The sequence below is a fragment of the Lactuca virosa genome, chromosome 4 (genome assembly GCF_052849685.1).
Source record: "Lactuca virosa cultivar CGN04683 chromosome 4, Lactuca_virosa_CGN04683_v6, whole genome shotgun sequence".
Lineage (NCBI taxonomy): Eukaryota > Viridiplantae > Streptophyta > Magnoliopsida > Asterales > Asteraceae > Lactuca > Lactuca virosa.
In genome coordinates, this window is record NC_136429.1 from 333,017,020 (window position 1) to 333,089,108 (window position 72,089).

Below are 72,089 nucleotides of genomic sequence, written 5' to 3' on the forward strand. Positions count from 1 at the left end.
CTCACAATTGGACTCACATTTGAGCCCACCTGGTATGTACTCAAACCCACCGTCGACACCTAATTTCCCAATTACGCCCAATTCACCAGTGTCGCAAGTTGTCTTTTCTAGTACCACTTCGAGCTCGACAGGTGGTGGTGCTCTGAAGCACTATCGATTACTCACAAACCTGTATGAGAATACCGAAAACGAAAGGAATGGGTCAACGTTATGAATCTGGAATTGGCCTCGATTGAGAAAAACAAAACCTGGACCCTGGTTGATCTACCAAAGGGACGGAGGGAAATTAGCTTGAATTGGGTGTTCAAAGTAAAACAGGACCCAAGTGGGAAGATTGTTAAACACAAAGCAAGAATTGTGGCAAAGGGCTATGTTCAAAAACAGGGAATAAACTACGACGAAGTCTTTACACCGGTGGCGAGAATTGAAACAGTGCGTTTCATCCTAGCCCTTGTAGGTTCTAACGGTTGGCATGTACATCATATTTATGTGAAATCAACGTTCTTGAATGGGAAGTTGGAATAGAAAGTCTATGTTACACATCCTGAAGGTTACGAGAAGAAGGGTGACACCAACAAAGTGTACAAGCTGTCAAAAGCTCTCTACGGATTGAAAGTGAAACAAGCACCCAGGGCTTGGAATGCTTGTTTAGATAAATACTTGAAGAGCCTGGGATTCACAAGGTGTCTTCAAGAATACTCGGTGTACACCAGGAAAAAGGAAAGAAATACCCTGATAGTTGGAGTGTATGTTGACGACCTACTGGTCACAGGAAGTTGCCAACAAGATGTGAAAAGGTTCAAACTGGAGATGAGTGCCAAATTTGAGATGAGTGATCTTGGAGTGTTGACTTACTATCTAGGAATTGAGGTAAGTCAACATGAATCAGGTATCACCTTGAAGCAAGAAGCATATGCCAAAACCATCCTAGCCAAGACCTGTATGCTGGAATGCAACCCCACTAAAAGTCCAATGGAACACAAGCTGAAGTTGAAAAAATGTGAATATGGGGAGCTTCTAAACCCCATTAAATACAGGAGCATAGTGGGAGGCCTCAGGTATCTAACACATACTCGTCCAGACATATCCTTTGCAGTTGGTGTAGTCATCTGTTTCATGGAGAAACCGACCATGAAACATCTACAAGCAGTTAAGGTTATATTAAGATAGGTGAAGGGCACCCTAGACTATGGCATAGTCTACCCCAAAGGAGAAAGAAAATTCACTATCATTGGTTACTCTGATAGTGACATGGGCAATTATGAGATTGATAGAAGAAGCATAGGCGGGATGGCGTTTTATGTGAATGGCAATCTGGTTACTTGGGCATCACAGAAACAACGAGTTGTGGCACTATCTTCTTGTGAGGCGGAATTCATAGCAGCCACAATGGCAGTGTGTCAAGGCATTTAGTTGCGTCGCCTCCTCACTACCTTAACTGGTTAAGACATACCACCTGTAGTTTTGTATGTTGATAACCAATCAGCCCTTGACCTCATGAGGAATCCGGTGTTTCACGGACGAAGTAAGCACATCGACATAAGGTTCCACTTCATTAGAGAATGTGTAGAAAATGGTGAGATAATAGTGAAGCATGTATGCAGCAAGAAGCAAAAGGCTGACATTCTCACCAAAGCAATGGCAAAAGTGAAACATGAGGAGATGCGCAACTTTATTGGAGTGAAGCAAGTTGGAAACTATGAATTAAAGGGGAAAATGTTAATGTAATTCAGAGGTTTTGGTCATATTTTTGGTCTGCACATTTTTAATTTGTTTTATTAAATAGTACTAGAATGGAATAAGTCAATTCCAATGTGGGCTAAGTGTTCCCTGGTCTTTAGCTAATAGTGTGGAATCAGTTCCTTATTTTCTGCAATATTCTAGTTTAAAAGCTCATGGTTTACGTTGATGGGATTTGTCCCCATTTTTGTTTGTTTTACTTTGAAAGTGAATAAAGGTTCAACCTTTTGCCCAGATTGTTTCTCTATTCCATGTTCTGATTGTTAAACATGCATATATACCAGATTTAACCTTCTCTATCATAACCACATCTTGTCCACTGTCAAGTTTACTTTTCTGTCCCCTGTTCCTTAATTTGGTGTAAAGTCATTATCACTCTTGCAAAACGCTAACACATGAAATATGAAGGATGGCACACTAGGTTTGAGCGACAGTTGAGAATAGGGCTCCTTAAGTCTGATCGACAGCTAGGTTGAATGTGTGTGTGTGGCACACTCAAATCTGATGGCAAGATTCGATGATGATGATGATGATGGACTTGAAGTCATTCTCGGCTTAGAGATGATGCGCTAGGGATTTTGTTTTAGAGGGAAGATGTGCTAAGTGTTTTCCAAACAGATGATTCACATGATGAGGAATACGCAAGTGGTGATTCTCAATCGATATAAACCAGTAGAGTGGCACATCTAAATTTGATCTATAAAAAACGTGATTGTTAAGGGACATGCGCCAAAGGGAGTAATGTTCCAGCAGATATGCCAAGACAAAGTCAGTGTGCCAAATGAGAACCCTGAAGCACCAAGGTGGTCTTAATGCATCAAAAGGAGAGCGTACGACCAAGCTTAGGGTTGGATTCGTAAATTGAGAAGAGGTGCTCTAAACGATGTCGCGCCAAAGGATTCTGTTCAAAGTTGCACCAATGATCAATTGCGCAAGGTTATTTTCTTCTATTGTGATGGTGCAAGATGTCTTGTTGGTTTCTCACAAGATTTCAATCAGTATGAGTTTGCGTGAAAGTGAAGTTGATCCAAGGATTGATGGCGCAAGAGATTGAGTCGACTGTTATGGCGCAAGAAGAAATAGTTTTTTTTCGACTAGGGTGTTGGCGCAAGAAGTTGTGAATGGCTTTTATTGCTAGTTAAGATCGAGTGATGGTCCAAGGATTTGTGAATGTTGCGCCAAGTAGTGTTTGGGTGCCCTTGAAACACAGGTTGCACCAAGGGTTAATGTAGGGATGCCGCAAGTAGGGTTGGCCCAAGATGTAAAGTTGGCTCACATTTGGGTCAAGATGCGCCAAAAAAAATGTTTGATGAAGTTGTGCCAAGCTTTGTTCCCTCTTCTTTTTTTCAATCGGTGGTAAATCTTGCGCCAAAAAAATCTGACGTTGCTCCAAACTTCATGTGGTGCAAATAGGGTTGAAATGTTGAGTGTGGTTCAAGAATGACTATGACGCAAGAAGGAAGATGTGGTGCAAGAAGGGTTTTTGATACCAAATGATGTTGCTCCAAAGGTTGATGGCGTAAGAGGAGTTGCGAAGGGAAGGAGTTGGACCAAGACTTGCGAGGTGGAGGGGTTGGTCAAGACGGAAGTTTCACACCGAGATGGAAGTTGCAGCAAGAGATGTTGCGCCAAGCAGGTGTTGTGCCAAGAGATGTTGATCATGCGCCAAGGGATGTTAATCATGCACCAAGAAATATGATATTGCTTCAAGATACTATCGATGCGAAGTTGCTCACGAAGAGGTTTTTTTTCTCACAGTTGTGATGTCTCTCATGGTTGTGATGATCACTAGGATTCAGATGATGCACCAAGAGGTATTGTTGTACACTTCAATGTTGCTCCAAAGACTTTGTAGAGTATCTCGGCTAGGGTGGGATGCAAGAACTAAGTGGAGAAAGAGGGAGTGTGGCACAAGAGTTGTACTTGCGCCAAGAGTGTCAAACAAGATCATTGTTGCGCCAAACTAGGGTTTAGGTGGAGTAGCTTATGACACAAGTGAGAGTATGGTGCAAGAAGGTTTTTGGTTGATGGCTCAAGAAAAGATAGATGGAGCAAGATGAAGTTGCGCCAAAGGCAATGTGAAACCTGATCAGATGCGCCAAAAGAAAATGTCGATGTTGGCTTAATAAGGTAATGGAGCAAGTAGGGTTTTGAGGTATGGGATGTTGTTGCAAATATATAGACTACCAATTAGGGTATTGCGCCAAAAAGATGATGCGCCTTGGGTCCAAATTGTTGTATGGCGCAAGGATTATTAAGGAACAAGAAAGAAGTGTGTAGCCCAAGAGAAGTGTATGGCGCAGAAGTATTGAGGTACAAGAAAGAAGTGTGTGGCGCAAGCGCAGTGTATTGCGCAATAAGGTGTGTGGCGCAAGAAGGAGTATGTGAGGGGGGAGGGGGAAGTTGGACCAAGAAGAGTTTGCGCCGAGACGATCTTGCGAAGGGGAGGAGATTGCTTACAAAGGAGCTGCGCAAGACCGAAGTTGCAAGCGACATGGTGATGCGCCAAATGGATGTGGGGGGTGTTGAGTCAAGATCGAAGTTGCGCCAAGGGTAGTTGAGGCAAGACTGAAGTTGTGCCAAGGGTAGTTCTTGTAGTTGCGAAGTTACACCAAACTCAATGAGATGTTCGATTTTGCTCCAACAAAAAAAATCTCGATTTTGCTCCAACAAAAAAATCTCGGCTTTGCTCCTACAAAAGAAATCCCGGTGTTGCTCCAAGCGATAAGTTGAACTGAAGTTGCTCCAAGAGAGTACTTGATCACTAAGTTGCTCCAAATCGTATCTCGACTAGAAGTTGCTCCAAATGGGTGTGAGAGCAAGAGTTTATGAGAGAGTATGAAAACAAGAATGAAAAATAGAAGTGAAGTATTTATAGGTGGGGGTTTCTAGGTTTTTCAACGGGCTGTAGTAGGGCTTGCATGGGCCAACTTGTGGACCCAGAAGGTTTAAATAACGCCCTAGTATAAATAGGATGATATCAATCTTGATATACAAGCGAGAGAACGATGACTTGAGAACCAAGAAAACAAAGATGGTATATGCATGAATGATCAACTTAGAGACGAGAATGGCACCTAAGGAATGTGCATGGACTACTCAAGATGTGCATGGATTGCTTGAAACTTGCATGGCTTACTTGAAGCGTGCATGGCTCATTTGTCAAGTTCTATGTGGAAATGATGATCCATATGGACGTGATATACCAAGTAACTGAAGATGTTCCAAGTCGGCGATGATGATCCAAGATGATCCAATATGACTGAAGATGCTTCAATCATATGTTCAGTTGGTCCAAGGAGGTGTAGATGGTCCAATATTATCAACTTGGTGAAGATGGTCCAAGTTGGTGATGATGGTCCAAGATCCTTCAAGTTGGTGAAGTTTCTCCAAATTTGGTACATGTACCTGAAGTTGCTCCACGATAGTTTATGAAGCTTTTCATCTTTTCCTTCTTCACTATATATGAGAATGCTCCATGAATCAAGACAAACACATATTTTTTTTCTTGAAGAGGATGGTCGACTTGTCATACGATGCTCCACTTGGCTAAGGATGCTCCATTATCAAGTAAGTGATATTCTCTATCTAACTTAGTTGCTTTTCCTAGATTCTAAGGCATGAGATACACAGAGAGCTTGAAATGCAAACTATATAATCTATCTTTTATGGTGATATGTGTGCGTTTGGATAGAGAATCTGAGGAGGAAACAATAAAATGCGGTGAAGTGTGTGCATGTGGAAGAAATAATCTTAAAGAAACATTAAAACATATAAGGATGAAAAATTTAGAAGCATTGTGGATTATCTTGCTATCACTTACAGATTTATCAAGCAACTATATTTTGTGTATGATCCTTCACTTCGCATTGTATAGAATTTCTTTTATTGATTATTAATTTTGAACTCATTAACATCACTCAGAATAACCCATTTTGAACTCACCAATTATGTCTCACTGCAATGCATATATTTGTGTCTAAGGCTTAGTTACTTCCCAAATCCTAAATACTGACAATCCTCATAAACGTTCCCCACTTATTTTGAACAACATTTATTTTTGGCATTCCTACCACCTATACCCTTTTATTTACCCCCATTTCGTTTCAAAAGTTATTGTCAAATTCCAAGTGGCACGACTTTAAAAATAAAATACTATATATAATAATTAACCTGAGAATATAACTACACTTCTTTATATTTTTGTGGAACTCTTTTTATTTTTATTTTTTTAAAACAAGCAAATAATTTCTAACTTTATTTCTATTAATACTACAGTTCGTGACTTTCTAAGAAATTCATTGGGGGTGCTCGGAATCGCTTAGGTCACTAATGGAGTCCATGACTTTCTATGAAACCCTTTCAAACGGTATTTCTTCACATCTATCCAAGCTTTTATAATTAGGTGGATAGATATAAATATCCTCGGGTGGAATACTCATCGAGTTTCAAAGGTCACAGATGACTCCACTCATGAACTGTTACTTATTCATATATAGCTAGACTCAAAGTGTGTAAATTCAACAGATAAACTTGGAACTTGACTTGCTTTATTTTAACAAAAAGGACACATGAGATAAATCGTCGACCGATAGGGTTTTTATTAGGTATAGATATTCACAAAGAAAAACTCTTTATGTCCCTCAAACTACACAAGTTCACGTTTTTATCTCACGAGTTCACTAGGACAGGGAAGCTACAAATATGCAATAACACATTAGCTTAACTAAACCTTAGAGTTCGCCTCAGATTATCCCACATAACATTAGTACCTGATGTATGTTATAACTCTAAGTAGAGCATAACAATGAATCTTGTTAATGGTCACTAAAGTACCAATATTAGTTGTGTACTGAAGCAAACTGAAGAACCACATAATTTGGTATTTTGAAAAATCATTAAAGTGTGGAGCAATTATCCTTCTTCACTTGCATAGTTGTTATAACAACTTGCATTTTCCTAGCAAAAGTAAAAGTAAAATCTTTTTGTTATCTCTTTTATCTAAAGTAGAGACAAAAGCAGGAAGTAAATAAAATCTTTTTGTAGTTTTCTCTTATGTAAAGTAAAAATGAAAATAAAAATGAAGCTCAATATGACCTTTCTGAATATTATCTTTTAGGAAGTGATACCTGATATCATATGTACTTGGTCATTGAGTGGTTGATGGGATTGTGAGAGATTTCAATTTCACTCTTAGAGTCATAATAAATGGGGATCTGCTGCATTTTGAATCCATAATCTCTCCGTTTTGTTTACATCTAGAGCACTTGAGAACAACAACTAGCGGCAGCAACGTATTCAGCTTCAGCAGTAGAGGTTGAAACACATGTTTGCTTCTTTTAAGTCCAACTGACCAATCTTCCTCCTAAGAATTGATAGCTACCAGAAGTGCTCTTTCTATCGAGCTTGTATCCTCCATAATCTAAGTCAGTACAGGCTTGGAGATAGAAGTCGACTTTAGAAGGATAGAATAGACCCAGAGAAGCAGCTCCTTTTAGATATTTGAAAATTCTTTTGACTGCAATGAGGTGTGATTCCTTTGGATTGGCTTGAAAGCATGTACACATACATGTTGAAAACATGATGTCTGGTCGACTAGTTGTAAGGTACAGTAATGAGACAATCATTCCTCTATAGTTCTTTTGATCTACAACTTTCCCATCAAGGTCTAAATCAAGCTTGTAGGATGTAGACATTGGTGTCTTTACAATTGATGCGTTCTCCATGGAGTATCTCTTCAACAGGTTGTTCATATACATCTCTTGACCAATGAAGATTCCCTTAGGAGATTAACGAACTTGTAGACCAAGGAAATAATTTAGCTCACCCATCATACTCATTCTAAATTTGTTTTTCATCAACTCATCAAACTCATCACTAAGGTCCTTTCTGGTTGAACCAAATATGATGTAGTCGACATAGGTTTGCACGACGATCAAATGATTATTGTGGATTTTCCTAAAGAGAGTGGGATCGATAGAACCTATTTGAAATTTGGAATCTTCCAAGAACTTGGAAAATGTTCCATACCATGCTCTTGGAGCATTCTTTAATCCATATACAGCCTTTTGAAGCTTATTGCAATGGTTAGGGAACTTTGGATCTTCAAATCCAAGAGGTTGTTGAACATAGACATTCCTATCGATTTCACCATTAAAGAATGCACACTGCACCTACATTTGGTAAACCTTAGAGTTCTTGTGTACAGAAAATTCCAAGAAAATCCTAATGGCTTCTATTCTTGCAACAGGTGCAAAGGTTTCATCGTAGTCTATGCATTCTTGTTGCGAGTAGCCTTTGACAACCAGTCTATCTTTATTTCTGATGTTGACTCCATCTTCATCACTCTTGTTTATATAGACCCATCTTAAACCAATAACTGATACTCCTTCTGGTGTTGGCACTGAGTCCCATACGTTGTTGCATTCAAATTCAGCTAACTCTTCTTGCATTGCTTTTACCTAATCTGCATCTTGTAGAGCCTCTTTGATTCCTTTAGGCTCTATCATGGATAGAAAGCTTGCATATAAGAATTCATTCTTGGTTGTTGAACGAGTCACTACACCCGAATCTATATCACCTATGATTTGTTCGGCTGGATGATCCTTTGTCCATTTTGTAAGATGGTTTTCCTTAAGAATTTAAAGGGCACAAACTGTCTCATATTATTCTTTTGGATGAGGGGGGTAGTTAGTAGTGAATGTTCCTTCAAAAAGATCGAATTTAAATAGTTTGGAACTACCTAAAACAGGTGGTTCCCCCTCAACTATTGCATGCTTGAGTTCAACAGATGGAGTGGATGTGAAGGAACTTGAAGGACTGGAACAAGTCGAGTGGGGTTACTCCTGAAACCATGGACTGGATGGTTGGGAGGATTATAAAGTACCTTTAAGAAGGAACCATTCAAAGGTGGTTCCCCCCTCAAAAGATGCAGTGATTGGTGTTATGATTGGTCTAGATTGATGATGGGATGTTGGGGTAGATGATTTATAAGATTCTAAAGGACTTTTAGGAATAGAATCATTCGAAGATTGTTCCCCCTCAACCTGATATTTGGTGGAACTGGAGTCTTTTGATGGTTGATGAGGTTGAGAGACATCAAGAGAAGCTAACTTGCTGACTTTTTCGGATTCTAAGGAAGAGGGTTGAGTTGGAAAGAGGAATTCGAAATCTACTTCAATAGCATGGACTGGAGTAGAAGTATTAGCAGGTGATGGTTGGTTTATTTTATCAAAAGGTACTGCCATTTGAGGACCAAAGTGGTTTGGATCCACAACCCTCACATAGATTTTGTCAAATGTGACATCACTACCTTCCTCTATCACCCTGGTTTGCTTATTCATAACTCTATAGGCTGCAACATAAAGGCAATATCCACAAAAGATACCTTCATCAGCCTTGGCTGAGAATTTGCCTAGTTGATCCCTATTGTTCTTGATGTAGCAACTGATGGGTTTTGAGCATTCTAACACTCCTAAGTGTACATGCAACCCTAAATACCTTGGATCTATGTTTTCTCTATTATACATGCAAATATGATTATCCAAGGTATTATCCTAACTAGCATACCAAAACATTGATACTAGGATACTAAAATAGATAGAATACATACCTTGTTGTTGTTGCTTAACTCCATGAAGCTTGAGAGCCTAGTGCCCCAAGTGTGACACCTCAAATGGTTCACACAACATCATGAACTCTTGGAATAACCATGAGAAGAAGACATACATGTTCAAATCGGCTAGCCCTCAAAATATGTATCACTAGTGCCAATTTCTTGAACTAAAGGGGTTCTTATATAGTGTGGCTATTAGGGTTACACCATGTAACTCTTGACTTTACCCATTCCTTATGCTCCATGGGTTTTAACCTCCATGGAGTATCCATGGATCACCACATGGGTTAAACCCAACATAAAGGAATCTTGGATCATAAGCCCACATATATAAGAATGAATGATTTACACAATCAATCCCCATATATTTAATTAGTCTCTTTTTATCACTAAATTAAGTCCAAATTAATTCTTGATCAATACTAATTAAATAACATGATTTCATATTAATATATTAGAACTTATAATATATTAATATGTCACAAAATGTCTTTTCCTCATAAACGGTCTATCCAAATGTTCCGATGCCATGCAACCCAAATGGACCATGCCGAGTCGGGTCAAGTACATACCAATTATAGTTATGGACTTAGACACTAATCCAACAGTCTCCCACTTGGATAAGTCTAAAACTATTATTGCGTATGACTTCAGGAACCAACTGGCAATCGTAGCTCTCAAAAGCCGCTGTCGAACTCTGACCTTGTAGATGAACTCTGACCTTTGTCAATGACTTGTCTATTAGATAAGGGATCATATATTCCTCAATTCTAGATATCATATGGACTGAGACATGGATTATAATCATTCTCTCTGTCCATTTGTTGTTTCCCGATTTCCGATTTATGACGACTGACTAATTGAACAAATCAAATCAGTCCTGGCTTGGCCGAGCACTTCCATTTGTCATCATCAAATCATCGAGGGGCCCACAGATATCGCTTTTATCCCGAAGGTAAAAGGAATGGATAAACTTCGACTCATATGGCTTGTTCTACTACTTGTTGAATCATACACAAAGGCACGTTTTATAACACCGAGTTACCGAATGCGTTTTCGTGCAATCAATGTACAACCAACTCATAGTAACAACTCATATCTCTAGGTTTGAAGAATATAAGATATTATCGTCTCATGATCACTCGTGATAAAATCCATGAAGTGATTCCAATGAGCGCGGGTTGAATCCAATACTCAGAACTTATGAGCACTCATGAGTGTTGTAGCCCCTTGTCCAACATCTTAGACCTCTACAAGCCAACCCATGACAGTCTTGATTCATATCTACTTCCAACATATGACCGACTGTGGATAGTTTGAATAACTTAGTCAATCAGGAAGAACGACCTAGTTATTCTGGAAGTCAAAACATGCAAAATGAAACACAATAATAATAGAATCTAATATGGTATCAAAACCTATGAACATAAATAAAACACCTTTTATTTATCACCATATGATTACACATTATTCATTGTATACTGTTTCAGCTATCAACTTTATTCTTGAATTTAAAACAATAGTTGTCCCATGCTCCAAGCATGTACACTATGTTTTCTAAACACTAGTCATGACATACACCAAGTATGCATACTATGTTTGTCTATGATCTTCACTTTGTGAATTAGATCAATTGAACATAACTCCAATGATCCTCTTTCACATTCCCAAATCCTTACTGCAAATGCAAGAATTCCAAATTCATGCCATTTACTGAAATCTGTTAAATTCTAAACTTATATGCATTGATCCTCCTGTAATGATTATGCACAGAGTCAGAAAGACTTGACAACAACCATTACAGAGCATTCCAAGGAGATCAACTCCTTGGAAACATCCTTTTTGCATTAAGTTTCCTAATCTTACACAGATTGAATAATTTCCAACTTTGAAACATTTCCATATTCCATTTTGACTATCACTTCTGAACAAGAGTTGCCTCCTTACAGATTATGTCAATATGGTCCTTCCAGAATTAACACTATACTTCCAACTGTCCTTGAGCAACCAATCTTTGGTAAACCTTAGATTGTCCTCGATAATTGCTTAATCCTTTTAGTCATATCCAGTTCTAGACCTTTTCCCTTCTTAATGCCCCAGGCATTTGGAAAATTTTAGAAAGGATAAATATAGCACATGTAATCGATCCTATATCCGAAGCATATGGGACACGAGTCATGATGTCTCACATAAAGACTAAACCAGTCTTTTGCTATAACATTTCCATTTCTATTTGCCAAGTTCTCATAATTCAGATTATGAAAAGGGATGTCGTAATCATAATCGAATTTTAGAACGCAAATAATGGACCCATATATAGAATTTCCTTATGTTGAGTCATTCCAACATGAAATTCATATATATATCCTTGACTAAATACGACTTAAAACCTCAATCTAAGCTTTTATAATTGAAATGAAGTATAATGTCCTCTCCCTTAATTATAGCAAAACAACTTAACCCCTGCAGCCTCACGAATTGAAACTTTTGTTTTCTATAATTAACATTACTAACTTGCAATCTTTATCATAATTATCATGCTCCCACTAACATGATGATTATTAGCATAACACTCATGCTCCCACTAGCTTTGACATGTAATCAGAAATCAGCTGGACTTCTAGAAATCAATACTTTATTGACTTTCTTACCAAAGTTCAGATTTCTGATACTAGATTGCTTTGATAAAACTTTATCAATATCATACACCTTATCTTAGATAGCTCACAGGTGTGTCTAAACAATTTTAAGAACTATGAAAAGGGATGTCGTAATCATAGTCTCGATTGTTTAGACCTTTACCACTTCTCACAAGTCCATGTTAGTGTGCTGGTTAACCACACACGCTCCACTAACGACTTTGAGAATGCAAATATCACAATTGCTATCTAGCTAAAATCTACTTAGTGAAAGTGTTTCCTCACCATCATTTTCATGAATCGGAGAGAAACCTTATGACACTTAGATTTTATGGTGTATGAGTTCCTATCCATATAAATTTTGTCAAAACCATAATCACAAGACAAGGTTACTGACAAATCCACACTTATATGGATTAAACTTGCGCAATCTTAAATTCTTGCCATTTGGCAGCTCAAGGGCCTGCCATTGCTTCCAAGTAGCTGTGCAACCAATTGAGAACTCTCAGAACTCCTATGCAAAGCCAACTTGAATAGGCACAGACATGTCGACACGATAGGTTATAAACCTCAAGTCGTGTGCTAATGAAGAACTTTAGGTTTTATTCTTGATTAGTTCTTGAGACTTTCAAGACCTTTAAGACTCCCACTGTCCTCTTGACATATAAGACTTTCTTGTCAGATATTCAAGAGATAGTGTGGATTCTAATCAAGACAAACACTTCACACAATTGGCCTTAGTTGGTCTTTGTTTTATCCAAAACATCACAACTTACCAATTTCAAATGTACAAGAGTAGAAAACTTTTACTCTTACATTTGACAAGTGTTTTAAACCTTCTTTAAGACATGTCACTCAAGTTACAATCTTAGAGTATAACTCTAAGAATTGTTTTTGGAACGAAGTATAAATCATCTTCTTGATTTAACCACTTCAACAATTCATAGCTCCTCTTCTTAGCTACCAGAATGCACTTAGAGGATGAATTGTGATAAGGTCTCTTAATCATTAAGATGATTATATAACATGATACTAAAGTACTCTCCCATCTTTTCAGATTTGAGAAACTTTTATCTTTCTGCCTAAGTTGATTCTTCTTATTCGCTCTGCCATACATTGAAACCTTTTCCAATGTCTCAGGATTACACTTAAGCTTGTAAGTATAACCATATTTACTGAATTTTAGTAAATAATGACGAATAGTCTTAACGATTATTTGTGGTGGGCTTGATCAGTGCACAAGAATGTGTACTCGATCCTTTACTTGACTCACACATCCATGTGAACAAGTAGTTAGTCTTAATTTTTCCAATGCTTGAAAGTTCTTATTCATCATGCTGTACAACTTGCATGATTCCAAGTTTCTATCCAACTGAAACTTAGGTGATGAGAATCTTTCCTTATTTGGTAAATTTAGACACTACCACAAATGAAAGAATCAAATTCATATTTCCACTCTTGCTCTTAATGGAATCTTATAAGCAACAAAAGTTTTCACAAATGCCATTGTTAGGATATTTTAAAATAAATAAAATCAAAAAAAAATTTTCTTTTATTTTAAAACTTTGCGGAAAAACTATCCTTACAATGCAAAAGCACATGAAAACTTTGTTGTTATTTATTCCTAAGCAATATATCATAACTCTTAAGAAGTAGCTCAAGAATCCGATCTTCAAACTATGCGATAGAAATCCATCTATGCCATCAGATTCAGCATATTCTTTCTTTAAGTTTCTTCACTTTTTCTTTGATTCTTAAAACATCAACATGTGACCCAGTCACATCATGTATCAAGAATCTCAGAATAGAAACTTAGCAGAGTTAGATAGTGGACTTTACCCGAAGTAGAGTCAAACTTATTGACTTTAATATCCTTAGGTAAATTTGGCAGCTTCGCAACCAATGCCCCTTTCTTTGGCAATAGACCCTTGATAATGGGACTATCTCAGACTTAGCCGTTCTCTTTACCATTTGGTCAACCGAGTTGACTATGGCCGATCCCTTTCCATTGGGAATAGAGAGCTTTACTGGATATCCAATGTCATCATTGTCAATGTCCATAAAGTTTTAGGAAGTTGATCTTAGCAAATAGATAAGATCATTAAGGGTCTTGTCATAGTCTGTTTCATAGGAGTCCAAAAGGAACTCACTATGTGACTTAGAAAATAGTTGAGTCACCAACTTTCTCAAGACTTTGACACCCAACTCTCCCGGCTTATCAATATCTGACTACATCTCCAAGATGTGATCACATATAGACCTTTGCTTGAGTGACCTTAAACTTTTCAGGAACTTGTGGGTTAGGGAGAATAATTGGAGGAGGTGAAAGAAGTATGATTTCCATGGGACATCATCTTCATTTAGGAAAGCTTGTTTCAAGAGATTTGGGAAGATCATCTTTTGGGAGATATTCAAGAGAGTTGATTTAAAGTCCTTAATATAACACCCAATATGAAATATTAAGGCTGGGACCCAACAACCTATTTATAACTAGAAGAGGGATGCCGTAATCCAAGTTATAAAATAGTTGAAGGTAGGTAAATGACGATTTACCAATTTCCACCATGAAAAACGAAATATAATTAAGTTTTAATTGGATTTGAAACTCCTTGATCTTTTGAGATACATTGAACTTTCAATGGCATGTTTGAATCTCGATTGTGCCCTCTCAAGTTTGTGACTGGGATGCCGAGGATCACAAACAAGGTGTGAATAACCATGCAAATTGACTTGGTACCCTTAACTTTATCACCTAATCGATGCGCCGGTTAACCACACACGCTCCACCGATCTATAATAGAGTCAAGTTACCCTTTGCCACTCTTACTAGTCCTTATTAGTGTGCCGGTTAACCACACACGCTCCACTAATGACTTGGTAAGGTACAAAGTGTAATTTCATGGGTTAGCATCTTTTCACATTTTCCTAAGTAACTAAGATTGGGAATGTACAAGTGTTTAGTTACTTAGTATTTATCATTAATACTTTTAATGAAGGGAGAATTATAGTCCTTTCCTACCCGTTCGGCTAACGACCCTCCACCAGTCAAGGAAGCGGTGGGTGAGAGTGGACACCCATTAAACTGCCATTTTATAGGCAGTAACCTTATACCCCCCTTATAGACCGGCTTCGTGAATGAGGCCTACTAACGGTAAGATTGACTTTATCTTATACATATCTATATAATTAAAATTATAATAATAGTATAAGGGTTTGAATTTTAACTTTTAAAATTCTAAGGGCTAACTTGGAATTAAAGTATTCATAAGAGAAAACTTTTCAAATTCCAAAACTTGAGGGCAAGTTTTGAAACTATTCAAAACCAATTAATTCCATAACTTATGTGTTTAAAGTAGTTTTAATTAAAAAAAAAAACTCTTCAAGTTCCATAACTTGAGGACAAGTTATGGAAGACTTTAAACTAATAAAAGAATGTAACTTTTCTTTATTTTGTAATTTATGGAATTAATTAAGGTTACACATTTTATTACTTAATGAAGTGACTCTTGAACCTCCATAACTTGAGGACAAGACTCTTCATTTTTGTAACCATTACCAACTTTTATGAGTTTTATGAAACTTAAATGTGACTTTTCATATAACTTGAGGACAAGTTACAAAAACACATTTTAGAATCAACCCTTAGATTAAAATGGATTGAAAACACATAATCAATTAACTTTTCTATTAATCTAAGCAACCCATAAGAACAAGATAATTTAATCAAACTTTTTCATGTAATTAGCCTAATCACTAAACTAATACAAAACATGAATCTATTGACAATTATCTTTGAAATTGGATTAGTATGAACATTACCACATCAAAAACAGGATTATAGGTTCAAAAACAGCTTATGGTAATGTTCCTAGTCCATTTCTAGCCAAAAAACTCGAAGATATGCTGTCAGGGGCTCCTACTCGTCGAGTGTATCAACCTACTCGCCAAGTAGGATGATTTTCTTCATTGACTCGGCGAGTTCATCAGTGGACTCGGCGAGTCCAGTGCCCAGAATGCCCGAAATTCGACTTTTTCAGCATTTTTCAGCAATTTGCATCAAGTATAATTGAAAACAAGCCTAGGCTCTGATACCACTGTTGGGTTTTGAGCATTCTAACACTCCTGAGTGTACATGCAACCCTAAATACCTTGGATCTATGTTTTCTCTATTATACATGCAAATATGATTACCCAAGGTATTATCCTAACTAGCATACCAAAACATTGATACTAGGATACTAAAATAGATAGAATACATACCTTGTTGTTGTTGCTTGACTCCATGAAGCTTGAGAGCCTAGTGCCCCAAGTGTGACACCTCAAATGGTTCACACAACATCATGAACTCTTGGAATAACCATGAGAAGAAGACATACATGTTCAAATCGGCTAGCCCTCAAAATATGTATCACTAGTGCCAATTTCTTGAACTAAAGGGGTTCTTATATAGTGTGGCTATTAGGGTTACACCATGTAACTCATGACTTTACCCATTCCTTATGCTCCATGGGTTTTAACCTCCATGGATCACCACATGGGTTAAACCCAACATAAAGGAATCTTGGATCATAAGCCCACATATATAAGAATGAATGATTTACACAATCAATCCCCATATATTTAATTAGTCTCTTTTTGATCACTAAATTAAGTCCAAATTAATTCTTGATCAATACTAATTAAATAACATGATTTCATATTAATATATTAGAACTTATAATATATTAATATGTCACAAAATGTCTTTTCCTCATAAACGGTCTATCCAAATGTTCCGATGCCATGCAACCCAAATGGACCATGCCGAGCCGGGTCAAGTACATACCAATTATAGTTATGGACTTAGACACTAATCCAACAGCAACGACAACCAAAGATGTGACAGAATTTGACATTAGGCTTCCTCTTGTTCATTGCTTCATAAGGAGTGACTTCAAGCATGTTGTTGATTAGGGATCTGTTTTGAGTGAAACGAGCGGTTGCAGTGGCTTCGGCCCAGAAGTATTGCGGTAGGTTTATGAAGATCAACATGGATCGAGCACCTTCACATAGTGTCTGGTGCTTCCTTTCAACTACACCATTCTGTTGTGGAGTGTAGGGTGCAGAAAAATTGTACTCGATGCCTTTGGATACAAGAAAGATATATAAGGTGTTGTTCTTCAATTCTCCACCATTTTCACTTCTCAGCCTTCTAAGTGGCTTGCCTACCCTAACTTCTATGTAGCAAATGAAACTAATCAGCTCATTTGTGGTTTCAGATTTGTTTTGCAGAAAGTAAACCCAAGTGAATTTGGTATGATCATCAACAATCACAAGGATGTACCTCTTACCACTTAAGCTATGAACTGTAGTGAGACCACATAGATCAATATGCATAAGTCGAAGAGGTTCAGATACACTATGTTCTATTATACTTTTGTGCGGCGATTTGGAAAATTTGCCTTGTTTACAGGCAGCACAAAGTATATCATTGTCAAGTTTTAACAATGGTAGTCCTCTCAAAAGATCCTTTCCAATGAGTTTGTTTATATAACCAAAGTTGAGGCGAGAGAGTCTTCTATGCCACAACCAACTGATATCAGAATCAGCTTTGGAAAGAAGACAAATATCTGGGGTTCCCTCAATTAGTTCAATATCAACAAGGATATGCTTGTTGGTATCCATAATAAAACTCTTGGTTTTATTGAACAAAAACTCATGATCATTGTCACATAGTTGTGCAACACTGATAAGGTTATGCTTAAGACCATCTACGTGATGGCTAAGGTGTCTAAGTCCATAACTATATTTGGTATGTACTTGAACCGATTTGGCATGGTCCATTTGGGTTGCATGGCATCAAAACAATTTGGATAGACTTTTGTGAGAAGCGTATATTTATGATTCATTAATATATTATAAGTTCTAATATATTAATATGAATTATTTAATTAGTATTGATCAAGAATTAGTTTGGAATTAATTTTGTGATCAAAAGAGATTAATTAAATAAATGGGGATTGATTTGGTAAATCATTCATTCTTATATGGTGGGCTTATGATCCATAGTTATTCATGTTGGGCTAAAACCATGTGGTGACCCACGGATACTCCATGGAGTCTAAAACCCATGGATCATGAGGAATATGGAAAGACATGAGTTACATGGTGTAACCCTAATGTGCACACTATATAATGAAGCCTCATCCAAGCAAAATCGGACTAAGACATATACAAGTGAGGGTTAGCCGATTTTGGTGCATTAGAATCTTCTCTCAAGTTATTCCAAATGTTGGTGGTGTTGTGTGAAGCATTTGAGGCATCACATTTGGGGTGCTAGGCTCACAAACTCTTAAGGAATCAAAGGTACAAGAAAGGTATGTCATTCTACTAGTTTTTATATTACATATACCCCATCATATGCTAGTTAGGATGAAACCTTGGAAAAATCAAAGTTTGCATGTATAATAGAGAAAACATATATCCAAGGTTTCTAGGGTTGCATGCACACCATAGGAGGGTTAGAATGCTCAAAACCCTACAGGGGTATCAGAGCCTAGGCTAGTTTTCAATTATACTTGATGCTACTTGCTGAAAAATCAATTTTCTGCTCACTATTCAGTGAACTCGCCGAGTCCATTGAAGGGACTCGACGAGTCCATGTGAAAATTCATCCAACTCGTCGAGTTGGTTCTTGCACTCGACAAGTAGGAGACCCTGAGTGTAGAATTTCGAGTTTCAATGCTGGAATTGGACTAGGATCATTACCCTAAACTGTTTTTAGATTGTTAAACCTGTTTTGATGTGGTAATGATTGTGCATATCCAATTTCAAAGGTAATTGTCAAAATCTCAAGTTTTATATTAAGTTCATATGATTCTTAAAAATTGTTGATATGAATTATGCATGCTTATGAGTTTGTTAGATCATAGAAATTATTTGACATGCTTGTTAGTTTAATTGTTGATCTAAATGCCTTTTAATGGACTCCATAACTTGTCCTCAAGTTATGGAATTCCAAGAGTCTTTTCCATTAAAAACATTAAAACTCATAAGTTATAGAAATGAAAGGTTTTGAATACTTTCAAAACTTGCCCTCAAGTTTTGGAATTTGTAAAGTCACACAATAATACTTTAATTCCAAACCCTAGAATTTTAAAGTTTAAATTCAACCCTTATACTTTATAGTATTATAAGTTAATAATATATATATATATATATATATATATATATATATATATATATATATATATATATATGTATAAGAACAAGTCAGTCTTACCGTTAGTAGACCTCATTCACGAAGTCGGTCTATAAGGGGGTATAAGGATGTTGCCTATAAAATGGCAGCTTAATGGGTGTCCACTCTCACACACCGCTTCCTTGACTAGTGGAGGGTCGTTAGCCGAACGGGTAGGATAAAGACTATAATTCTCATTAAAAGTATAATGATAAATATAAAGTAACTAAACCTTTTATAAATTCCCAATCTTAGTTACTTTAGGAAAATGTGAAATTGATGCTAACCCATTAAATTACACTTTGCACCTTGCTAAGTCATTAGTGGAGCGTGTGTGGTTAACTGGCACACTAATTTAGACTAACAAGGGTGGCTTAAGGTTTATCATAGATCGGTGGAGCGTGTGTGGTTAACCGGCACATCGGTTAGGTGATAAAATTAAGAGTACCAAGTTAATTTGCATGGTTATTCACACCTTGTTTGTGATCCTCGGTATCCCAGTCACAAACTTGAAGGGCATAATCGAGATTTAAACATGCCATTGAATTGTTCAATGAATCTCAAAGGATCTAGGAGTTTCAATCCAATTAAAACCTAATAATTTGTTTCCTTTTTCATGGTGGAAATTGGTAAATCGTCATTTACCTACCTTCAAATATTTTGTAGCTTGGATTACGACATCCCTCTTCCAAGTTGTAAAATATTGTGTTGGGTCCTAGCCTTAATATTTCATTTGGGTGTCTTATTAAGGACTCTTTATCTAATCTAAACTTGTCTTTCTTCTTTTTCAGATGTCTTCCAACAATGCTTCTGGCTCAAACCCAACTGGCTCCTTTTCTCTCGTGAATCTTTGTGGGAGAGTCATCTTTGATGGGACTAATTTCAATGATTGGATTAGGAACATAAGGATGGTCACTCGCTATGAGGACAAGGAGTATGTCCTTGATAAGGAGCTAAAGGTTATTGATGAGTCTTCTGCTACTCCAGAGGAGATTGCTGAGTACACTACCCACGAGAAGGATGCCATTAAGGTGTCTTGTATCATGTTGGCTACCATGACAGTAGAACTCCAGAAATCCTATGAAGATTTCTACCCTTATGAGATGCACCAAGACCTGATGGAAAGATACCATCAGAGTGCTCGTCAGGAAAGGTATGAAATCATCACCTCTATGATAACAACAAAAATGAAGGATGGAGAGTTTATCACGGGACACCTGCAGAAAATGCAAAGATTCGTGGACCGTTTGCTATAGTTAAATGTGAACTTTGATGAGGAGTTAGCAATAGATATTATTCTACACTCCTTACCCTCCTGTTATGATCAGCTCCGCATGACCTATCATATGAACAACGAGGAGGTCACACTTAGAAAACTTCAAGGACTTTTGAGGACTACTGAAAGTAGTCTCAAAGGTAAGAATGTTGTTACCACTCCTACCGTCGCCCCTGTTCTGGCAATCGGGCAAGGTAAAGGGAAAAAGAAGAAGACCCCTTAGAAGGGTACCAAGGGAAAGTCTCTTGATGGCTCCTCTTCGAGTGGAACCAAAGGTGGTTCTGCCACTCCCTCTTCCAACCTGAAGGATGCACAATGCTTCTACTGTCAGGAAAAAGGGCACTGGAAGCGAAGCTGCCCCAACTACTTGTAAGATCTTAAGGATGGGAAAGTGAAACCCACCCATGCAGGTATTTACAGTATATTGTCTAATAACTCACCACATACTAATTCATGGGTCCTTGATACAGGGTGTGGAATTCACATTTTTTCTGATTTGCAGGGCCTAAAAAGAAGTGAGGATGTGGAGCACGAGAAGATAAACTTGATCATGGGGAATATGAAAGTTTCACCTGTCACCAAGATTGGAGTTTACTCTTTATTGCTTAGTAGTGGATTAATATTAGATTTGAATAAATACTGTTACTCGTCTGAAATGGCGAGAAATATTATTTCTTTTTACGGTTTGAACAAACAAGGATTTACTTTTTCATTTGATAATGAATGTGGTGGTATTAATGCTTTTTATAATGGTGTTCGTCATTTTAAAGCATTACTTTGTGATGGTGTATATGATTTTTTGTCGGTTGTAGACAACTTAGGAAATAATGTTTTGCATATTGATTCTTCCACTAGTTTGGATAAGGCATCCTTGTGGCATTGTCGTCTTGGACATGTCAACAAGAAGCGCATAGGCCAACTCCAAAAGGCTGGAGTCTTGGAGTCATTTGACTTAAAGTCCGATGATAATTGCGAATCTTTTTTACTTGGAAAAATGACTAAGTCACCCTTCACTAGTACTTGTGCTAGGGGTGAAGGCTTGTTGGACCTCATACACATTGATCTGTGCGGACCCTTCAGAACCGCCACAAGGGATGCTAACCGCTTCTACGTGACTTTTACTGATGATTATAGTAGATATGGCTATGTCTACTTAATCAAGCATAAGTCGATAACCTTTGAGAAATTCAAAGAGTTTAAACAGGAAGTGGAGAATCAGTTGGGCAGGAAGATAAAGATGCTCCGATCCGATCGAGGTGGTGAGTATCTTAGTATCGAGTTCCTTGACTATCTTAAGGAATGTGGAATTGTTTCACAATTGACACCTCTTAGGACACCACAGTCGAATGGTGTGGCTGAGAGGCGTAATCGAACCTTGTTGGACATGGTTCGTTCCATGATGAGTCGAGCTTCGTTACCAATCTTATTCTGGGGGTATGCCTTAGAGACTGCCGTTCATATCCTTAATCCAGTCCCTACCAAGAAGGTTGCCAAAACACCTCACGATATGTGGACTAGAAAAGTTCCCACTTTAGACCACATCAAGATTTGGGGTTGCAAGGCTTTCGTGAGGCGCGAGACTCATGACAAGATCGAACCTCGAAGTGAGTGGTGTATTTTCATCGGCTACCCACATAAATCTTTTGGTTATCTCTTCTACAAACCGAGTGACAATGTTGTCTTCGTGGAGAGGAGAGGAGTCTTTCGTGAGAGAGAATTCAGAAGCCAAGGAAACAGTGGGAGGCAAATTGACCTTGAAGAACTTCAAGAGTCAAGTGGTGAAGGAACCTCAAACACTAGCAATCAACCTGAGGAGGAAACTCCTTTTGAGTCGATTGATGAGTCCGTACCTCTAAGGCGTTCCACGAGAGTTAGGAGCACACCTGATTTTTATTATGGTTTCCATATTACTACAGAAGGTGATGAATTTATCAGTGATAGCACACTGATAAATTTAGATGAACCTAACAACTTCAAGGAAGCCATGGCAGGCCCTGAATTTGCCAAATGGAAGGAGGCTATTGACAGCGAGATTCAGTCCATGTATGACAATCAAGTTTGGAACTTGGTTGACAATGTTACGGGTCGTAAGACAGTCCGATGAAAATGGATCTTCAAGAAGAAGACCGACATGGATGGGAAGGTACACACTTATAAGGCGCGACTAGTTGCGAAGGGCTTTACTCAAACTCCGGGAGTTGAGTATGATGAGACCTTCTCACCAGTAGCGAAGATTAAGTCTATTAGGGTTATGCTAGCCATTGCTGCATTTCATGATTATGAAATATGGAAAATGGATGTCAAAACCGCTTTCCTTAATGGAAAGTTGGCTGAGGATGTTTACATGAGTCAGCCAGAGGGTTTTGTCGATGCAAAGTACCCTAATAGAGTGTGTAAGCTTGAGAAATCCATCTATGGATTAAAACAAGCATCTCGTAGATGGAATCTTTGTTTTGATGAGAAAGTCAAAGAGTTTGGCTTTTCGAGGAGCGAGGATGAGTCATGTGTATATGTTAAGGCTAGTGGGAGTATAGTTAGCTTTTTGGTATTGTATGTGGATGATATACTACTCATAGGAAATGACATCCCAACCTTGCAGGAGGTTATGTCCTGGATTGGGAAGTGTTTCGCTATGAAGGACCTTGGAGAAGCTGCCTATATCCTATGGATAAGGATATTGAGAGAAATGAGTAAGAGACTAATTGGACTTAGTCAAAGTACCTACTTGGATAAGGTGTTGAAAATATTCAGCATGCAGGATTCCAAGAAAGGTGACTTACCGATCCAGAGTAACGCCAAACTGAGTAAGACTCAGAGCCCGAGTATAGAGGCTGAGATAGCTGAGATGAGTCAAGTACCATATGCTTCCGCTGTAGGCTCAATCATGTACACTATGACTTGTACTCGCCCTGATGTGGCCTTTGCGTTGAGCATGGTCAACAGATATCAAGGGGATCCTGGGAAGGCTCACTGGACTGCGGTGAAGAACATTCTCAAGTACCTGCGGAGGACTAAGGACTGGGTCCTTACCCTTGGTGGGAGTGATAACTTGAGAGTAGTGGGGTATAGTGATGCCAGCTTTCAGACAGACAGGGATAATTTCCTCTCTCAGTCGGGCTGGGTCTTTACCTAAATGGAGGAGCAATTACTTGGAAAAGTTCCAAGCATGAGACAGTAGTTGATTCAACTTGCGAATCAGAGTACATAGCAGCAAGCGAGGCGGCGAAGGAGGAAATATGGTTGAAGAACTTCATTGGAAACCTTGGAGTTGTACTAGCTATAAAGGAGCCTATGGAGATTTTCTGTGATAACGAGAGTGCAGTTGCCTTAGCCAAGGAACCAAGGGATCACGGCAGATCCAGACACATCGACAGAAAATACCACTTCATTAGACATCGAATAGAAGAAGGACTCCTTGTGGCAAAGAGGGTATCATCAGATGAGAACCCAGCAGATCCCCTCACAAAGGGACTGTGTAGGGTTAAGCATTTACAGCATGCGAGGCGCATTGGGCTGAAAGATGATATTAGTTTTAGTAATTAGATAGCTTTCGAAACTTGTAATAGTTGAAATGTAATTTACATTTGATGTTTAAATAAAATGTGTTTTTTTATTTTGCATGTTTGGACTTCCAGAAGAATTATATTATTCAAATTATCCACAGTTGATCATACTTTGGAAGTAGGTATTGAAATAAGAATGTCATTAATTGGGTTTGTAGATTTGTCTGAATTGTATTAGACATAGCATTTGTTGTTGCAACATTCACGAGTGCTCATAAGTTCTGAGTATTGGAATCAACCCACACTCACTTGTATCACTTCATGGAATTTATCTCAAGTGATCGTAAGACGGTAATATCATATAAGTCTTCAAACCAAGAGATATGAGTTGTTGACTATGAGTTGGTTATACATTGATAGCATGAAAACGCATCAGTAACATGATGTTATAAAACGTGCTGTTGTGTACATTTTAATGATTAGTCAGTACAAGCATATGAGTCGAAGTTTATCTGTTCCTTTTAGTCCTTGTAGGATTAAAAGCGATATCTTGGGCCCCTCGATGATTTTGTTTTGACTTATGTGTCGGGCCCGGTCAGAACTGAATTGATGTGTTCGATTAAGTTCTATGTAAAACAAATCGACAATCGTGAAACAAACTGTTGGACAATAAGTACGACGTTGTTCCCTGTATTTGTCCGGCTGATATCTTGAACAGATGATTATGTGATCACTTATCTAAAATGACGCAACTTAGTTCCACGAGACTTTTAAGAGCTACGATTGCTGGTCGGATCCTGAAGTCGTACTTGCAGCTATAGTTATTAGACTTATCCAAGTGGGAGACTGTTGGATAAGGTGTCTAAGTCCGTAACTATATTTGGTATGTACTTGACCCGATTTGGCATGGTCCATTTGGGTTGCATGGCATCGGAACAATTTGGATAGACTTTTGTGAGAAGAGGATATTTATGATTCATTAATATATTATAAGTTCTAATATATTAATATGAATTATTTAATTAGTATTGATCAATAATTAGTTTGGAATTAATTTTGTGATCAAAAGAGATTAATTAAATAAATGGGGATTGATTTGGTAAATCATTCATTCTTATATGGTGGGCTTATGATCCATAGTTCTTCATGTTGGGCTAAAACCATGTGGTGACCCATGGATACTCCATGGAGTCTAAAACCTATGGATCATGAGGAATATGGAAAGACATGAGTTACATGGTGTAACCCTAATGTGCACACTATATAATGAAGCCTCATCCAAGCAAAATCGGACTAAGACATACACAAGTGAGGGCTAGCCGATTTTGGTGCATTAGAATCTTCTCTCAAGTTATTCCAATTGTTGGTGGTGTTGTGCGAAGCATTTGAGGCATCACATTTGGGGTGCTAGGCTCACAAAGTCTTAAGGAATCAAAGCTACAAGAAAGGTATGTCATTCTACTAGTTTTTATATTACATATACCCCATCATATGCTAGTTAGGATGAAACCTTGGAAAAATCAAAGTTTGTATCTATAATAGAGAAAACATAGATCCAAGGTTTCTAGGGTTGCATGCACACCATAGGAGTGTTAGAATGCTCAAAACCCTACACTAAGTACGCTACACGTTTAACAGTAAAGTTCTTGTTTGATATGTTTCCATGTCTTATAACTTCTCCCTTCATGTTGTTTCTGAAAGTAACATACTGACCTGGCGTTGTCATCTTTAAATCTCTTAGGTAACCTTTGTGCTCGGTCATGTGCCTGGAGAATCCATTGTCAATGTACCATGTATCGGCGTGTGGTACCCCAACACAAAAAGCTTACATTTAGAGAGAAGGTTTAGGTACCTATGTTTCTTTGGGTCCTTGAGTGTTAGCTTTCTTTGAACTTGATGGAGTTAGGACAGTCTTTTCTTGTTTGGCATTAACCTCTTTGGGTTTTGCTTGTTTTTTCAGAGACCTTGCTTTTGGCTTTCTTAGTGGTCTTTTTTTGAGGTTTGGTATGTAGGAAAGGTGGAGAGTTGGTGAACGGAGTAGGAATTTTTAGAGAAGGAAATCCAAAGTTCAAAAGCATTCTAAATTGATCAAACATGGGAAACTGGGTATTTCCCCCAAACTGATTGATCATTGGAAACTTAGAGTTTCCCCCAAACATGTGATTCCCTCCCATGGATGGATTAAAACCACAATATGAACCAAGAATATACTTCGTAGGGTAAGTACTATTTTGATACATGAATGGATTGGTTGAAACAGGTATTGGTCTATCATTTCGGACAAATATGGAAGATTGTTAGCTCTGAAACTATTCTGATAGTGGATTCCAGTTTGGTTTGGAAACCCAAAATTTGAGAAACCACGATTTGAAGGAGAGGTTCTTTGGGCCTTTAGATTTTTGGGAGGACTGGTGTGTCTGGTCTTCCCTTGACTTGGCTTGGTCTTTGGTACTTTATTGTTCTTTCTTTCTTTCTCATCATGTGTAGTCTTAACCACTTTGGATTTTGAATACTACAGTTGGACCTTGGTTTTTAGAGACATTAACTTTCTCTTTTCCCTTACCTTTAGAGACATTAGTTGGATTTACAGTTGTCTCTTGTTGTTTGGGACTGGGTGAAGTGATTTTTGTTGGAATGAAAGGTCTTTTAGGTATTTGAACAACAATTTTCTCATCACTCGCAGTCTTCAAGGTTTCACCCTTGTTGACTTGAATTGGAGATTTCCTAGTTTGTTGTTTCTTAGAATATTTACATCCTGAGTCCTTTCTTCTAGAGACTGAAGCATTAAGAGATGGGAATGTTTCTTGACTGAAGAAGCCAATTCAGTCTTGGAATATCCTACTGGCTCATATGATTTGGGTTGTTTACCAGTAGATTTTGAGCCAGAGATATCCGATTTTTTAGAAGTGGTATCTTCTAAATTGAAACTTTCCATTGTGGTACATTCAATTGATTTTTCAACTAGAGAGTTAGACTTAGTGTTCAACTCTGGAAGATCATGGGATGATGTGAGTCCAATGGGATGCTTGATAATGAAGTGGTAATTACATCAGGACTGCAAGTTACCACCTCTTCTTGATTCTCATTGTTTCCAATGAAAAGACTTGGATCACATGGCATTAACTCTGGTTGAGTACTGGGACTCATGGTTTGCTTGTTCATTTCATCATAACCAAGACCATATTTTGATCCATGATGGTTTTATTCCAGAGAGAATGACATGTGAGTTTTCTTCAAGAAGGGTTTTGGATGCCTTATAACTATTGATTTTTGTGTTGATCTGGGCGTACATATCACGATTGTATTTTGCAATGATATCACATTGATTCAATACAATTTCATATTGTTCAACTGACACAAGATGTGCCTCAGTTTTGATTTTAAGGTCATTTTCTAACTTAGCCATGTTACATCTCAATTCTTCAAATCTGAACCGAGTGGCGATCAGTTCATCTTTGTAGTAATTGACACGATATTCGACATTGATGACATATTCTTTGATTATTTCAGAAATGTGGTCAATGTCATCTAGAAAAGGATCAATAGTTAAATTATTATCACGAAGCATGAAATGTACCTTCTCAACAACTTGTTGATGGAGAGGAGAAGGCTCTTTTTCATCATCAACCATGAAGCAGACGTAGTTCTGGTAAGCTTCTGTTTCTTCTACTTGAACATATTCATCATCTGCTTCCCACACTTCCACACTTGGAGTCTCCATGACCATGAAAGCTTTGTCCTTTGATTTCTTTTTGAGTTCTTCAACTTTCTGAAGGTAGTATGCTTCATCTTTGACCTTATTTCTCTTCATTTTGAAATACATAACAAAATGATTCTCACCTTGACAGTTGTGGTACCTAATCACCTCATCATCATCATAAGACTTCAACTTGTTATCATGAACTCTTATGTTTGACCTTTGGGAATTAGAATTTGAATTCTAAGAATTATACTTCTGTTGGCTGGAGGAGTTCTGAGAGTTGAAGCTCTGTTGCTTGTTGTTCCCGCCTTGGAAGTTTCCAAAGTTTTGATGATAGTGTTGGGGTTGCTGGTAACTTTGTGCTCTGAAGTTCCTAGTTAGCTTGTTCACAAACTTCTTGAAGTTTGGATTGAACTTGTTTAGAAGTGTCAAGCATTCTTCATACTCATTTTCCTCATTGATTTGAGGTGATTCCATTATGGTTCCAATGAAAGCTTGGTGATTTTCCATGTACCCATTTGCTATTTGAAGAGGTTGTTGATTTGGCATGTAAGGATTCTGATTGTACTGTTGAGCCATACTTGAACTTTAATAAGGATACACTCCATATCATTGGTTGGCAAACTGATCATCAAAGTGGTTTGGGATTGGATTATTACATGCAATCAAGTTTTGAGAATGATTTTCCATGGTTGCTGAATTTCCCATGACATGTCCTTGATTATCAAAGGGAGTGCCTTGAGCTAGCTTGTTGACTTTAGGCTCATGTTGTTGAAGTTCATCGTACAGATCAAACACTGACATAGTATCCAGGTTGATTGTAGTTTGTAAGATGATCATGTGAACTGTTTCCCATTTAGGAGATAGATTGTTCAAGAATTTCAGATTGAAATCCTCTTTCGATCTTGTGACAACCCGAAAATTTCTATCTTGTAAAGTCAATCAATTCAATCAAAAGTCCGACTTGTATCTGTTACCTTTTAGCCTTACTAAGGGTTATTCTATTAGTTTTAAAGCCTTGTACACTTAGGACTTGATACTATGAAGTGTGAGTAATGAATCTATGAATTTCAAATTGAACCAAGAACATTCATCAAGGGATGTTCACTGCCCAAACTAGGTTCACGGCCGTGAACCCATGTTTGGCCGTGAACCCCTCTCTACACATGTAGATTTCCTTCACTTTTCTTCACTTTTCTTCACTTCTCACATCTTCCAATCAAGAACACTCAAACTCTCTCAAGTATCATCAAGGGAAACCTTCATTTCTCTTCAAAAACATAAGTGATACTTTCCTATTTACTAGTTGATCTTCATATGCAAGTGAAACCCTTTCATAACACCCTTGAATTCATCACTTTTCCTTCAAGATCTTCAAATCACCATCTTCTTCACCAAGAACACCAAGAACACCCACTTGTTCTTGGGCCGTGATCACCTTAAAAGGCTTCCAAAACGTAAGTAGCTCATTCATCTACTAGTTGTCCATTAGAAGCACTTGAATCCCATGAAACAAAACATCTTTTGGCATGATTCTTCAAGAGTTCACGGCCGTGAACCCTTCATTGGGCCGTGAACCCTTCATAAGATCATGATATGGCCGTGAACACTTCTTAGACCAAGCTTGGGCCGTGAACACATCATGTGTTCTTGGCCGTGAACCCTCCTAAGGCTGTGAACATCCCTTTGTTTGGCCGTGAACTCCATTCAATCAATCATATGTGATTGTAACACTTCATTGCAAGTGTTTCCTAGTTCCTAAGTATGTTTCCTTACATGATTAGTTGTTATATACACTAATTGTATACATATATGTGTCATTATATGCTTAATAGGATCCGTTTGTGCCCAAGACTTCACTTGGCATACTTAGCATCCTATATCGATCTTTCATTCGAATCACTCACTACAGGTGAGTTCATACCCCTACAACTACACTTTTAAATGCTTTTTTTAAAATGCTTTTAGGGGGGAATGCAAGTATAACACAATGAAATTGTGTTAATCATTTACATGTGAAAACTACATTCAAAAGGATTTCTTATACTCAAACTTGTTGAAAACTCTTTTAAAGCTTTTATAAACTTCTTTTATATCAAATCATATTTGTCTATCTATTTATGTATAAGTATGCTTTAACAGACTTAGGACTATTGCTAGATACCTTGACTCTTGTTCCTTGTTTGGTTGTGGGCTCAGGGTAGGATCACTAGTCTGAATGTCGGTTAAATCATAGTTATACTTATTAAATACATATGTGAATATTAAACCCATTTTTAAGGTTCATTCTTAACTTAGTTGCTTGGTGAGTAATTGAGTCTTTTCTATACATCAGTAACAGTCAAACAATCATACTAGTAAACTATAATAGGTATAGTTTAGAGGATTACTACTTACTACTTCTAGAACAGTGACACTTTCATGAGTCAGTTCATACATGAGTCAGTTCAAACATACTATAACTAGAACAAGAAGGAACATACTATAACTAGAACGAGAAGGAACATACTATAAACAAGAAGGAACATACTATAACTAGAACGAGAAGGAACATACTATAACAAGAACAAGATAACATTAATGTGAGCCACTATTTCATGGCATAGCAATATACTTGTTGTGTGACATTTTGTAACCAGAGTCTCCCGGAGGGAGAGCGTGAGTTTGTGTATAGATCTATATGGAATTGACCATCCTACACCTTGCAGCTAGCTACAGTGGGACCTGCAGGTCTACGGGTGATAAATGTCATACCATTTCGACGTCTTTTAATCGTCGTGTTTTATACTAGTCAGTCAAGCATGGTTATAACCTCATCACATCTTACCTTATTTAAACTAATTGGTTTTAAGGTAGTTAGTACTTCAGTAGTTACTTTATACAATACTACGGTACACTTTCATTTTTCCCATTACATTCATATAGTGATATTCTCACATAAAAGGGTAATGTAAACTATTTTCTAGTAATGATAGTCATAAACTCGGGAAAACATTCATTTTTTACAAAAGAACAAACATACAAAACAGTTGGGTCTTGGTAGAAGACTACTTTCCATTTTAGTAGAAAATATAGGATTTTCTAGGAAGTATAAAAACATTTACATCAAAACACTTACAAACATTTTCATCAAACTAATGCAAACATTTGACACTAAAATACTTATGAACTCGCCAGCTTTAATGTTGATCTACTCTTTCAAAATAACTTGTATTCTCAGGTCACCAGTAGACAGGTACATTGGACCAGGTTTTGAGAAGACGGAGCATGTTCAAGACTCGTCTTTTATTTTGATTCATATTTTGGTGTCTTTCAAACTATACTCAGAACACACTTGTATTAAATTATATTATTAATGCAATGGATGATGTTGTTGCCTGTTTTACTATTGTTCATTGTTATGATACTGTACATGACGTCCTCCGCCCCCGAACGTTTCCACCGTTCCAGTTTGGGGGTGTGACAGATCTGAGCTTCTTCATCCTACTGAAAACAATGTTGTACCTAGAATATGCATCAAAGAGAGTTTCATTAGGTAACATTTTGAAGTTGTCCATATCTAACAAGGCGGCTTTCTTCCTGTTTGCAAGAATCTTGTCAGTTCCCTCAAACTGTTTCTTAGTGCATTCCATACATTGAAGGGTGTTCCCTTATCTTCAACATGAAGTTTCTCACAGATGTCATGAGGATTTCCAGATAAGAGCTCTTGCATTTCCTTAGCCTCAAATTTCTTAATTTTTCTTTCATGGAGTTGAGCAGCAGGAGAAACAGATCCGAGAATGACTTTAGAGGTTTCAGGAGAAACATCGGCTTCAAGAACTTTGGTATCTCTAATGAATTCTATAATATGTTTCCCAGTGGAAATGAAGGTTCAGATGTCAGAGTCATGACCTTCCAGGTAGTACTTGATGCGATCTGCCCATGAAGAGTATTCACTTGGTACAAGGATAGGTGCATGATTTCCTGCACCAAGACTGTTTGCAACCGAAACTGAATAGATAACATTTTTTTTTATTCACACTTGCCATTGAGAACAAGTGATACTAGTTTGAAACAAAAAAAAATCTTTGTGAAAAAATTTCTAAGTCTCAAAGTCGATCACACGAGCTCTGATACCAACTGAAGAATGATGAAAAATTCAGTTGCTCTGATACCAACAGAAGGAATGAGAAAAAAAACAGTAAACCTAGACTTGAAGAGTCCAAGTGTTGAAAATACTAAAACAGAGTTTTAGAATCGTCAAGTGGCAAGTAATGCAAAAAATAAAGAGTTGTGAATCAACCAAACTTATGTTGAAAAAGTTTTTGTATGTTCAAGATCGATGATTCAAAGTATCTCATATTCATAAAGATTCAGTTACAAGTGTTTAAATGGTAAACACAATAAAACACTCAAATGGCTCTCTGAAATCTAGTCTAAACAACAAATGAGCAGAATGATCAGAATTGAGAAACATTATAATGGAGCCCAAGAGGCCTATTTACAGGCTTTTGGAAAAGCCCATGACATGACTTGACCAATCAGGTGTTGACATGTTATCATGACCTAGTCATCAGTTGCCACCTTTGCCCTACTTAATGGATAATGGATGGAATATTTCAATTTCGTTAGGGTTCCATCCAAGTTTTGAGTCTTCATATCTCTTGAGCCTTCTTGAACAACTTTGAATATACGATGAGCATCATGAGCATCATGTTGCTCCATTGTCTTTTAGAATTTTATCAACTTCCAGAAGTGTCATCGATCAAGTTGAGTTGTTTCTTGAATGGTGGAACGTGTTTTAAACTAGAAGATGTAAAACCGCGTGTTCATGATGGACCATGGACGAACTGCATGTGACATTGAGAATTTGGACGTACCATCATTGTACATGATGTTCCGTGTGCAATCTTGTTGAGCCCTCAACGTGATAATGATGCTCCATTGACTTGAGATGAGCCATAAATATTCATGTCGAGCCATCAACATCTTGACGCTCCACATATGATCTAGATGTGCCATCTTAGATCATGATGGTCCAACTTGCTTTCAACAAGTACTCCATGTTCGAAAAGTGCTCCAAGTTAACTTCAAGTGCTCCATGTCAACTTCAAGTGCTCCATGTCATCATAAAGTGCTCCATGTCAACAGCAAGTGCTCCATGTCAACTTCAAGTGCTCCAACATCTGATTTTTCAAACACTTGTTGAATCTTCAAGATCTTTCTTGACCTGAAACATTCTGATAATGTTTATTAGAAACTGTAAATCAATACTCAACTTATTTCAAGTGACAATCACATGAAAATATTTCCAACAATATCATGTAACTTCTACCATCTCTTCTTACTCCAGTGTTAGATGCTCACAATTTTGGGCATTGCAACACTTTTTAAGCGCCGCACTATCCGCTTTATTAACTCGAGTCCTCTTCCAATACATTTAGAAAAGGAACATGTTTCTTAAACCCCTAGAAAATAATACATCTTGGGCATGATTAAATACAAGATTTGACATCCTTAAGGTGGTTTTAATGAAGTCTCAAGATTTTATACGATTTAGAAAGAAGAGTCTACATAGACCGATAGACGAGGTAAGAGGTAATTCTTTTCTGTTTCACCTTTTTAAAATTTCAATCTCTTATTTATCTTATGTTTATGCTGATGTTGTTATTATTTGAATATCCTTTATTGTTGTTATATATTTTTTATGAAACAAATTTTGTTAAGAAATATGAATATTTTAGGGGTTTTGCCCATAACTTAATAACATACTAATGTTCAAAGGCTCACCTTAATGGTATTCATTATTCAATCATCTATTCAAGAAGCATTCAAATTCTTATTTTTGTTCATATTTTAAAGCTTTTATATGTCTGTGACAGTTCCTGATCACTATGTCATTTGAACTTCAGTGGCTTACAATGATCCCAGCCAGAGTGGAAATAAGGTGTTTCAAGCTCTTGTATTTCTACCTTTTTGATATGTGTTTTCTCTATTTCATTTTCTTACCAGGAGCATATGTCGAGTTTTCCAAAAGGACCACGATATGATGTATTTATGGTCTTTTTTAGCTGCTGAATTGGACCTATATGATGTTATAGCCATTGCTGCAAACTGGAAAGTATACCTATAAAATTAGCTAAAACTATAATTACAATTTTTGTGCATTTTTTTTTTTGATGTAAAATCAGTATTTATAGTTAATCGGTGGAAATATTATAATGTTCAATTCTTTTTCGAATCAATTTAATGTTAAAATGTATCACCTATCAAATTAAAATAGGCAATACTCGCTTCTACTTGTCCTAATCTTTTCACCGGTCATGATCCAACCCGTTCGAATGACGGTGTTGTACCGTGGTTTTACAACATTGATAACTATAAATCATTTAATTTACAATATAACTAAATATAATTTAAATTTTACATAAAAGGAAATTACAAATATAGCCCCCATGATATATTTTTTATTTTGGTTTAAGGGCAAAATAATTAGTTTTTTAGATCGAAATTGCAAAATCAATCGAACTTAAAGACGAAAATTATAATTTAATCAATATAAAGTTATCCTTATAGAAGTCGGCCCAATTTTCATAAAACCATTTTTTTTAAAATAAAACACCACATAAAATTTTTAATTATATTAAAATAGATATAACAACATACATTTATTTTCATTTAAAAAAAACATAATAATATACCTTTAACTATGTTTTTTTTCCTCTAAATATACAAACTAAAAAATGTTTTTTTTTTCAAATATATTATCATGAATTATCAAATTATCTATTTTCGAAATAAAAGAAAAAAACATATGAAAGCAACTACCTAACATACACAAAAGCGACGAATACATTAAAGAATACATTGTGCTCGGTAAAGAAAATGAATCGCTGAATTGAAACTAATACTTGGTGATATTTTTCAATACATTATGTCTTATTTTTAATATAACATATTTCCTAAAGCAAAATAATCGTTAAATGGAAATAATCATTGTTCGTTGAAAAGAAACAAATTATCGAAACAAACTATTCATACACGTCGTTTATCGTGGGTAAACGGATAGTGTATATATATATATATATATATATATATATATATATATATATATATATATATATATATATATATATATATATATATATATATATATATATATATGTGCTAAGTTATTTTATTTCTTACATTTATTGTGTGCTAGAATGCACCAATAGGAATTTAGTAATTAAATAATTATTTAATTAAATAAATATAGATATTAAATGATTTCCATAATTATATGTATATTAAATGATATTCATAATTATAATTCTTTTTTATGGAAACTAATTAAATCTGTCATTAATATCAGCAATAACATTCTTTCAGAATGAATTCGCATCTAGGTTTTTATATATGAGTTCGTATTTTGTTTCAGAACTCATTCACTTAAAATACAATAAAGCTGCATGAAATATGAAGAACGAGAGTGTATTCTACTCGAATATACTTTCATTCTGCTGGATTATATATTCTCATTCTTCTAGATATGAATTTATTCTGAAAGAATATTATTGTTAACATTAATAACGAATTTAATTAGTTTCCATAAAAATGAATTATAAGTATGGATAGCGTTTAATATACATATAATTAATACTAAATTCTTATTGATGCATTCTAGCACACAATAGATGTGAGAAAACATTTGAACCTACCTACCTATATATATATATATATATATATATATATATATATATATATATATATATATATATATATATATATATATATATATATATATATATATATATGGGTTGAGATCGGTTGACACTTAAAGTTTCCCGAGAACTAAAAGTGGAGCGTTGGATCAAAAGTAATTCGTTAAGGACATGATCGTTATCTTACCAATCTAATTTAATGTTTAATTTTTTTGTGTTATTTAATATATTAATATAAATGTCTAAAAATTTACATCATAAATCAAATTTTCAGATTTTTTTAAAAATAGTACTTTTCGTTTTTTTTTAACATGCAGATTTTTTAATTTTTCATAGAAAACATGTATTTTTGAAAAAAAAAATTGAAAAAAGTATATTTTTAAAAAACTGCAATTTTTTAAAAAAAAAAACTGCATTTTTTTCAAAAAAAAACTGCATTTTTAAAAAAAAATTGCATTTTTTAAAGAAAGTTACATTTTTTTTCAAAAAAAAACTGCATTTTTTTTAAAAAAATAAAATGTTAGGTGCATATATGCATATTTTTTCAAATGCATATATTCATATTTTTTATACTATAATATTCGTAAGTAAATCATAAAAAAACTCATTTTTATTTAGGTCTTGAAGATTTTTTGATGCAAATTCATCGCAAGGTAACGTTTATAGTCCTCATCTACAATAAAATAAGTATTTTAGTCGATACAAAATAAAATATAAAAAACAAAAAAATGCTATAAAATTCCAAAGCGTGTTCATGTCTTCGTGTCAATATTTCCATATTTTCTTCAATTTATCATCTTCACCTCTTCAATATTCATCACGATTTCATCCAAATCTACAAGAAAAAAAATGATTGATGCAAAAACACTTACAAAAATACATGTAATTAACATATGAATTACAGACGATTCACATATGAATTACATGTGATGCATATGTGAATTACATGCGATTTACATGTGAATCACATGTAATTCATATATGAATTACATGCGATTTACATGTGAATCACATGTAATTCATATGTGAATTACATGCGATTTACATGTGAAGCACATGTAATTCATATGTGAATTACATGCGATTTACATGTGAAGCACATGTAATTCATATGTGATTTACATGTGAAGCACATGTAATTCATATGTGAATTACATGTGATTTACATGTGAATCACATGTAATTCATATGTGATTTACATGTGAATTACATGTAAATCATATGAATCGCATGATTGAAACCCTGATTTATCTTTTTTTAGTCAATGAAAAAAACCTCAACTGTGAATTACAGGTTATAACATCCAACAATGAATGACCAAAGTTTCTTACTGTGTATTTTGATATTTGAGCATTCATCTTTTGCAATAGATTGTTGAGAGTAGAGATTGACCATGGATTCATACAATTTGAACCACTGTTAAGAGGGGATCCTCCATCCACCTTCAAATAACCATAATTGACATTGTTAAATATTATAACCATATTTGAAGAGCAAACTCATAATAAAAAAAAGAAAAACAGTTTCAAGCATCATATCATAGATACCTTCTTATGTGAACAAGCATCTATTATTGCTTGCATTCTTTCAAGAAAATAGGTGTGTGCCTTCTTCAACTTCTCTATTGGTTCAGCATTCCTATAACAAAACTTGACACTATACCCATTAGCAATGAAAACCATTAAGAGAATAACAATTTAATTTTAAATTATAACCCCTTGGTCATAAGATTAGACATAGATATGATATAAAGAGGAGAAGATTGTAAGGACCTTGAAATGCCTGACTGATACACTAAATGAGCCTCATTCATCATTCCCTTTGCTTCCAAGAACAATGCATATGACTCATATAGCAAAGTTTTATCCAAACAAATTTTAAGTTGTTCAATTTCCCTGAAAACAGCCTCATAGTTTGGACTAAAATCCATATGCAAACACAAAAGCGTTTTTTTTGTTTTATTACAGAGAAATTTTTCTGTGATGATAAATGAATGTATTACCCACAAATTATTCTAAGTTAAAAACTACACTAAGCTTTATAAAGGGCAATGCAGATAGATAAATCATAAATCCAGGGTTAATTTGTTCATATACACTGCTTAAATTTTGTATGTCAAAGTGATGCATTGACCTCAAGTAACAAACTATATCACTTCATTTGGAGCTAATGCAGTGCATCCATATAGACAGAGATAAAGAGGGAAACGAGATTACATATATGAGCCAAATCTTGAGAAATCTAATATCGTTTCGATATTCTGAACCATGCTTAAAGGTTTTGATGCAGTGAGATACAAATTCCTAAATCCATTCATTTTGAGATCACTAATACAAATTCCTAAATCCATTCATTTTGAGATCTAATTCACTAAAACAAAGATCAAATTCTAATCAACCGCAAGAACATTCATCGAAGCAAGTATCATACCGTTAATTAGGCTGAAGTCGTTGGGAACGATACACTCCTCATATCCAGTATCGTCATCGTCACCGGTCTCTGCGGGAAAGTGAGTGTCGTGTTCGTTGTAATGAACGACGAGATTTCCATATTTTCTTTAATTTATCATTTTTCACATCTTCAATATTTTCCACAAATTCTTCCAAATCTACAAGAAAAAAAATTAATGCAAGAAAACTCACAAAAATACATGTGTGCATATAGACGTAATTCATATGTGATTCACTTGTGATTTATATGTAAATCACATGTAATTCATATGAAAGTTACTTGTGCATTACATGTGATTCATATGTAATTCATATGTGATTCACTTGTTGTTTACATGCGAATTACATGTGAATCACATGTAATTCATATGTGAATCACTTATGAGTTACTTGTGAATTACATGTGATTATATGTAAATTGCATATGAATCACATGTAACTCATAGGCGATTCATTGTGAATTACATGTGAATCACATGTAATTCATATGTGAATCACTTGTGATTTACTTGTGAATTACATGTGATTCACTTATGATTTACATGTGAATCACATATAATTTATATGTGATTCACTTGTGATATATTGCTAAAATGAAACAAATTAAAATAAACTATATGTTTAGAAAAAATAAATAATTAAGATGATTTACATGTGAATTACATGTGATTCACATGTAAATCACAAATGATTCACATGTGTCACATGTGATTCACATGTGAATCACAAGTGATTCACGTGTAAATCATAAGTGATTCATGAAGCTGAATCTAAAAGCAATTAAAATAAACTATATGGTTAAAAAAAAATTGGTACCTGTCATGCCAGAAACAAGAGAGTTAATATCACTAGTATATAGTTTAGTTACCTTACCTCTCCGTCATCATCATCATTATCATGACACATGTAGATAATATTGATCCACCTTTAAACATGCTCATCTGGTAATTGGTACCTGTCATGACAAGAAAGCAACAAAACAGAAAAAAAATCACAACAATATATAAATAAACATGCTCGTCTGCTAATTTATATGTGATTCACTTGTAATTAATATGTGAATCACTACATAGGTATAGTCTTGCTTCCAGTAAATTACTAAAATATTATGCTAGTTTACATAAATTATATGTGATTTATAATTAATTATTGCCATTGGCTAATTAATCAAATGAACAAACCTTTGAAAAGTCTGAAAATATTTTGCCATTGCCAGACACTACTTGATCAAAGAAACTAGCAGGGTTGCGTACAGAAGATTCCAAAGCACTGATGTCTTCATGCCTGATACCAAATGACTATCCAGCTGTTTCATTAAAACAATACCATATCCAGTTATTTATTTGTGAATATATATATATATATATATATATATATATATATATATATATATGTGTGTGTGTGTGTGTGTGTGTGTGTGTGTGTTGGTTTTATTAAGATTATGAAGGGCTAACTTAAAACATGATATAAAGAAATATTCATTTATTAATCCCACATATGCACGCTGATTATTGCAACCATTTTAGTTTATATTTTTTTTATTAGTATTGGTTTGGATATGTTTTGGTTAACCAATCAACAATGAAAAATGAAAAAGGTGTAGCTAAGGCCTAAAAGTAAAAGGACTCCAATGAACAACATATATTGCATATTTATAATACCAATAGTCTTGTAGATCGTTTTCTCAAAATATAATTTAACAATCATATTTCCAACTTATTTATCTATGAAAATCAAAAATAACATATTCCAGTTTTGTCCAAATTTATATTCCAAAAAGAATGTAATATACTATAGTTTCCAAATAGTTTTATATAGAGTTTGTTTTCACTTGGTGAACGCATCTTATTAATTATAAATAATGTTATAATAAATTTCGATAATTAGAAAGGAGTTGTCATTGGAAACAGAAAACTTATACCTCAATATTCCAATGCAAAGACACAATAACATGTGAATTAAAAAAAATAGCAGTTAACAGATCTGGATATGTCCTACCAAATGAAATACTATACGTTGCCCTAGAATTAATCTGCAAGCATTTGTTTCAGGAACCAAAATTATTGTACGGATTATGTGAATAGGAGGAATAGGGATCTAAAGTCTAAACTTGAAAGAAAGTCAATCAGAGATGGATTGGATTAGGATACTCACCACATCTAGTTGGATTATAGTATCCAACAAGTTCTCTATGTCATCAAGATCTGTTTGCATCTGTGTGTGCAAGAATAACAAACATTATGAGAAACACAATAAGTAAGAGAAGACAACACAATTAAGGAGTTGATTCAGTAGTTACCTTTTGTGTTATTCCTAAAAGAACATCAGCCTCAACTTTGGCTACTGAAGCTTTTGCTTGTTGCAACTCATCATTTAATGGAACAGCAGTAAGTAGCTCCACAATTTATTTTTCTTATAATGAAAGATTTATTTGAGAAATTGTAATTTGAAAAACAAATTCAAAGCTACAACATAATTCATATAAACAAAGAGAAAAGAAGAATTCAAGTAAAAAGAAATTACACTGGGATTATTACAATTGAGCATACCATGATTAGCCCTAAGTTGTCAATTACACTAAAACAAAGTACAAAGATCAGCAAGAATCCAAAATTGAATTAACAGAAGAGCAATAAATGTGTATACGACCTAAAACTGCACATTTTCGCATTCAACTAGTATAAACTCGCAAACCTACCAAAGTTCTAATACCGATTTCAATCAAAAGCATATATAATTTTCACAATTTTGCCGATTAAACAACAAAACAATCTGACATATGATCAAATCCAAGAAGTAGTTAGAATAAAAGAAACAACACCATGATATAACTACAAAAGAGAACTTACAAGCGATGAAGCATCATCAACTTGATTGTCACAGTGACTGTGACGGTGGCGTCAACACCAGCGTCGACATCTTCGGAGGCGGTTACGGTACAGATGGAAGAGACAACATAAAAAACACCAGGGGAGAGAATCCAATCTTGAGGCGAGGTAAGAATGAAAGAGAGAAGTTAAGAAACTTGTAAAAAACAAGTGAAATAGAAAAATGTAAAGTGGTCTAACCTTCCGGAATGCGATTAACTGAGACGTCATTACATTTTCCATCAGGAATAAGCAGATACAATGATTTTTATGGAAATCGACGATATTGCCACTTTTGATCTGATAACGAGCATTTGATCATTGATTTTTTTTAGTAATTCGTGAATGGCTAGTATAGAGATGCACATCATACACTTCATTAATTTAATTTGGATCTGGAAAGGTACGTTTACTACCTTCTTCATTTCATCAATGGCGGATCATATATCCAGACGATTTTAGGGTTACGATTTTGTATATGAACAGAACTAATATGATGTAGTGGTGATCAGAAGAGTTATTCATGGTCAAACCCACGCCTATTTCAGTAGGATTTTGGGGAACGACGACATGGTAAAACATATTCGTAAGTCCAATTTCAATCACCAGAAAATCACAGATGAAGAAACCCTAACTTCATTGGAGAGGTGAACAAGTGAGGAGGACGTAGTTAAGAGAGATTTACGAACGATTTCAGATTCAAAATGAAAATAAAATAAATACTTACAGAAGTTGTTCATGATCGACGAGAATGAAGCCTAAATCATTGGAGGATTTCATTCCCAGTTTTAGGGATGTGAAAATCTCATACCCAGTTTACCCTCACGATTTTTATTAAAAACCCGTATACACCATTCAAGCTTTTGTTAATTATGAGATTGCCATAAAAAATCAGAGCCCTTAAAATTTTTGAGCTAGTGGTCCACTTTTAGTTCTCAAGTTCTCGGGAATATATGAGTTCTCAAATGATCATTCATCTCTCTCTCTCTCTCTCTATATATATATATATATATATATATATATATATATATATATATATATATATATACACACACACACACATATATATATATATATATATATATATATATATATATATATATATATATATATATATATATATATATATATACACACACACACATATATATATATATATATATATACACACACACACACACACACACATATATATATATATATATATATATATATATATATATATATATATATATACACACACACACACACACACACATATATATATATATATATATATATATATATATAATGAGTGGTAAACATGAAAGTTTAGAAAATCGAGGAGGTAAAAGTGATATTTTACAAGGTTCAAAGCCGAGGGGGTGAAAATGATATTTAACAAAGTTGATGGATGGTAATTGTCGATGCTTTGGGTAAACACTTAAATTTAGAAAGTCGGGGAGATTAAAATGACATTTTACAAAGTTCAAAATTGAGGGAGTTCAAATGATATTTTACAAAGTTGAGGGGTGGTAACTGTAGGAAAGTCATATTATATATACTACGGGAGTAAACACGAAAGTTTAGAAAAAGAATGAAGTAAAAGTGATATTTTAGAAAGTTCAAAGTTGAAGGGGTGAATGTGACATTTTACAAAGTAGAAGGATGGAAAGTATCATATATTACGAGTATAAACACGAAAATTTTGAAAATAAAAAAAAAGTAAAAATGATATTGTATAAACTTCAAAGTGGACGGGATCAAATGATATTTTAAAAAATAGAGGGAAGAAAATATTATTTTACAAAGTAATTTAAAAAATAAAGAGGTGTAAAATAGTATTTTACAAAGTAAAAATATATTTATGGGTAAAAATACCCACCGACATTAATTTTTAATACTATATAGTTAATATATAGTTATATTAATACAAACTCTTTTTTCTTTTAAACCGAGTTTCATCAACACATAAACTAATAAATTTTTCATTAAGAAAACATAAATTATTTTAAATAAACAATTGAAAACAGCCCATTGTTTAAATTGTTTTATGATTATAGTAAAGGAAAATTGCGTGGATATAGATAGAAAATCCAACAAATAAATATCAAACCAAACACTCTACTTGACTAGGCCATTGGTAGGGCCGCATAAAGATTATCTACACGCTTTCCGCGTAGTAGTACCCATGGAAAGAAACGTGGCATCCATGAATCAACCAAAACAAGCTAATTACATATGAACTGCTCCCCCCTCTACAATCTACATCAACAATGATTTTACCTGGACAATCTCAAGTACAGGTCTCTTTTTCATTTATACAAAAATTTCCATCCATTTTCTTCCATAATCATGCATATTACCTGCATTTATGTTTTTAAATATTTCGCAATCTGAAGAAAATATTTCATGATCGACAGAAGGTGATCAAGCGGTGGCAAAAGTTCACTATCTATCTTCGAAAAATTTGGATCCGTGTAGCTGTGCGTTTCGGAGTTCCAAAATCCGGTAATTCAATTCCTTACATGTGGCTTTCATTGTGTCGTTTTTTGGTTCTAATCTGTTACATCGGAGTTTGTTCTTTTGTTTTCTAATTGGCATTAAGGAAGCAGATTGGTCTACTAAATTACAACATAATTTGAGGATAGAATTTACAAAATTTTGTATAATCAAACATGAGTAAGCTTTGGAAAACGCCAAACATGTATTAGTTGTGATATTTGCTGTAGATTGCTTTTTTTTTTCGGAATTTTTTAGAGTTCACTTACTTTAAATTTCAAATATAAAGATTCAATTATATTGAGATTGAAAGCAAATAGTAACTACACCACTAGCCTTTTCTCGATTGCAAAATTATTATTTTTAAAAAGAATTATATTTATAGATCTTGGGTCGTAATATCACCATGAATGACTTGTTCAACACTCTATGGAGGAGTTCATAAACTTCAAGTGATAGGAAATCAAAAATATCAAACACCAATAGTGTATGAACTTGTTAATTGTTCATGCACACTTTCTTATGTGTTTTCATTTTGTCAGAGACAACTTTTAAAGTGTCTTGGTCTGTCCACACTCAAACCCCCATTCATTAAAACCCAAGAGTGGGGAAAGCCATATTCAACCCACATATAATGGAACAAAGTAAGTGGAAATGACAAATGCCCTACAAAGTTTTTAGGGTTGGTCGATTTAGTCATTAAAGTTATTTTATAGCTTTATGAGGGTATAAGATAGGTTACGACCTGCTTATTTAGTCTCTTTCAACTTTTAATAACCGTTACACCATGCGAGAGTGACTATTTAGACAAAAACAAACTCACAGTATGCCCCTATAAACCAAAAAATAAGTTCGGGGATCATTTAAACTCAAACTACGAAATTGACTTCAATCGACACTTCCGTCCTCGAGGGAAAACCAACTCACCTGAAAGGAAACAATACTCACATGTGAGTTGGTTTTCCCATCAATGACGGAAGTGTCAATTGTAGTCGATTTCGTGAGTTTTTGTTCAAATGATCACAAACTTATTTTTTGGCTTTATATGGACATAATATGAGTTTTTTTTCTTTCTAAATGGTCACTGTCACATGGTGTACCAGATATTAAAGATTGAAAGGGACTAAAAGAGCAGGTCGTAACATACCTTATATTCCCATAAAACCAGAAAATAACTTTAAAGACTGAATCAACCAACCCTAAAAATTTTATAGGGCATTTGTATCATTTTCCCAACAAAGTAACATTTAATTACTTTGTCCTAGAAAAAGTATTGATATCTTAAATCATCACTAAGATATATTTGATTTGGTAAACCGTCCTTTAATTTCATTTTAGATCTATGTGTATTTCCATTCTAGATTTGAAGTGTTTGTTTTGGATGTAGGGCTAGGAAGGCTACACCATGAGATTATGAGATGTGAATATGAGGACGTACATGTACTTTGGAAGTTGTTAAAGGAAAATGAGAAAGGGCTCTCAGGAGATCTTAGAAGCAAGAAAAATAGAACTTGTTCGAAATTGGTGCATTGGGTTGGCCGTAGATCACCATTCATGAGATTTTGATGTTTTTATGCTCTCTATCAATGGAACAAACAAAGATAGTGTTGGATGAGTTGGCTTGATTTTAATGATTTCTTTTTTTTATCAGAAATGGAAATAGATAACTGTACTGACTCAACGATGAATATATCAGGAGATTTAGAGTTGATATCTATTCCACATTATTTTACATTTTTGGATAAGATACAAAATTACGACATTACTTTTGCTTTTGTTCGGATCTTCCATAGGCGTGAGAATATTTGTGAATAATTTGGTCATTTACAAATGATTCTATTTTTTTAGAATCAAGTTATTTAGTACTTGGTATTAGAACATACATATGGTTATTATTTAAGAAAAAACGATAACTACGATCAACATGTTTAACCTTTATAAATTTTTAAAATATCATATTTGCCCAAATCGTTTTTTAAAATATTTTTAATAGTTTATAATCGTTTTTTATGTTAAAATAATTATAATAACCAAAAAATTGATCATATTGTCCCTACATCTAAATTGGTGGATCGTTTACTTCTAAATTGTTGAAATTTTGTCATTTTGATAAGCACAACACATCATCTTCATCCCTCTTTTAGAATGTATGCATTGACTTTTTAGTTTTTATTGTTGTCGATTATTGATATGTGGTAGTTGAAGGATACTTTAAATATTAGATTTGAAATTATATATATATATATATATATATATATATATATATATATATATATATATATATGTGTGTGTGTGTGTGTGTGTGTGTGTGTTAGGTTATTGTATTCTAACTATTTATTGTGTGGATGTAGCATTGATTGTGGACCAATCATTTTAGTTATTTTAAGAAGGTGATTAATAAATATTGTTGAATTAAAGATAATTGAAAAATATCATCTAATTTCATTGTAAGAGTATTTTAGTCAATTAAAATAAATTTAAAAAAGAAAATTTCTATATTTTAGGAGATATTTAATTCTCTTGATTTAAAACTTTTGATTTTTTTAATTAATTCGATTTCAATTCTTACGTAATATGTAACCAAAAACCGATTTTATTCTGTTAGAATATTAATTTATTAGAAGAATAGTTATGTCTGTCATAATGTTATTCTATTAGAATATATAAAATGTTATTCTATCAGAATATTGATTGAATGAACTTTTAAAGAATAACAAATATTTAGATACAAGTTAAACTTTTTTCTCACATTTGTAACATCCGAAAAATCATAATAAATTTTAACTTTTCAAAAACAACCCATAACCATAAATGTTTATAAAATCATTGTTTCAAAAGTGTATTTTAGTAATCAGAGTATCCCAAAATCCAAACAACATAAAACCACATGATGTGCACGATCACGCATTTGCCTTGCCCCAGTCATAAGAAGTACCTGAAACAATAAGCCAAAGCTTAGTGAGTTCCCTCAAAGTACCAACACACACAACATATAACATCATATACTCGGTCCACGCCTAATAGACTAGATTACCCCTGAGCCCACAGTATGAGTCTGGCTTGCCCTTTAGGCAGACAGCTCATATCTGGCTTGCTCCCGAGCCCACAACATAGGTCTGGCTTTCCCTGCAGGCCCACAACATATGTCTAGCTTGCTTCCGTGTTTTTTGGCTACCGCATAAAGAAGTACTACCTCAACCCAACCATACTATTTCGACATATACATAACATATAACACATATCCAACAAACAGGTAAACATATAACTAGTCATCAGACAAACAAGCAGATGTACAAATCACTACCGCATACTACATCTTATTTACCAGGATACTGATCTAACAGATCACTATAATTGTAACACCATGTTCCGAATCATTTCCTAATTCGGGGTTGTGACTAGAATATCGATTATCACAAGGCTTAGGGCCTTTGGGAAAGATAGATTTAGACCCATTTGGGTGTGGGTAATATATTTTAGATGATCTGTGTAACACTCTAAATTTTCAAACAAAATTTTCATTTTTAAAACCTCATAAAACACAATCTCATTTTCTCAAAAAACCCAAATGTATAAGTTGTTCAAAACACAAGACAACAAAATGTTTGACAATATCCCAAAATCCTCAAAACATAATCTCAAGCTGGTGTGTACAAGCAAGTCGGCGCCTTCCCGCGATCCTGAGAGGTACCTGAAACACATTTCACACAACATTGTAAGCACGAAGCTTAGTGAGTTCCCCAAAATACCACACACAAATAATTAGCCTCTCATGGCTATATTTCAATAAGGACCCTCCGGTCATGTGTCTCAGTGAAGACCCTCCGGTCTTACAGCTCGGTTCGGACCCTCCAGTCTGGTATCTCAGTGAAGACCCTCCACTCTCATAACTCGGTTTGGACCCTCCGGTCAGTAACTCAAATAAGACCCTCCGGTCAATAACTCAAATAAGACCCTCCGGTCACACAGTATTACCACTCAGGTAAGTATAGTGAGAAGACTCACCTCGTAAGTAAGCAAGTACGTCTCATACTCAACGATCGGTCTAAACTCCGCCTACATGTCATAATCATCTCTAATTAACAATTTATAACAACAGCTCCAAAGATGTTAAGCTAACCCCTTTTCTAACTCTCGGAAAGGGTGAAAAACCATTTTACCCCTCCATGGTCTCCATAATCGGGAAAAATCATCTTTTGAAAAATCAGGTGAAATACCATCTTCTAAAAAATTGGGAAAAATCCATCTCAACTCGCCGAGTTATCTCACCAACTCGCCGAGGTCGCAACGCGTCCAGACTATCAGGGAAAACCCTAACCAACTTGTCGAGTTGGCTCACCAACTCGTCAAGTCCCTTCAGCCCATTCTCTCATTCAGACGTTTTTAAGCAGAACTAAGGCCCCATACTCTAGATCTAGCCTCCCAAGGCTGAAATAACACGTAAAGCTGCAAGCTTTACGTTCATGCATGGCATCTAGGGCTAAGTTGCCAAACCAAAGCTCAACAAGGTTTTAATGCATGAAATTTGGCCAAAGCTTGATAAAGCTTGAATCTTTAGGCCCAAGGGACCTAATATCGTCCAGATCTAAAGTCTCATCTTCAAGGCATGCTCAAACAACTAAGGGACTCATAGAGAAGATAGAAATGACCATAAACTCCCTAATGGAGAGATCTAACACACAAGTGGTCAAGGTAATAGCTTTTTGCCTCCACATGGCAGCTAACACTGAGAGAATACTAGATCCAAGGGCTCTTTCTCGTCCCAAGCCTTTTGCTCCTCATACTCCTTCCAAGAGTGCACTAAAACACACACTTTTAGCCTCTCTCTCTCACGTACACACACATAGATGATAATAGTTCGATTAGGGTTTCTCTCAACGTGTTAAGGTGGTGAGGGAGGCGGGGTAAAGAACTTAAGGTCCTTTAAATAGGGTGCAAAACCTGAAAATTAGGGTTTTCACACTCAACTCCTACTCGTCGAGTCGGGTCCCTCCAACTCGTCGAGTAGACTCCAAAAATCACGCGGCCACTCAATCTCTACTCGGCAAATTGGAGCCTCCAACTCGTTAAGTTGCCCTGAAAAAATGAATATAATTTAATTAAATATTATACCGGGGAGTCGGGATGTTATAATCGGGAGTTCGGTTTGTGTTTTGGAGCCAAAGGGGTATATCGGTAAAAGTGTCAGTCCTGGCTTTTGTTCGATTTTGGATTTTAGTTCGGGAAGTTATAAAAAAAAGATGAGTTGATATAAGTGTAGAGCTTCTTGTCACCTTTCCGTGGATATAAGGATCGTTGAAATCGGACTTAGAACAAGGAAGATATGGCATTCAGAAGTTTGAAGGATTAGGGGTCATCCTAGTACGCGGGGCGTACTTGGGGAGTACGCAGGGCGTACTAGGCAAGGGATTCGTCGGTTCTCCTTGGAGTACGCTAGGCGTACCATAGTTACGCATGGCGTACTCCAATCAAACCTAAACCCTAATTTAGGGTCTTGGACCCTATTTAAGCTCTTTAACTCAACACCAAACCCTATTATCTTCAGCCTCCATCCCTTTAAATCCTAGAATCGAAACCCTAGCCTCCATTGGTGTGGTTTTTGAGCTTTTGGTGGTATTTGATGCATTTTTGTGATCTTTGAAGAAGAAGGAGTTTCTTGGAGAAGTGTGGGATTGCTTGGAGCTTTTGGATCCAACCTTTGTGCATCTTGATCTACCTTCTGAAGGTATAAAGTTTTTAACTTGATGACTCTAGGTGTTAGATCTAGTTTAAGGAGTATTTTGGGTTCATTTTGGTCCTTAGAGTCATCCTTATGAGTATGGGCTACTCCAAGAGCTTAATATGCTGGATCTTTGCATTTGGGAGGTCCCTTGTTCATAAAAATGTCATCTTGATGAGTTGTGTTGGACCATGCATGAGTTTGGGTGCTTATTATGGTTTGTATTAAGGTTTTGGTCCCATTAACCATGAAAAGAGAGTAAAGTTGCCAAGTTTACGTGTTAAGACATCTCATTAGGTCATATCTGAGTTTGGAAGTCATTGTCTTAACCATTAAGAGCTTAATGTTGATTTTTGGGTCCCTGTCGAGTACAATGGGCGTACGTAGAGGTACGCTCAGTGTAATGCTGAATTTTGCATCGATCATTTGTACTTTATGCTTCTAAAGTGAGTACGCGGGGCATACCCTTCTGGTACACGGGGCGTACTCCCCAACAAGTTGGTTTTGGGCCTTTTAAAGGTTTGGGCCTTGTTGGGCCATTGGACTTCTGACGTTGGGCCATTGATAGTCTATGGGATTTCTTGATATTGGTCTTATGATGGTTTTTGGGCCCAATTAGGAAGTTGGGCCATATTGGGCTATATAGGGCTTTTTGAGCAAATGGGTTGGGCCTTGGCTTTGGGCCAAGTAAGGAAAGGGTAAAATGGTCTTTTACCCTTTAGGAAGTTAGATATTGGATTGGGCCTCTGGTTTTGAGTTATCGGCTTAATTATTAATTAAGGTTGTATTCATTGTTAGTTGGTGCGAGGTTATCCGGTTCAACAGATCGAGCAGCTAGTTGGTTATCAACGGTTTGAGGTGAGTCTTCCTTCACAGTAGCTGTGGGTCGAAGGCACCAAGGCCAACGCACTAGTTTATGTTATAGTGTGATGATTGTATGTATGATAACTGTCAGTTATGCCTGTAATTTCTTGATGACTCTGTGATTTTTTTTTATGATATTATGTGGTAGTAGTAGGGGTGAAATAGACCCGGTATCCGGTTGAAATAGAGTGAAGGGGTAGGACAACACCCAGATATGCTATGCAGTATCTGGTTGAGATAGACCGAAAGGGTAGGCCAGCACCCAAATATGATTGGCAGTATCCGATTGAGATAGACCGAAGGGGTAGGCCAGCACCCATATATGCTTGGCAGTATCCGGTTGAAATAAACCGAAGGGGTAGCCCGGCACCCAGATATGCTTGGCAGTATGTTTGTCTAGTGTGTGGTATTTTGAAGAACTCACTAAACTTCGTGCTTACGGTTTTCAGTTTATGTTTCAGGTACTTCCAGTTTGAAAGGAAAGGGTCTGGCTTGATCGCAACGCATCCATCCATGATTTCGCATTGTGATGATTTTGGTATTGTACTCTGGTGACTGTTTTATTATGAAATACTTTTAAATGTTTGAGCAAAAGATAATTTGTGTTTTGATTGTATTAAAAATGAAAATTTTACCTCATAATTTTTTGGGGCGTTACAAGTTGGTATTAGAGCCTTGGTTTGAGGGATTTAGGCACACTATTGGGTATGTATGAACTCAAACTGAGGGTTTGGTAAATTTTTCATAAAAATCACTATTTTATTAAAGGATTTTCTAATAAAAGAAAGGGGTGTGGTGCGTGCAATCAGCCGAGATCAAGTAAGTGATTCCCAGAATACCCATACATGTTGTTATGTTATATGTTATGAGAATCGCATGCAATACTAGTGCTAAGGATCTAGGAAAGATGCCTTTGTATGCCTGCTGTATGAGCTTGTAGACTTGCATGCTAGTACTGACCAGTCAGTAATAGGATGGCCTATACAAGTTCTGCTTTGTGCTTTTAGGAGCTCCCATTAACTTCGACTAACCAATAAGCGAATATACTAAGTTACATATTTTTGAGACTGGATAAGTTTAGAAGGTTAGGTTTTAACACTATGGCGCAGGTCTCGTTTGAGTCCAACCACTGTAGTGTGAGACCTTTCATTCGAAGAATTATCTGGTGACGGTGATATGTAATTGTATTCGCAAGCTATTTAGAGGGTGTTAGGGGGAGTTCCTTCTGCAACTGGTAGTGGAGAGTAGTGTGGAGGTTGCCCAAGAAGAATCTAGGAAGAATGTTAGTGCAACGAAGACGTTGGTAGCCAGTAAGCTTGAGAGGCCTTCTTAATTAGTCTATGCATTGGAGTGCTACTGCACAAATGCTGCTTGCTTTGTGCTTTGTGGAACTCTTAAGTGATGTGAGTTAGCTGTTAAGTGAATATGTTAAGTCACATGTGATAAGGGTTGAATAATCTCAGAGTGATGGATTTGACCATATTGCGCAACTCTTGTTTGATTCTAACCGTTATAGGGATGAGTATTTTACTTGAAGGATTATCTAATCTTTGTTGCATGTGATGGTATTCATGAGGTGGTTAACTGTCATAATGGGGAGTTTCTCAGCAGCTGATGGCAGGGTAAGGTAGGAAACCTAGGAAAGCCTAGGAACTGTTTCAGTGGGTGTAGTTGCACTGTTCAGCAAGTACTTGTAGTATTACTTTGAGAAGGTGACTTGGAGGATTCGGGATGATTCTTGAGGAAAGTATGGATATGTGTGGAAGGTAGTATTGGGCCCGTCCTACTACTGAAAGCACAGGATCCATACTTGAATCGAGGATACCATATTTTTATGATCAAGACCATATTTTTATGCTTCTAAATACCCCAAAACGTCTGAAAGGACAACTTAAATGGATTGGAGTAGCTCATACTCAAAATACCAAACTAATGGGACCAAAAGAACACAAACTTCATGACTAAACTAGATCTAAGCATAGCTTCATTAAGTTCAAAACTTTTTACCTCCAAATGATGCCAAATGGTGTTGCTATTCTAGATCCAAAGATTCCTACTCCTCCGAGTTGATATTATCTTATTCCTTTCTCCTTCACGGTCACCAAAACAGATACAAAATACTCAAGAAGGCTCTAGAAGTGGATTAGGGTTTGCTTGGGGATGAAGGTGGGTTGGAGGCTGATGAAAGAAGGTAGGTTTGGGACTTAAGGATGCTTAAATAGGGCCCAAACCCTAAAAATTAGGGTTTGCACTCTGGCAACCTACGCCCAACGTTCCCAGGGAAAGCCCAATGTTTGTGCCTAGCTCCCATAATTTACGAAAATGCCCTTTTGGTCCAGTGTCCAAAATGAAATAAATTCTTATACTTAGGGTTTAAAATGAAAATATCTCAATGTCAAGATGTTACAACATTCTTAAAAAATAAAAACATTTATATACTGTTTTATGATAATATAACACTCACTAATAACAAACAAATATAATATGTAGATTATTCAACCAAAATATACATTATATTGTAGATTATTCTACCACAATATGGCAATGAATAATGCATTCTTTTTGGAAGATCTTCTTGTTCCAATATACTGAGTTTGTTTCCTCTTATTCACAAGTGAAATTTAAGCGCTTCTTCACAATAGAAAGGCTTTGTTTCCTATCAAGCTTCTTCTTTAAGAATGCAAAACCAGTTCAACACTGCAACAACCAGTATTTAATAAATTATATCAGTTAGTATAATTCAAATAAAAAACCCAAAAACATTTTATGCCTTTTAAGATTCTAAAAGAACATACCAGAGATATCAAGAATGCATGTGTTGTATTGCAACTTCCTTGTTCACTTGATAATTCTCAAATAACATATTCAATAAGTCTTTCTGCCATCTTCTTCACTTCTTCCTGTACATGTTTACATTTGGAAATAACAAGATATAGAACTATTAGTATCCAATAGTATTGATATAAATTGTAATGACAGTAAAAATATCTTTAAAATATATGAAAGAAAAAGCCAAGAAACATACCAAGAGCTTCATGACTCGACATTGTTCAGATATGTTGAGCTTGAGAAGGTGTCGAAAGCTTGTTTCATCACCTGAAAAGCTATCATATAACACTCGATTCCAGGTATGAAATTATCTTCCTTTGTGTATGATATTTTCTTTTGAAGGTCACAATATGGTGAAGCCTCACCACGACGTGGTGATAAGCTTTTGGGTCGCGGGCGTTTAATGACCCACCACCACGTGGTGGTTTTCACTACAACGTGGTGGCGGATGTTGGAGAAAACCCTAAAGTTTAAGGGCTAAGCCCCTATTTAAACTTCTTAACCTCTCATAGCCTCCCTCCTATCAGCCTCCATCTCTCCAAATCGTCCCTTGCAAACCCTAGATCCCCTGTGTGAGTTTTTTAGCCTCAAAGTGTGTGTGTTTGGTGCTTCTGAAGGAAGAAGGTGGTGGAAGATCATATTGGGAGTCCAAAGCAATCTAGATCCAATATTTTATCTTCCTCAAGCATCTCAAGGAGGTATAAAGTCTTCATCTTGATGAGTTAGTTGATAAATCTATGGATTTTGTCCACTTTTCTCTATGTGTTGTTGCTTAGGAAGGTTGAACTCATAAAGCTTGCAACTTTATAAATCCCCAGTCCATTTGGAGCATTTGGCTCTTTGGATCTAATTTAGATTTGAGTTTTGAGGCCATACATGGAATCTTGGCCCTTTTGACCTAATTTGACCTAATAAGAGTTCAAGACATGCATTGAACATGCATGTATGAAAAGCACCGATTTTTATGATGTGTTTAGTGTTAGAAACTCTTATGGAGACTTTGAACAAGTAATCTTTGTTGGATTAGGTGTCTAAGCCCATAACTATTTTGGTATGTACTTGACCCGATTATGAGCAAGGTCCTTTTGGGTTTCCTTCACTCATGCAACTTGATAGGATGACAAGAGGAGAGAAAGAGTAGAATTTATTATATGAATAATAAATTCGTACTCAAAATGGTTTTATTAATATATTACAAGATTAATATATTATTTGGAAATCATATTATTTAATTAGTATTGATCAGAAATTAATTTGGTGATCAAAAGAGACTGATTAAATAAAGGGGGACTGATATTGCAATTATCTGATAGTTGCTAGTTAGGCTATGGATTCCTAATAGAAAGTGATTGGACGAAATCTATGGAGAGTCCAAGAAGATTTCATCCAAGGGCTTTCTAGAAGGCCTCCATGGATTGCTTAGGGCCTAAGCAGAGAATTAGGGTTTCCAGCTGAAACCCTAGCAGCCCACACAACTATAAATAGACCCTCATACATGAGGATTTCGGCCGATGTGTTTTAGAAGGAACCCTGGCCGATTTCCTCCCCTCTCCTAAGTCATCTTGTTGCAAGAGTGTTTGTGATTCCATTAGAGGTGCAACATTTGAGGCACTAAGCTTTCAAAGGTCAAGGAGTTCTTGTTATTACTACATAACAAGTTGAGGTAATCATTCTAACTTGTTTATTATGTCAATTTCGAAATAAGCATGCTAGATTAGGGTTTATTGCTTTGGTATTCAATGTTGTATGTTCAAATTAGAAAAACCTAGATCAAAGCAATTAGGGTTGCATGTACACCATAGTAATGATGTTATTGGATGAACCCATCAGTGGTATCAGAGCCTAGGTCGTTTTTCTAGTTGAATAGATGCAAAAGTGAACTGCCAAAGGATCAAAAAGTCGGATTTTTTGTTGTCTGCGACGCCGACTCGGCGAGTCCATCAGTGGGCTCGGCGAGTTGCCTCGACTCGGCGAGTCCATCAGTGGACTCGGCGAGTTGCCTGAGCTCGGCGAGTCCATCAGTGGACTCGGCGAGGCCAATGTGCTGTTGCTAGGATTTTCGATTTTTTGAGCAGATTTTGTTAAGGATAATTAACAAAACTCGTTTTTATTGCCTAAAATCGATTTTTTTTATGTTTGGAATGATTATCCTTATCAAAATTAATGGATTTGGTTAAATATGGATAATATAGGATTATTATGAGTCAAATATTTGACCTAGTAAGTTTGAAAAGTTTCAAATTACACCCTTTAAGTTTTATAGTTTAAATTTGAACTTAAAATTTTAGTTTTTGAAATTTAAATATTTAAACCCTAATATTTTGAAAGGTTTCAAAATTTGTCCTCAAGTTTTGGAACTAAAATTCAATTAAAAGGTATTAATTTTGAAATATTAAATTCTAGAACCCTAGTATTTTGAAAAAAGTTCAAATTACACCCTTATGGTTTTATTAATTTAATTAAGAGTTTAATTAAAAGAGATAATTAATAAATCCATAATTATATGGTTTAAGATTAATCAAATTAAAAGTTTAATTTATTAAATTGAACCATCTATTATTTTAAAGTGTAAAATACACCATTATACTGTATAAAATTAAAAGTTTAATATTATATATGTATGAGTAAATGTCAGTCTTACCGTTAGTAGGCCTCATTCACGAAGCTGGTCTATAAGGGGTGTTTAAGGAAGCGGCCTGTAAAATGACCGTCATTGGGTATCCACTCTTACCCACTGCACCCTTGACTAGTGGAGAGTCGTTATCCGAACGGGTAGGATAGGACGCAAACCTTCCATTAGTATAATGTAATACGAAGTAACTAAACACTTTTATAAATTCCCAAATCTTAGTTACTTTAGAAAAATGTGAAAATGATACTATTCCATGAAATTACACTTTGTACCATTGCCAAGACGTTAGTAGAGCGTGTGTGGTTAACCAACACACTAATTTGAGTCTACCGAAGGGGGCAAAGGGTGACTCGATGTTTGTCATAGATCAATGGAGCGTGTGTGGCTAACCGGCACATGGATTAGGTGATTGTAACATTGGGGGCACCAAGTACATTTGCATGGTTATTTACACCTTGTTTGTGATCCTCCGCATCCCAGTCACAAACTTGAAGGGCATAATTGAGATTAAACATGCCATTGAAAAGTTTAATGAATCTCAAAAGATCTAGGAGTTTCAATTCATTTAAAACCTAATTTTCAATTTTCATTTTTCATGGTGGAAATTGGTAAATCGTCATTTACCTACCTTCAAATGTTCTGCGATTTGGATTACGGCATCCCTCTTCCAAATTGTAGAATATTGTGTTGGATCCTAGCCTCAATATTTCATTTGGGTGCTATATTGAGGATTTTATCAACTAACGTGAATTTCTCCCGTTTTGTAGATGTCAAAATCTAACAACTATGGTCTTCCTGAATCCTTTGGAAAAAGTTTTCCACATGAAGATGATGTTCCACGATTGGATTGTGGAAATGGAAATCATGCTTCACTTCCTCCAGCTCCTCCAATAATTCTCCCTGACCCACGTGTTCGAAGACTTAAAAAGTTCAAGCTCACTCAAGCCCTATTGGCAAACAAACACGAAGATGGAAAGTTTGTATGTGCTCATGTCTTGGATATGAAGTTGCATATTGACAGATTGGGAATGTTGGGTGTCGAAGTCTCTAGGAAGCTGGCTGTTGACTTGGTTCTTCAATCACTTCCTACCTCATATAGTGAGTTCGTTAGAGAGTACTATATGATGGACCACGACGTGACCCTCATTGATTTGACTTATTTGCTTATTTCTCCTGAATCATAAATGATTTAGAGGACTGGTCAAGCAAATTTGTCTGGTAAATCAATGTCCCAACCTTCTATTGACAATGGCAACATTGGAAGTCCCGAAAAGTTTTCTCTACGCAAGAGAAAGGCTAAGTCTGAGATAGTCCCTTATGTCATTCCCAAAGAATCTGGGTGTTTCTACTGCCAAGAGAAGGGGCATTGGTCACAAAGCTGCCCTAACTACCTGAGAGATCTAAGAGTTGGGAGAGTCCAGATGTATGACTCTGCTTCAGGTAAAATCCACTATCTAACTCTATTAAGTTCCTATTTGTAGATTCTTAATACATGATGTGATATGATTACATTTTGATGTTTTGTAGGATCGAAGAAAAGAAAGGAAGCTTAAAGGAAGAGTGAGCTGAGTCTGATCACGAAGAAATGGATTTCGATCGCATAATTCGAAGATCGGATTTTTGAGCTGTTGTTTAAGAGTTAGGATAGATTACTTAGGAATATGTAATAAGCATAGTTTTCATTTGAATTGCGTTGTAAGGACAAGTTTTTCCGAGTTTTATAAATAAATGAAATTTTGAGTTTTATCTTATTTATTTATCCTTGCAATGTTATTATTGAAAATTGATGTTTGTTTGTTTCTATTGAAATGGATATGATTCTTAGTTATGTTATTTGTGGTAATGTCAGAAATTTACCAAATAAGGAAAGATTCTCATCGCCCAAGTTTCAATTGGACAGAAACTTGGAATCATGCAACTGGTATTGTGTGATGAATGAGAACCTTCGTATTTGGGAAATTAAGACTAATTCCTTGTTCACATAAGTATGTGAGTCAAGTGAAGGACTAGGAGATCTAGTACGCATTGTTGTGCACTAAGCCAGGTCCACCACAAAGAACGATAAGAATATTCATCATGATTTGCTAAAAGTTTAGTAAATATGGTTATGCTTAAAAGATTAAGTATGATTCTGAATCATTGGAAAAGTTTCAATGAATAGCAGAATGAATAAGAAGAATCAATTAGGCAGAAAGATAAAAGTTTCTCCAATCTGAAAAGATGGGAGAGTGCTTAAGTATCGTGTTTTGTGATTGACTTAGTGATTATGAAGCTGTGTCACAATTGATCCTCTAAGGACATCTTAGTACACTAGTATGGCTAAGAAGAGGAATCGACAATTGTTAAAATGGTTAAATCAAAAGGTGAATCATACTTCGTTCCAAAATCGAGTCTTAGAGTCATACTCTAAGATTGTGACTTGAGTGACACATCTTAAGAAGTTTTAACACAATGTGGAGTAGGAAAATGTTTTTCTTACTCTTTCACGTTTGAAATTGGTAAGTTGTGATGTCTTGGATAAGACAAAGACCAACTAAGACCAATTGTGTGTAGTGTTTATCTTGATAAGAGACCGCACTAACTCTTGAATATTTGTTTGACAAGAAATGTTTCTTGACAAGAGAATCTTATATGTCAAGAGTTCAGTGGGAGTCTAAATGATTTTGAAAAGTTTCAAGAACAAATCAAGGGTAAACCTATTGTTAAACACTAGCACACGACTTGGTTTTTGTAACCTATCGTGTTGACACATTCTTGTTTCTGTGCCCATTTCATTTAAAGCTGACTATGCATATGAGTCCTATGAGTTCTCATTTGAATGCATAAAGGCAAAGCACCTTAATCAATGAAAGTTCATTGATTTGTATGGGTGATCTACTCAACAACTTGGAAGCAATGATAGGCCCTTGTGCTGCCAAGTGGCAAAAAATCAAGATTGAACAAGTTCAGTCCATATGCGTTTTGATTTGTCACTAACCTTGTCTTATGATTATAGTTATGACAGATTCACATGGATAGGAACACATACACCATAAAATCTAAGTGATAAGGTTTCTCTCTACTTCATGAAAATGATTGTGAGGAAACGCTTTCACTAGGAAGATTTTAAGGAGATAGCGATTGTGTAAATTGCATTCTCAAATTCGATTATGATTACGGCATCCCTCTTCATAGTTCGAATTGTGAGATTTGGCAATTAGTTTGAACAATTAAGACTTATTATTGTAAGTTCTGAAATTGTTTAGACACACATGTGAGCTATCTAAGGAAATGTGTATGAATTTGAGAAGCTTAGATAAAGGTTTATCATAGCATCTCGTATCAGAAATATGAACTTTCGTTATGGAAATCAATAAGTATTGATTTCTAGAAGTCCAAATGTTTTCTGAGTACATGTCAAAGCTAGTGGGAGTATAAGTGTTATGCTAGTAAAGTAGTAATTATCATGTTAGTGGGAACATGATTATTATGTTGCAAGTTAGCAATATTAATTATAAAAAACAAAAGTTTCACTTTGCAAAGTTGCAGGGGTTGAAAGGTTGTTTTGCTACAATTAAGGGAGAGAAAATTATACTTCATTTCAAATCTAAAAGTGTAGATCAAGAAATTTTAATCAAATTTAGTCAAAAGGTATATATGGATGTTATGTTGAAAAGATTCAACATAAGGCAATCCTATATATGGAAATATTATGGCAAGAGACTGGTAAAGTATCACGTTTTCATTGCGTATCGTATCTCATACGCTTCGGGTATATGATCAATTGCATATGCTGTAATATTCGACTGTTCTAATTTTCCAAATGCCTAGGGCATTAAGAGGGAAAAAAGGACCAGAACCAAATATGACTGAAATTAATTAAACAACTGTCAAGAACAATCTGAGTTTCACCAAGGATTGGTCACTTGTGGGCAGTTGTAAGTATAGTATTGGATGAACCATATGACATTATTGTGATTCCATTAGAGGTGCAACATTTGAGGCACTAAGCTTTCAAAGGTCAAGGAGTTCTTGTTATTACTACATAACAAGTTGAGGTAATCATTCTAACTTGTTTATTCTGTCAATTTCGAAATAAGCATGCTAGATTAGGGTTTATTGCTTTGGTATTCAATGTTGTATGTTCAAATTAGAAAAACCTAGATCAAAGCAATTAGGGTTGCATGTACACCATAGGAATGATGTTATGCTCATAACCCATCAATCTTGAGGATTTAGTGAATAGTGCTTAAGTTATGTGATGTTTTGGACCTTAAAGTTGAGATCTATGCACTTTGGAGGGTTCTATTGGATCAAGTTGAAAACATTATCCATCTAGACCTTATTTTGGACCAGATCTGAGTTAGAGACCCTTTTGGATCGAAAGAAATGGCTGAATACATTAAGCTGTTGGAAATACAGTGACCACGACGTGGCGGGGCTGGTCGCGACTATTTTGTCGTATTCGATGTCACGACGTGGTAAGGGCTACCATGACATGACGGTCAGCTGAGTTGACTCTTTTTGACTTTTTGACCGTTTGACCCAGTTTGACCTAAGGGGGTATTTTTGTGTATTTTGGATTATGTTTGAGAATTGGTCTTTTGATGGTTAGGAGTCGGATAGAGATGAGATTCAGAGTCGGGGCCTCATCAACTATTGTTCAGATTCAGAGGTGAGTTTCCTCACTATATGTCTGTGGGACTCTTTCACGTGTATGCGTTGGTATGTATAACGAGCGGGGCTTGATGTCGGGCGATGCTCGATGATTGTATTGTATGCTATTATCTTTGTGATTATCGCATGTGCTAGTATGATTATATATTTATATGCTTATATGTGTATCGGGCGGGGCACGCTGTCAGGTGGGGCCTGGTGATTGACAGATTTGTAACCCAAGCGGGGCTCGATGTCGGGCGGGGCCCGAGGCCGAGTAGGACTCGATGCTAGGCGGGGCCCGATGAAGGGCGGGGGCCCAGTATGTGCTTATTATGTATGGTATGTGGTATTTTGAGGAACTCACTATGCTTTGTGCATACGGTTTTCAGTTTATGTTTTAGGTACTTCTAGTTCGAAAGGGAAGAGCTCGGGATGATTGTATAGCACACACCGCCTTATTCAGCATTTTGTGACTTACTCTGCTATTTTGTTATGTATTGATACCTTTGGTTCCACTTTGGTTTCGTGATGATGTTTTGGATTACAGTTTTATTAATTTAAAAATGAAATTTTTAGTCTTAATTTTTGGGATGTTACATATCACCAAGGGAAAATTGTGACCCATCACTAGCAATAATTGTAGAAATTATACATAAAAATCTTAACTTCAGAGAAAACTATTATGGTAATATGAATATCAAGCTCGAAAGCATTAATCTAGTAGAACAAGTGCAAAAAAGAAAACATCTCAATGGAGAAGGAAGAGAAAAAAAGAAAACAGGAATCTGAAACTAATTTCAAGATTAGTCAAACGTGTTGCTAAACTACTAAATCAAAGAATATAAAAGTTTGAATGATATTGCTATTTGTTACCTGAACTTCTTGCTTCCTAGAAGGGAATTTATTTCCTTTGACTTTGGATCTTCAACTAACGAGGTGGGGAAGGACTTCTTGCTTCCTAAAAGAGAAGTAACCTTCATTATTTACTTTGAATCATTAGTCTCTAGAAAAGCATAAAAAGACTTGATTTATTTTTTTATAAAAGTAAGTTACCCTTTTGACTAAATTGGAATTTGAGATTAGATTCCAACAAAATTTGAATTCATGATTCAATTCTGGCAGAATTGAAACCCAAACTCAGGAGTCCATATTATCATGAAGAAGATGATCTCGCCAAATGGTGATGATGGATCAGACTCTTCTCCTTGAACTCGTGTGTAAATCAACCATTTTTGTTCCATTTCTTGAACAAATTTAGGTGTTTTTGTTTCATTTTCTCGTATATGACATGACTTAGAGGTATAAAATTTTCTCCACCACTTCTTGTTTTTACCTCGCAGAAGAAGAACAATTTGGAAGGAAATATTTGAGCTTGTAACAAATCAAGTTGATCTAACTATGATATAGATGAATTAAGTAGATAAAATTCGATTCATAAGTTAAAGTAACTAAAAGTTAAGAATCAAAATAGTTCAATTAGAGAAACAAAATTTGAAGCCAGGATATTAGAATTAAAATGTGACATCCCCATTTTCACGGTCAGAAAAGACCGATTTGTTTATGCTTATTTACAGATCTGAGTATCCTTTTTGAAAAATAGTATTGCGAAATTAGTTTCCATAAAACATGATAATGATATTATCAAAGCATTTCCGAAGAAATGAATTTTATTTATATTAAAACATTGGGATGTCATTGTCAATACAGAAACATAAGCATAACGAAATATTACAAACCTTACAGTAATTAAATTAGTGGCCTAATACTCCTTGAATCTCTCACCAGAATTTATCTTTCATATAGTCACCTGTGATACAATAAACTGAGTGGGTCAGGTTGGGAAACCTGGTGAGTACATAGGGATTTCAATCCCACAGTGTGATAGTAATGTATAAATCAAACCTGCAAATCCAACTATTAACACATATACATCATACCTCTAAAACAATTTATCCCATTCTGTCGATTCCCACGTATAGATCCTACACAACGATCTTACAAGATTTAGCCTAAAGGATCAATATGAACAACAAACTGACAACGCTGCTTCTGAAATTCCCTGGCAGCAAATGAGGATCAATAAATACATCAAATGAGGGGAATGGAATAAGTTTCACCACGAACCTCCGTTCGTAAAAACAACAACACAATTAAGTCAGGGCTGGTTATCTAGATAACGATGCCTAGCAGTGGTCTGACACCGTGAGGTATTTTACCCCCCAGACTCACCCTGTCCGACAATACAACATCAAACATACTTGGTAGTGGTCTATTACTGACACACTCTATTAGACAGTCTACGAAGTTCCCTCAAATACTTCGTGAAAGGAAACGCTGACACATGAAGCTCGTCCGATCACTTCATACAAGAAACGATGACTCCAAAGCTCTTCAAAATAAAAAGTATGGGGAAATACTAATAAAGTACTCTTGTACGCTCCCGTACCCCGACACACAATAGTGTCAAAAAGAAGGATTTTGTACATGATAGTACTTTTGGCACATTATAGTACCCTGGTATGAGTAGGACTCGTACCCAAGAACATAATAATACCCCGACATAAGCAACACCTAAGACACTAAGCTTTGAAAAAGACTTGGTACTTAGAAAGTACTCTTGTACGTAGGACGTACTCCGCCGATCATCAATCTCCTCGAAAAGAGTTTCTACTCTCTATTTCGATCACACACGTACCCTTAATAAGCATCTACCTAATATTCAAACTTAATTTAACTAAGTATCTCTTTTAAGTCTTATTTCATCACAAAGCAAGCCGACAATGCTTATAATCAACTTTCAATACCAACTCTGTTTCGACAACACTATCTTAATTTAGTGTAATATTAATTTTATACAGAGTATTAAGTATTAACATATATATATATATATATATATATATATATATATATATATATATAAGAAGTGTATATATGATATTTTGATGCTTAAAAAAGACATATATGATATTTTAAAAGTTTATGAAAGGTAAATATGATATTTAAAAATTCGTCTGGACAAATATAATATTTTGATGTTTAAGAAAAACATATATGTAATTCTCCTATATTAAAAAACAATTACTTTTCTGTTGCATCTCAAACAAAAATCATGATAATAAAAACTTCTAAATAAAACACCACTTTAAAGTGATAGACATTATTCGGATCGAGATAAAGTTTTGAAATATAAAATAGTTTTTCGAGTTTTTGACCAAAATGGTGTATTTTTAAAAAATATTTACCAAATAGGTATAATTTGAAACATATTTACCAAAAAGGGAGGATTTTGCAATTTAGCTCAAATGTCGTTTAGGTGGATAACTTCAAGACGACTTCATCTCCGGACGAGACTTCTGGCTATACCTCCATCTTTTCAAACCTCGATTTACAGTGATTATCCATTGCCAATTGCAATTATAAAAATCATGGAATTGTACAGGTTCTGGGTGAAGTTCATTTTTAGAGAAGGGTTGTAAAATAATGTTGTTCATGGAAACGCTGAAAACCTCATCCCGTTTATAAGTAATTGTTGTGGCTTTTATTCAATTTTTTTTTGTCTTTATAAAGTTCCAACTCCATTAATTTTATCTGCACACGATTCATGTTTTCAACATTTTTGTAATTTTACACTGATGTACATGAAGCGTTTGATGAAATGCCTCAGTGAAATCTTCTTTTGAATTTCAAAAATAAAATTTATATGATTGAAAAGAGCTCTCTCCATTGTCAAATCATCACTACTATTGCCTTGCTTGTTTCAGCCATTATCACATGAACTTGTTGATGCTATCATAGCCTCCATTTTTCTTCTCCAATTCTTATTCTATACACTGTGATTTATTGGAAAATGGTTAATACTTTGTTTTGTTTGTTCCTTTCATTTGCACTCAAATCTCTTGGTCATTCTTTAATCTGTAATGACAATGGTTCTAAAGAGAACATTGGATATGAAAATGTCATACTTGAAAATGGTTCTAAAGTTTTTGCTGTGGAAGGTGTTGTAAAAATATCACGGTTGGAAGTAGAAAGATGGAGTTACAAATTTTTGAAGGACCTTAGGTACTATGCTTGTGAATTGTGTTCAACTAATTTTGAGAACTAGAATTGATTCGATGACATATAACACTTGTTATGTGAAAATATATAAAAAAAAAAGTCATTATACAAGCTAGTAAAAAGAACACTTGCAATTTAGTCATTATACAAGCTACATTAATAGAAAAGGGTATAAAAAGGCTTTAAAATATATTAAAAATAGAATAAAAGCTGAAAGTTTTAGAAAAAAATATAACATTTCCAAACTAAACCTATTCGGTAAATAAAATTAAAAAAAACACTTATTTAGTCAAAAACTCATTGTTTTTAAGTCAAAATCCAGTACAATAATTACCAATGATACCAAATTTTGCATAATGGTGTTATGGTGGTTCTCAAGTTCATATCGACATAATTTTGTGTTAAATTTAGGAAATGAATCTAATATCATTTTCAAAACAAAATAAACCTTTTGAATTATTTTGCATTGAGAGCGTAAAAGACAAGTAATAGTCTTGGAGTTGATGAAAATGGTCCAAACTCGTAGCCTATTGAATGCTCATATTTAATGTGTATAACAAGTGTATGTCTGTATGAGAGATTAAGACGTGAGATATGTTAAGAAAATGATATGGTATGTAGACCTGCACAAAAAGACCACAAAAGACCGGTTTAAGACCGGACCCAAAAAAAACCCGAGACCGAATCGGTCTAAAACGAGACCGAACCGAAAAAAGACCGGCCCGAGACCATCCCGGACCGGTCATAAAAAAAACCGGAACGGTCTGAGACCGAACGAGACTCGTCCAGAAAAAAAAGACCGGTAACCAAACTTTATAAATATATAAATTTTGTGTTAATTATACAATTTTTAATCACAAACTATCTAATTTATTACATTTTTTTCTTTTTATTAAATTTAAATTATCATTTTTAATAAATCTTAATTTATCATTTTGGTGATAATCTCATATTTGTTAATGGAAAAAACTCGAAACCAAAACAAAAAAAATACCAAAACCGAACAAAAAAAACTCGTAAATCGAACGGAAAAAGGCATACGGAAAGACCGAGAGACGAGACCAAAAAAGACCGGACCGAAAAAGATCGGTCCCAAAAAAGACCGAACGAGACCGGTCCCAAAAAACGCCTCACCTTTCCGAGATCGACCTCAAAAAGACCGGACCGTTTTGAGACCGACCCAAGAAAGCATGGTCTCACTTAGGATGTGGTCCAGACTTGCTTTTAGTTTGATTTACCGTCAGTGATTCGATCTAAACCTTATTAGTGATTTGACATTGGATTATAGATGATCTAACACATACTAGACCCAAAAAGGTCATTGGTCGATAGCCTGGTCAACTCAGTAACAAAAGACCAATTCGGTTCGAACCAATTTGAATATTGATATTGATTGCCATAAAAAAGCATAAAAAGACAAGTATCATATCTGTTCCGAAAAAAGTCGAGACCGAACTGGTTCGAAACAAGACTGATCCCAAAATAGACTGGACCGTTGCGAGACCAGTACCAAAAAATAGAAAACTGTTTCGAGAACGACCCAACTCAAGACCGGTACGACCAGTTTCAGAAAGACCGTAAGCGAAAGTTTATATACATATTATCTTTTATGTTAATTACACATTTGTTAATCATATATTATGTTATTTCTCCCTTATTTATTTTATTAAATTTTTGTGTATCATTTTAAGTAAATCTTAATTAGCCATTTTAATGTTAGTTACATATTTGTTAACGAAAAAACTCGAAACTGAAAAAATACAAAAACCGAACATACCCCCCCCCCCCCCCCAAAAAAAAAATAAAAACCGAAAATGGCACACGTAAATACCGTGAGAGTAGATCGGTCCCAAAAAGACCGAACAAAAAATGGTTTGTAAAGAAAACGAAAAAAAAAATATTGAATCGAGATCATCCAAGAGTGGTCCAGATTGTTTCTGCATACCAATAATGATGTTGTTTGGTATTTTACAGCAAAGCAATTCGTAAAATAAATGATTATGTTCGTAAAGCTGATCATTAAAAGGCAACACCTAACAATTTGCTAGATGAGCATTTTGTAAAATAAAGACAAAATTATATAAATGATCCATATGGTATATTAAAGCTCACAAACTCAAGTCTTATCAATTTTTTTTACGAATATAGTTCATGTGGTTTTCAAAACTTGCATTAATGATCATTTTTTGCTAACATCGTTAGTTTCTGTCCGTTAGTCTGTTAGTCTGAGGGTAATTTGGTCTTTTTCAGATAATAAAGACTGACTTTGTGAGTATGGGTAAACTATAGGGATCATTTATGTAATTTTGTCATTATTTTTATGTTTATGAGTTTGTGACTACCTTTACTTTTTAAAATGTTGCTTTATTTCACTTTAAACTTTGTAAAATGTCATTTTCACCCTTCCATTTATTAAACTTTCATGTTTATCCCTCATAGAATATATATAATTTGATTTTCCTTAATAGCTCTAGTTCGTTAACCTAAAAAAAACTATTTTTATGTGCTTATTTTTATATATGTGTCAGTATAAATTCAAGGTTGTTAACGTTTCGATGTGAATTTAGATTGTCGTACGTTATCTTGTTTAAAGAAAAATACTTGTTTCTTTATGGATGTGTTGGTTTAAATTTGAGTTTGTCTACGTTTCGAAATAATTTTTTTTTACATTTTCGTGCTTAAATTTTTGTACGTTTCCTACATATAAGTCGGGTCTACGTTAACGAACGAAAATTATTATATGCGATCCGACTCATACATAGGAAACGTATATAAAATTAAACACAAAAACGTAAAAAAAAATTACATCTAAAGGTAGGCAAACTCAAGTTTAAACCAACATATACATAAAAAAAACAAGTAATTTTTTTTAAATAATAATAACGAACGGAAGTTTTAAATTCACGTTGAAACATTGCCCACATTAAATTTATATCAACACATATATAAAAATAAGCACGTAAAAAGTTAGTTTTTTTTAGTCAACGAACGGAAATTATTAAGGAAAACCAAATTATATATATACTACATAGGATAAACATAGAAGTTTAATAAATGGAGAGGTGAAAATAATATTTTACAAAGTTCAAAATGAAAAGGATCAAAGTGACATTTTAAAAAGTAAAAGATAAAAAAACAACAAACTTATAAACATAAAATAAATGGTTTCTATCGTTTATCCATATTCACAAACTCAGTTTCTACTAACTAAAAAGACTAAATTATCCTCACACTAACAGACGAAAACTAAAAATAATCATTCACACATGTTTTTGAAACCACATGTTCATAAAAAAAAATAACAATGAGTGAGTTTATGAAATCATAGGAACCAATTTATATAATTTTGTGTAAAATAAATGATCATCAGTATATAAAAAATAAAAATAAATTAAAATAAAATCTTTAAATTTTTCGCCAAATTTAAAAAAATAAAAACAATAGAAGTAGTTGTCATTTTCTCCATAATTTTGCCATAAGTTTCTATTTTAAAATTCAAGAAACGGAGTAGAAAGTGCATCGTGCTCCTAGGCCAAGTGTTCAAAACCCTCTGCACAAGTTCAGATGGAGTGAAGGCTCGCATTTCCATCACTCACCTCTCTGCAACACTTCGCATTCAATACGATTCCTACCATTACACTGCCCACTGCTTCTGCAACACAAAGACAAACCACATTCAAATCCCCTACCATTAAATACCTCCTTTCTTTATCAATGGAGCACCAGCAACCCCACATGACCTCCTTCATTACCCACCTCTTTCTCCCCATTTTTAAATCATCATGGCATGGCTGTGATTTAACATCCATTCCCCTTTCCCTATCCTCTCAAATCTTTTCTGAAATTTTTGCGTTTTCGTTCCATTATAAATGGGGTTTCTTCTTCTAATCAACATTTACTCCATGAATTGACAAGTTTATTGAAGTGGGTGTGTGAAGAGCATACGATCATCTTCGATTTGGGTTTAAAATTTTAGGGTTTGATTTGATTTCATCAGGAAATATAAGAACAGGGTGTCCCTTTTTCTGACATCATGAAAGGTTCTGGATTGTGGATTTTGTTCTTGGTGTTTGGAACAGCGTTGCTTTTCGTCTTCTTGTCCGAAATTCCTGGTAATTTTTTCAACATTTGTCTTCTACGATACTGAGTACTCGCAACCATAATGCAAAAACTTGTATCTTATGCGTTTAAAGTTGTACTTTTTGTTAGATTTTGCTGATGTGATGAGAAATTTGTCATCCTATATAGAAATGCATGTGCCTTTGTTTAGCATTTTCATTTTGCAATTTGGTCAACGAGTCTTTTTCAGAGTAGAAAGGTCTCAGCTGCATCATATGGACAAAATGCCTAAATGCAAGAAATAGCAACCTACTTTCATTTATTTATGTATTATAACATCATACTTTCATTTCTTTCAATATGTAAATTACATATTGTATCTTCAAAAAAAATCCATATCTGTATTTTTAGTTTTCTTTTTCTTTAACATTATACTTTGGAGTTTGGAAGATATATGCAATTATAATCATAAATATTGCTTTGTATTTGAATGACAGTTGCTATAATTGGGAAAATACATAGAAGTACAATGTTATAGTAGGAAGAAATGAAAATAGGATATTATAATTAACAAATTATTGAAAGTACGTTGATATTTCTTGCATTTACCTTATTCGATAGCTAAATGAGTTTTACCTTTAAATGTTAAAAAGATGATGTGAACCTCTAATTGAGGTCAGATTTGTACTAATAACATGCCCGTATGAGTAAACTGAAAAAAGGTTCAATACCATGTAAAGATTGTTATGGACTTTCATCTTGAAACAAATTAGTTTATCTTATATGGGAAAGGACGAGATTGGACAAGCTTTACAGGGCTATTTTCGATGACGAGGATAAGGATGAGGAGGGCATTTACGTCTTTTGCGTAGATGATAGATCGAGATCTAGTTCCTATCTCACCTTGTTCCACCTTTTTAAGTGGGACAAAAAATTGCAGTTGTTGTCCCAAAACACCAAACCTTATACGACCTGTTTTGTTATGTTATGTCCTGTATAATACACAAATAGCAAACAAAAAACTGGGCCCATGGCCCATCTAAATATCTTAAAGCACACTAATCATGTAAAATTATATCATGCAAAACTTTAATGCTAGTTGTAAAAAAATGTGCAATAATTGCCGATAGCTTACGCCCATTATTCCAATTTAGTGATTATTTTCTATTTATCAGGCGGTGATCTTCCCGAGCATAAGAAAATCATGGATTTAACAAAGCCAGGCAGGAAACTTAAGGTATACATGATCTTTCAAATATATCAAATAATGACACGTGTTTGGTTTTCCGATCCCTGCGGAACTTGAATTCAAGATTCCATTCCACGGAGTGTTTGGTTGCCAAATGGGCGGAATTCAATTCCACCGAAATCCTTCAAATTCCATATTTGATGGATTTTTACCGTTCCTAGGGGACGGTGGAAGGAATTCAATTCCATCCTCCCTTTTTATTAGAAGACCAAAATAATAAAAGTTGGGGCAAAACAAAATGGTAATTTTAGATCAAATATAAAATAAATTAAGATCATATGGACCAAAACCGCAATGAAATGAAACCATAAGGACTAGCGGTGTAACATTGCCGATAGTTGTCCTGAAAGTGAGACTTTTTGTAAACCACAAGGACCGTGTTTTTGAAAATTTGTGTTAGATAAATTTAGTTTTTAATTTCTTAATTTCACTATTGTAACCAACAGGAGGATAATATTCATGATGAAAGTGGTGATGGAAACGTAGATATTTACGATTACGTCCCTAATGATCCGGTTCCAAGTTCAAAAGCCACAGCATTAAGGCCTGGCCCAATCGAACATGGCACTCCTCTTATGCCTTACATCCCAAAGCCTGAACCTCCCGGACCAAATGACCCAAAGTATGTTGGGTATCCTTAACCAATGCCACAAGTCCTTTGATAATTTTAGGGTTGTAATAAGTCGTTAGTTTGTGTATAATTGGAACCCTAGTGGGCAATATCATTTTGTACTTGTTCTACCCTTGATTTGCCCCGAGTTCCAATTCTTATGTGTTAATGTAGATTAACCGTTTGTTTTTTTTTAAATGTCAACTTATGAGCTTTGTGTTTGAATAAGTGGTTGAAGTGGTCTTTCTTTTTCCAACATGCATCTTGGTGGTATGATTTGAGGCTTAGCAACGGTAGTAAGAGTTTCAAATAAGACAATGTTGTTGGATTTATTTATTTTTGCATAAACTTGGCCCTTGGTTGGTTTGTTGGGCAAGGGCCTCAACAAAAACTATTTTCTAATCAAATGGGTGTTAGTTTGAGAAATTTAGCAATTTCCATTGGAATTAGTTGGGTGATCAAACTGAATATTTTATAATCATTTACTTTTCTTATAAAATTTGAAAGTGAATTTGCAAACACACCAAGCTTGTGTTTGTTAATTGATCGTTAAAGTTACCATATTATCTTTGAGTTACAAATTTTGCGGGGATTGTCATTTTTATTGTTTTCTTATTACCGTTTTTAAAATTCCAAATGAAACAGATAAGTAATATCTAGATACTTTATTGTAGAATTATACAAATTATACATTTTAAATAAAACTAAATACAATAACAACATTTCTGGTCATGATGAGGGTCAAGAACACATTTTTAGTCTTAGCCCTAGGGTATACTCAACAACAGCTATTAGCTTTTAGCATTAAAAAAAAGCTCAAATTAAAGAGCTTCATTCGACATAGCTTCTTAGATCTTTAAGAGTTTTAACTTTTTAGTTTTCATGTTTTCATGTTTTATAGCATTTTATACTTTCCAAAATTCCAAAAGCTTACAACTATTTTTGATGAACATGTTTGTATAAATAAAAACCACATTTTCAAACTTCTAGCTATCCGGTGTGCTATGTTCTTCTTGGTGGGAATAAAATTGTAATTTATGAACCTTTAACTGAGTCTGAACTTTATTTTATACAAAACGTAGTAGAACAATCATGTCATGTTTTTTCTTTGCCAACAAAGAAAGCGAATGAAATTAAGTTTATATGATTTTGGACAATTGAGTTTGGTCTGTATGTGCATAATCCACGGGTGGGTTATATTTTATCCGAAACCGATAAAACTTTAAAAGAAGAAACTAAAAATGAAGTGTGTCAAATAAGCCAAACGTCACTCCTAATGTAAATGCATGAAACCAAATTAATGAAAACGTTAGGTTACTTTTATGATAACACTTATATAATTAAAAAAAAAAACAATAAAACAATTACAAATCTATCCAATCTGTTTATATTAACGAATTAGCCAATTTGTGACCACATTACCATTGCAATCAAATGCACCAAACTCCAGTTGAGTTGAATAGGCGTGGACATAACAAGTAGTCGAGTACCATTACCATATATAGGTCATGAGTGACACCCCAACAATCACCATCAAAAGTGGGTTACGAATGGTACTTCAGTTTGTAATTAATCAAATGTATAATGGTTACTTTATTACCAATTATAATTATGAGTGAAGCCTAAGTTATGATTATTGATCTTTTTTTTTTCCCTTCATCTATGAGCATGGTCCCCTTCCCCTTGTGTCAATCAAGTATTTCACTTTCATCAACAATTCACCGAAAGGGAACTTTTAAATACATTAAAAAAAAAGAGCATCTCACTTTTCACGACCTTACAAGTTTTCCTTTCTTTGAGGTTAATTTGTTTATAGAAATTGTTGCTACCGCAAAGTCAAGTGTGTTTTGTAAGAGTTTCACACAAAACGTGCTTGTAAAAAAGATAAATCACACCAAGTTCCATGAAAAACATAAGAAAGCTAAAAGTACAATGTCCTCATGGTAATAAAGAAACTCGTCAACCTTAACTCTACACCTTACATATTTAAATATATGCATATATAATGTGGAAATAACTATTGGTCCCGTCTCTTCTTTCTTAAGGCTTTATGTCCATTTGCTTTAATCAATTATAGCGATAACCACCAAAACTCCTCAAATTATAGACAAATCCCATGGTCCACACCAAACACATGTTAGTTTCTTTGTCTAAACTATATATATATATATATATATATATATATATATATATATATATATATATATATATATATATATATATATATATATATATATATATATATATATATGGTTTAGGTT

General features: G+C 35.1%; 2 protein-coding genes and 2 long non-coding RNA genes across 4 annotated transcripts; 2 read left to right on the forward strand and 2 right to left on the reverse strand.

Moving 5' to 3' along the window:
• Nucleotides 1–6,654: 6,654 nt before the first annotated feature.
• Nucleotides 6,655–7,499, reverse strand: LOC145106143 (putative mitochondrial protein AtMg00240). The gene is made up of 2 exons (XM_079043171.1): nucleotides 7,095–7,499; nucleotides 6,655–6,699 (listed from the first exon to the last, which is right to left on the reverse strand). The coding sequence occupies exons 1-2, from the start codon at nucleotides 7,497–7,499 to the stop codon at nucleotides 6,655–6,657; spliced, it is 450 nt and encodes a 149-aa protein (XP_078899297.1).
• Nucleotides 7,500–36,622: 29,123 nt separating this feature from the next.
• LOC145169020 (uncharacterized) lies at nucleotides 36,623–37,234 on the reverse strand. Its single transcript, XR_013742246.1, has 3 exons — nucleotides 37,147–37,234; nucleotides 36,922–37,012; nucleotides 36,623–36,816 (listed from the first exon to the last, which is right to left on the reverse strand). It is a non-coding gene; the product is annotated as an uncharacterized LOC145169020 (long non-coding RNA).
• Nucleotides 37,235–42,803: 5,569 nt separating this feature from the next.
• On the forward strand, nucleotides 42,804–44,883 carry LOC145108564 (uncharacterized). The gene is made up of 3 exons (XR_013708385.1): nucleotides 42,804–42,976; nucleotides 43,094–43,181; nucleotides 44,560–44,883. It is a non-coding gene; the product is annotated as an uncharacterized LOC145108564 (long non-coding RNA).
• A 22,572-nt stretch (nucleotides 44,884–67,455) lies between these two features.
• Nucleotides 67,456–70,084, forward strand: LOC145108565 (uncharacterized). The gene is made up of 3 exons (XM_079045597.1): nucleotides 67,456–68,022; nucleotides 69,145–69,206; nucleotides 69,665–70,084. The coding sequence occupies exons 1-3, from the start codon at nucleotides 67,944–67,946 to the stop codon at nucleotides 69,857–69,859; spliced, it is 336 nt and encodes a 111-aa protein (XP_078901723.1). The 5' UTR covers nucleotides 67,456–67,943; the 3' UTR covers nucleotides 69,860–70,084.
• The last annotated feature ends 2,005 nt before the right edge of the window (nucleotides 70,085–72,089 follow it).

Bases quoted from the DNA above. Each gene is read 5' to 3' on its own strand.
- LOC145108565 (XM_079045597.1), top strand. From the start codon at position 67,944: ATGAAAGGTTCTGGATTGTGGATTTTGTTCTTGGTGTTTGGAACAGCG. The intron at 68,023-69,144 runs GTAATTTTTTCA...TCTATTTATCAG, and splicing joins CTTCTTGTCCGAAATTCCTG to GCGGTGATCTTCCCGAGCAT. The intron at 69,207-69,664 runs GTATACATGATC...TGTAACCAACAG, and splicing joins AGCCAGGCAGGAAACTTAAG to GAGGATAATATTCATGATGA.
- LOC145106143 (XM_079043171.1), bottom strand. From the start codon at position 7,499: ATGTATATGAACAACCTGTTGAAGAGATACTCCATGGAGAACGCATCA. The intron at 6,700-7,094 runs GTCAGTTGGACT...TACTTTTGCTAG, and splicing joins AATTCTTAGGAGGAAGATTG to GAAAATGCAAGTTGTTATAA.